At 46.4% G+C, this 72,089-nt stretch overlaps 1 protein-coding gene across 2 annotated transcripts; it reads left to right on the forward strand.

Moving 5' to 3' along the window:
- Positions 1 to 2,043: 2,043 nt before the first annotated feature.
- RCL1 (RNA terminal phosphate cyclase like 1) lies at positions 2,044 to 58,420 on the forward strand. Of its 2 annotated transcripts, XM_073542629.1 has the most exons (9): positions 2,044 to 2,338; positions 16,861 to 16,932; positions 26,921 to 27,096; positions 27,206 to 27,280; positions 42,916 to 43,040; positions 44,386 to 44,511; positions 44,617 to 44,773; positions 56,635 to 56,738; positions 57,628 to 58,420. In XM_073542629.1, exons 1-9 carry the CDS (start codon positions 2,107 to 2,109, stop codon positions 57,773 to 57,775), a joined length of 1,215 nt encoding a protein of 404 aa, XP_073398730.1. In that variant the 5' UTR covers positions 2,044 to 2,106; the 3' UTR covers positions 57,776 to 58,420. The 2 variants fall into 2 exon arrangements, with proteins under 2 accessions (XP_073398730.1, XP_073398731.1); XM_073542630.1 differs by lacking the exons at positions 2,044 to 2,338; positions 16,861 to 16,932 and adding an exon at positions 23,437 to 23,898.
- Positions 58,421 to 72,089: the final 13,669 nt, after the last annotated feature.

A 72,089-nucleotide genomic window follows, 5' to 3' on the forward strand; every position in this document is an offset into this window, starting at 1 on the left:
GAGCATCCGCTGTATTTCAGGTCTGTTGGGAACCTCTTTATACTTTAATGCCGACGTTTTGTGCCATTTATAGGATGGAGGCCGGGTGAAGAGGCCGCTCTGCTGTGGCTTTTGAGTGGATGGTTTCTCTGTAGATTTCAGGTACAGAAGAAGTTGGTTGTGGTCTGACAGGTGCGTTTGTGGGGAGACTATGAAGGCGCTGATATTTGCCAGGTTCATATCTGTAATGGCATAATCTACTACACTCCTCCCTACATGGGAGTTTAGTGTGCACCTCCCTAAGGAGTCTCCTTTGGTTCGTCCGTTAAGAATATGAAGTCCTAAACTTCTGCATACGTTCAGGAGCTTTTTACCACTTTTGTTGACTGTACTGTCATAGCTGTTTCTCTCTGTGACTACTGAGTCTTGGCCGTTATTCTCTGCTCCAAATATGTAGATGTTCCCATCCGTGGTCAGGAAGTCGTTTTCTCTCCCTGTTCTTGCATTGAGGTCTCCAAAGATGAGAACTTTGCCCAGGCCCTGATAGTGGGCGGCTTCTCTTTGTAAGATCTCGAAGCAGTCTGGATTGAAGTAGGGTGACTCTGGCGGTGGTATATAGGTGGCGCAGAGATAGACATCAGACTGAGAGGTGAGGATGGAGCTGCTGATCCTGATCCATATGTGGCTGCCTCCTCTCTTCACCGGTTTGATGTACTGGTGGAGCTCCTCTTTATGCCAGATCAGTATTCCTCCTGAGCTCCGACCCTGTTTGATGTTTTTATTTTTCAGGGCAGGGACAGAGATTTCCCTGTATCCGATGGGCACCAGAGATTCGTCTTCGGCTCTGGTCCATGTTTCCAGGAGGATCTGAATGTCTATATTTCTCAGTCTTTGTATAAAGTCAGGGTCATTTGTTTTACATCCAAAGGCCGAGGTGTTGAGACCCTGAATATTCCAGCTGCTGATTGTAAGTGAGGTCATTTTTTTTTTTCTATATATCTTGGGTGTATATACCTTGTAATGAGTATGGCTGTGTAGGACACACCGGATCTCTGACTGGTTTATTAATGGTGTTGTTTCCGTCCAGTCACATTAGTTTCCTGCACACTGTGTTGAGTAGAGTCTTTATCTCCTCCATATCTCTGCTCTGTATATCTCTGCTCTGTATGCCTCTGTTTCGCATGTCTCTGTGTGAGGTCGGTGAACTCCTCCATGGAGTCTATATCTACAGTAATATATACCTGACAGGAGCCCGTACAGTCTGTATCTACAATAATATATACCTGACAGGAGCCCGTACAGTCTGTATCTACAATAATATATACCTGACAGGAGCCCGTACAGTCTGTATCTACAATAATATATACCTGACAGGAGCCCTTACAGTCTATATCTACAATAATATATACCTGACAGGAGCCCGTACAGTCTATATCTACAATAATATATACCTGACAGGAGCCCGTACAGTCTATATCTACAATAATATATACCTGACAGGAGCCCGTACAGTCTGTATCTACAATAATATATACCTGACAGGAGCCTGTAGAGTCTGTATCTACAATAATATATACCTGACAGGAGCCATACAGTCTGTATCTATAATAATATATACCTGACAGGAGCCTGTAGAGTCTGTATCTACAATAATATATACCTGACAGGAGCCTGTACAGTCTATATCTACAATAATATATACCTGACAGGAGCCCTTACAGTCTATATCTACAATAATATATACCTGATAGGAGCCCTTACAGTCTATATCTACAGTAATATATACCTGACAGGAGCCCATACAGTCTGTATCTACAATAATATATACCTGACAGGAGCCATACAGTCTATATCTACAATAATATATACCTGACAGGAGCCCGTACAGTCTATATCTACAGTAGTGAGCCAGCTAGATTGTATGGGCTGCAGTCAGGACCTGGAAGGAGCCCATACACGTAGAGACACGTGTAATGGCGTCTTCTCTTCCTGCCTTTGCTGTCAGAACACGCCCCCCCTGGTATGACACGCCCCCAGAGCTGACATCACACCTGGAAGGAGCCCATACAGTCTAGCATTTACCTAGACGCTACCGTTTGGGTATCGCGTTGACTCCACCCCGTTCATATGACCTGTGACCTCAGGCTGTGCGCTCAATCCGACTTCCCGTTCCAAACCACGTGTGCGCGCTGTGGCTGCTGCCCCTCGTCAGGCGGAGGCGACATGGCGAGTGACGGGCACTGCCTGCGATTCGAGGGCTGCAACTTCCTCAGGCAGCGGCTGGTGCTGTCCACCCTGAGCGGGAGGCCGGTGAGAATCCACGGGATCCGGGGGAAGGACGAGAGCCCGGGAATGAGGGGTAAGTGCTGCGTGCAGAGTCCGGGGAGACTGCGCCTGCGTCTGTTCCCCCGCCATGGATTACACCCCAAGCCTCATCCCTTTAGTACATGCCTGCTATCTGCTGTTCCCCGGTATCAGCCATGTGAGGCTGACTGTAGATGGGGGTTTCCTCTGCCATATGAGGGACCGCCATAACGAGAGTGGTCATCACCCTGCCGCTTCCAGCTGCTAGCTGCTGTTCTCTGGTGTCAGCCATGTGAGGCTGGGCACAGGCAGACTGTGGGAATGTTGTAGTATGGTCTATAGCTAGTGGTGTCACCCTGTAGTGTCTGGCTGCTGTTCTCTGGTGTCAGCCATGTGAGGCTGGGCACAGGCAGACTGTGAGAATGTTGTAGTATGGTCTATAGCTAGTGGTGTCACCCTGTAGTGTCTGGCTGCTGTTCTCTGGTGTCAGCCATGTGTGGCTGGGCACAGGCAGACTGTGGGAATGTTGTAGTATAGTCTATAGCTAGTGGTGTTCTCACCCTGTAGTGTCTGGCTGCTGTTCTCTGGTGTCAGCCATGTGAGGCTGGGCTCAGGCAGACTGTGGGAATGTTGTAGTATAGTCTATAGCTAGTGGTGTTCTCACCCTGTAGTGTCTGGCTGCTGTTCTCTGGTGTCAGCCATGTGAGGCTGGGCTCAGGCAGAATGGGAATGTTGTAGTATAGTCTATAGCTAGTGGTGTCACCCTGTAGTGTCTGGCTGCTGTTCTCTGGTGTCAGCCATGTGAGGCTGGGCACAGGCAGACTGTGGGAATGTTGTAGTATAGTCTATAGCTAGTGGTGTCACCCTGTAGTGTCTGGCTGCTGTTCTCTGGTGTCAGCCATGTGAGGCTGGGCACAGGCAGACTGTGGGAATGTTGTAGTATAGTCTATAGCTAGTGGTGTCACCCTGTAGTGTCTGGCTGCTGTTCTCTGGTGTCAGCCATGTGAGGCTGGGCACAGGCAGACACTGGGAATGTTGTAGTATAGTCTATAGCTAGTGGTGTTCTCACCCTGTAGTGTCTGGCTGCTGTTCTCTGGTGTCAGCCATGTGAGGCTGGGCACAGGCAGACTGTGGGAATGTTGTAGTATAGTCTATAGCTAGTGGTGTCACCCTGTAGTGTCTGGCTGCTGTTCTCTGGTGTCAGCCATGTGAGGCTGGGCACAGGCAGACTGTGGGAATGTTGTAGTATAGTCTATAGCTAGTGGTGTCACCCTGTAGTGTCTGGCTGCTGTTCTCTGGTGTCAGCCATGTGAGGCTGGGCACAGGCAGACTGTGGGAATGTTGTAGTATGGTCTATAGCTAGTGGTGTCACCCTGTAGTGTCTGGCTGCTGTTCTCTGGTGTCAGCCATGTGAGGCTGGGCACAGGCAGACTGTGGGAATGTTGTAGTATGGTCTATAGCTAGTGGTGTCACCCTGTAGTGTCTGGCTGCTGTTCTCTGGTGTCAGCCATGTGAGGCTGGGCACAGGCAGACTGGGAATGTTGTAGTATGGTCTATAGCTAGTGGTGTCACCCTGTAGTGTCTGGCTGCTGTTCTCTGGTGTCAGCCATGTGAGGCTGGGCACAGGCAGACTGTGAGAATGTTGTAGTATTGTCTATAGCTAGTGGTGTTCTCACCCTGTAGTGTCTGGCTGCTGTTCTCTGGTGTCAGCCATGTGAGGCTGGGCACAGGCAGACTGTGAGAATGTTGTAGTATGGTCTATAGCTAGTGGTGTCACCCTGTAGTGTCTGGCTGCTGTTCTCTGGTGTCAGCCATGTGAGGCTGGGCACAGGCAGACTGTGAGAATGTTGTAGTATGGTCTATAGCTAGTGGTGTTCTCACCCTGTAGTGTCTGGCTGCTGTTCTCTGGTGTCAGCCATGTGAGGCTGGGCACAGGCAGACTGGGAATGTTGTAGTATGGTCTATAGCTAGTGGTGTCACCCTGTAGTGTCTGGCTGCTGTTCTCTGGTGTCAGCCATGTGAGGCTGGGCACAGGCAGACTGTGAGAATGTTGTAGTATGGTCTATAGCTAGTGGTGTCACCCTGTAGTGTCTGGCTGCTGTTCTCTGGTGTCAGCCATGTGAGGCTGGGCACAGGCAGACTGTGGGAATGTTGTAGTATGGTCTATAGCTAGTGGTGTCACCCTGTAGTGTCTGGCTGCTGTTCTCTGGTGTCAGCCATATGAGGCTGGGCACAGGCAGACTGTGAGAATGTTGTAGTATGGTCTATAGCTAGTGGTGTCACCCTGTAGTGTCTGGCTGCTGTTCTCTGGTGTCAGCCATGTGAGGCTGGGCACAGGCAGACTGTGGGAATGTTGTAGTATGGTCTATAGCTAGTGGTGTCACCCTGTAGTGTCTGGCTGCTATTCTCTGGTGTCAGCCATGTGAGGCTGGGCACAGGCAGACTGTGGGAATGTTGTAGTATGGTCTATAGCTAGTGGTGTTCTCACCCTGTAGTGTCTGGCTGCTGTTCTCTGGTGTCAGCCATGTGAGGCTGAGCACAGGCAGACACTGGTAATGTTGTAGTATAGTCTATAGCTAGTGGTGTCACCCTGTAGTGTCTGGCTGCTGTTCTCTGGTGTCAGCCATGTGAGGCTGGGCACAGGCAGACTGTGGGAATGTTGTAGTATGGTCTATAGCTAGTGGTGTCACCCTGTAGTGTCTGGCTGCTGTTCTCTGGTGTCAGCCATGTGAGGCTGGGCTCAGGCAGACTGTGGGAATGTTGTAGTATGGTCTATAGCTAGTGGTGTCACCCTGTAGTGTCTGGCTGCTGTTCTCTGGTGTCAGCCATGTGAGGCTGGGCACAGGCAGACTGTGGGAATGTTGTAGTATGGTCTATAGCTAGTGGTGTCACCCTGTAGTGTCTGGCTGCTGTTCTCTGGTGTCAGCCATGTGAGGCTGAGCACAGGCAGACACTGGTAATGTTGTAGTATAGTCTATAGCTAGTGGTGTCACCCTGTAGTGTCTGGCTGCTGTTCTCTGGTGTCAGCCGTGTGAGGCTGGGCTCAGGCAGACTGTGGGAATGTTGTAGTATAGTCTATAGCTAGTGGTGTCACCCTGTAGTCTGGCTGCTGTTCTCTGGTGTCAGCCATGTGAGGCTGGGCACAGGCAGACTGTGGGAATGTTGTAGTATAGTCTATAGCTAGTGGTGTTCTCACCCTGTAGTGTCTGGCTGCTGTTCTCTGGTGTCAGCCATGTGAGGCTGAGCACAGGCAGACACTGGTAATGTTGTAGTATAGTCTATAGCTAGTGGTGTCACCCTGTAGTGTCTGGCTGCTGTTCTCTGGTGTCAGCTGTGTGAGGCTGGGCTCAGGCAGACTGTGGGAATGTTGTAGTATGGTCTATAGCTAGTGGTGTCACCCTGTAGTGTCTGGCTGCTGTTCTCTGGTGTCAGCCATGTGAGGCTGGGCACAGGCAGACTGTGGGAATGTTGTAGTATAGTCTATAGCTAGTGGTGTTCTCACCCTGTAGTGTCTGGCTGCTGTTCTCTGGTGTCAGCCATGTGAGGCTGGGCTCAGGCAGACTGTGGGAATGTTGTAGTATAGTCTATAGCTAGTGGTGTCACCCTGTAGTCTGGCTGCTGTTCTCTGGTGTCAGCCATGTGAGGCTGGGCACAGGCAGACACTGGGAATGTTGTAGTATAGTCTATAGCTAGTGGTGTTCTCACCCTGTAGTGTCTGGCTGCTGTTCTCTGGTGTCAGCCATGTGAGGCTGGGCTCAGGCAGACTGTGGGAATGTTGTAGTATGGTTTATAGCTAGTGGTGTCACCCTGTAGGGTTTGGCTGCTGTTCTCTGGTGTCAGCCATGTGAGGCTGGGCACAGGCAGACTGTGGGAATGTTGTAGTATGGTCTATAGCTAGTGGTGTCACCCTGTAGTGTCTGGCTGCTGTTCTCTGGTGTCAGCCACGTGAGGCTGGGCACAGGCAGACTGTGGGAATGTTGTAGTATGGTCTATAGCTAGTGGTGTTCTCACCCTGTAGTCTGGCTGCTGTTCTCTGGTGTCAGCCATGTGAGGCTGGGCACAGGCAGACTGTGGGAATGTTGTAGTATGGTCTATAGCTAGTGGTGTCACCCTGTAGTGTCTGGCTGCTGTTCTCTGGTGTCAGCCATGTGAGGCTGGGCACAGGCAGACACTGGGAATGTTGTAGTATAGTCTATAGCTAGTGGTGTTCTCACCCTGTAGTGTCTGGCTGCTGTTCTCTGGTGTCAGCCATGTGAGGCTGGGCTCAAGCAGACTGTGAGAATGTTGTAGTATGGTCTATAGCTAGTGGTGTCACCCTGTAGTCTGGCTGCTGTTCTCTGGTGTCAGCCATGTGAGGCTGGGCACAGGCAGACACTGGGAATGTTGTAGTATAGTCTATAGCTAGTGGTGTTCTCACCCTGTAGTGTCTGGCTGCTGTTCTCTGGTGTCAGCCATGTGAGGCTGGGCTCAGGCAGACTGGGAATGTTGTAGTATGGTCTATAGCTAGTGGTGTCACCCTGTAGGGTTTGGCTGCTGTTCTCTGGTGTCAGCCATGTGAGGCTGGGCACAGGCAGACTGTGGGAATGTTGTAGTATGGTCTATAGCTAGTGGTGTCACCCTGTAGTGTCTGGCTGCTGTTCTCTGGTGTCAGCCATGTGAGGCTGAGCACAGGCAGACTGTGGGAATGTTGTAGTATGGTCTATAGCTAGTGGTGTTCTCACCCTGTAGTGTCTGGCTGCTGTTCTCTGGTGTCAGCCATGTGAGGCTGGGCACAGGCAGACTGTGGGAATGTTGTAGTATGGTCTATAGCTAGTGGTGTCACCCTGTAGTGTCTGGCTGCTGTAATCTGGTGTCAGCCATGTGAGGCTGGGCACAGGCAGACTGTGGGAATGTTGTAGTATAGTCTATAGCTAGTGGTGTTCTCACCCTGTAGTGTCTGGCTGCTGTTTTCTGGTGTCAGCCATGTGAGGCTGGGCACAGGCAGACTGTGGAAATGTTGTAGTATGGTCTATAGCTAGTGGTGTCACCCTGTAGTGTCTGGCTGCTGTTCTCTGGTGTCAGCCATGTGAGGCTGGGCACAGGCAGACTGTGGGAATATTGTAGTATGGTCTATAGCTAGTGGTGTCACCCTGTAGTCTGGCTGCTGTTCTCTGGTGTCAGCCATGTGAGGCTGAGCACAGGCAGACTGTGGGAATGTTGTAGTATGGTCTATAGCTAGTGGTGTCACCCTGTAGTGTCTGGCTGCTGTTCTCTGGTGTCAGCCATGTGAGGCTGAGCACAGGCAGACACTGGTAATGTTGTAGTATAGTCTATAGCTAGTGGTGTTCTCACCCTGTAGTGTCTGGCTGCTGTTCTCTGGTGTCAGCCATGTGAGGCTGGGCACAGACTGACTGTGGGAATGTTGTAGTATGGTCTATAGCTAGTGGTGTTCTCACCCTGTAGTGTCTGGCTGCTGTTCTCTGGTGTCAGCCGTGTGAGGCTGGGCACAGACTGTGGGAATGTTGTAGTATGGTCTATAGCTAGTGGTGTCACCCTGTAGTGTCTGGCTGCTGTTCTCTGGTGTCAGCCATGTGAGGCTGGGCACAGGCAGACTGTGGGAATGTTGTAGTATAGTCTATAGCTAGTGGTGTCACCCTGTAGTGTCTGGCTGCTGTTCTCTGGTGTCAGCCATGTGAGGCTGGGCACAGGCAGACTGTGGGAATGTTGTAGTATAGTCTATAGCTAGTGGTGTCACCCTGTAGTGTCTGGCTGCTGTTCTCTGGTGTCAGCCATGTGAGGCTGGGCACAGGCAGACTGTGGAAATGTTGTAGTATGGTCTATAGCTAGTGGTGTCACCCTGTAGTGTCTGGCTGCTGTTCTCTGGTGTCAGCCATGTGAGGCTGGGCACAGGCAGACACTGGGAATGTTGTAGTATAGTCTATAGCTAGTGGTGTTCTCACCCTGTAGTGTCTGGCTGCTGTTCTCTGGTGTCAGCCATGTGAGGCTGGGCTCAGGCAGACTGTGGGAATGTTGTAGTATGGTCTATAGGTAGTGGTGTTCTCACCCTGTAGTCTGGCTGCTGTTCTCTGGTGTCAGCCATGTGAGGCTGGGCACAGGCAGACTGTGGGAATGTTGTAGTATGGTCTATAGCTAGTGGTGTCACCCTGTAGTGTCTGGCTGCTGTTCTCTGGTGTCAGCCATGTGAGGCTGGGCACAGGCAGACACTGGGAATGTTGTAGTATAGTCTTATAGCTAGTGGTGTTCTCACCCTGTAGTGTCTGGCTGCTGTTCTCTGGTGTCAGCCATGTGAGGCTGGGCTCAAGCAGACTGTGGGAATGTTGTAGTATGGTCTATAGCTAGTGGTGTCACCCTGTAGTCTGGCTGCTGTTCTCTGGTGTCAGCCATGTGAGGCTGGGCACAGGCAGACACTGGGAATGTTGTAGTATAGTCTATAGCTAGTGGTGTTCTCACCCTGTAGTGTCTGGCTGCTGTTCTCTGGTGTCAGCCATGTGAGGCTGGGCTCAGGCAGACTGTGGGAATGTTGTAGTATGGTCTATAGCTAGTGGTGTTCTCACCCTGTAGTGTCTGGCTGCTGTTCTCTGGTGTCAGCCATGTGAGGCTGGGCTCAGGCAGACTGTGGGAATGTTGTAGTATGGTCTATAGCTAGTGGTGTCACCCTGTAGTCTGGCTGCTGTTCTCTGGTGTCAGCCATGTGAGGCTGAGCACAGGCAGACACTGGTAATGTTGTAGTATAGTCTATAGCTAGTGGTGTTCTCACCCTGTAGTGTCTGGCAGCTGTTCTCTGGTGTCAGCCATGTGAGGCTGGGCTCAGGCAGACTGTGGGAATGTTGTAGTATGGTCTATAGCTAGTGGTGTCACCCTGTAGTGTCTGGCTGCTGTTCTCTGGTGTCAGCCATGTGAGGCTGGGCACAGGCAGACTGTGGGAATGTTGTAGTATGGTCTATAGCTAGTGGTGTTCTCACCCTGTAGTGTCTGGCTGCTGTTCTCTGGTGTCAGCCATGTGAGGCTGGGCTCAGGCAGACTGTGGGAATGTTGTAGTATAGTCTATAGCTAGTGGTGTCACCCTGTAGTCTGGCTGCTGTTCTCTGGTGTCAGCCATGTGAGGCTGGGCACAGGCAGACACTGGGAATGTTGTAGTATAGTCTATAGCTAGTGGTGTTCTCACCCTGTAGTGTCTGGCTGCTGTTCTCTGGTGTCAGCCATGTGAGGCTGGGCTCAGGCAGACTGTGGGAATGTTGTAGTATGGTCTATAGCTAGTGGTGTTCTCACCCTGTAGTGTCTGGCTGCTGTTCTCTGGTGTCAGCCATGTGAGGCTGGGCTCAGGCAGACTGTGGGAATGTTGTAGTATGGTCTATAGCTAGTGGTGTCACCCTGTAGGGTTTGGCTGCTGTTCTCTGGTGTCAGCCATGTGAGGCTGGGCACAGGCAGACTGTGGGAATGTTGTAGTATAGTCTATAGCTAGTGGTGTCACCCTGTAGTGTCTGGCTGCTGTTCTCTGGTGTCAGCCATGTGAGGCTAGGCACAGGCAGACTGTGGGAATGTTGTAGTATAGTCTATAGCTAGTGGTGTCACCCTGTAGTGTCTGGCTGCTGTTCTCTGGTGTCAGCCATGTGAGGCTGAGCACAGGCAGACTGTGGGAATGTTGTAGTATGGTCTATAGCTAGTGGTGTCACCTTGTAGTGTCTGGCTGCTGTTCTCTGGTGTCAGCCATGTGAGGCTGGGCACAGGCAGACTGTGGGAATGTTGTAGTATAGTCTATAGCTAGTGGTGTCACCCTGTAGTGTCTGGCTGCTGTTCTCTGGTGTCAGCCATGTGAGGCTGGGCTCAGGCAGACTGTGGGAATGTTGTAGTATAGTCTATAGCTAGTGGTGTCTGGCTACTGTTCTCTGGTGTCAGCCATGTGAGACTAGGCTCAGGCAGACTGTGGGAATGTTGTAGTATGGTCTATAGCTAGTGGTGTCACCCTGTAGTGTCTGGCTGCTGTTCTCTGGTGTCAGCCGTGTGAGGCTTGGCACAGACTGACTGTGGGAATGTTGTAGTATGGTCTATAGCTAGTGGTGTCACCCTGTTGTGTCTGGCTACCAGGGCTGTGGAGTCGGTAAGCCAAACCTGCGACTCCGACTCCTCAATTTCCCTTACACCGACTCCAACTCCGACTCCACGACTCCGACTCCCACACATATTGCTTATATTTGAGTGAAAAATTTATTGTAGTACAATGTGAACCTCAGACATTTAATCATTTTTATGATCCAATAATCAAGATATTTAGATAGAACAGAATATATATTGGTGTACTACCCGGTTTTCATTCTTTTTGGTACAGATACGATTTGGATAGACAGATATGGATAAATGGATAGATAGAACAGATTTCTAATCTGCTTTTGCTATTGAAAACATTATCTATGAGCTCAAAAACCTTTCAGGTGATGCTGTTTTTTAAAAAGATGATCAGCTTTTGCAGCTGAAAAACGTATCCTCAAAAAACACAGGAAAAACGCTGTGTGTGAATGTAACCTTAGATCAGGAATAGAACAGCCATTTATAGGACATTTCATAACTTTCCCAAACTCCTATGAAAAAATATTCAGCACATCCTGCATTGAATTACTGTACCCAATTTATTATATATTTTAGGAGTCGGAGTCGCTCCATTTTATACCGACTCCAACTCCACCAAAATGAGCTCCGACTCCACGACTCCGACTCCGACTCCACAGCCCTGCTGGCTACTGTTCTCTGGTGTCAGCCGTGTGAGGCTAGGCACAGACTGACTGTGGGAATGTTGTAGTATAGTCTATAGCTAGTGGTGTTCTCACCCTGTAGTGTCTGGCTGCTGTTCTCTGGTGTCAGCCATGTGAGGCTGGGCACAGGCAGACTGTGGGAATGTTGTAGTATAGTCTATAGCTAGTGGTGTTCTCACCCTGTAGTGTCTGGCTACTGTTCTCTGGTGTCAGCCATATGAGGCTGGGCACAGGCTGACTGTGGGAATATTGTAGTATAGTCTATAGCTAGTGGTGTCACCCTGTAGTGTCTGGCTGCTGTTCTCTGGTGTCAGCCATGTGAGGCTGAGCACAGGCAGACTGTGGGAATGTTGTAGTATGGTCTATAGCTAGTGGTGTCACCCTGTAGTGTCTGGCTACTGTTCTCTGGTGTCAGCCATATGAGGCTGGGCACAGGCTGACTGTGGAAATATTGTAGTATGGTCTATAGCTAGTGGTGTCACCCTGTAGTGTCTGGCTGCTGTTCTCTGGTGTCAGCCATGTAAGACTAGGCTCAGGCAGACTGTGGGAATGTTGTAGTATGGTCTTTAGCTAGTGGTGTCACCCTGTAGTGTCTGGCTGCTGTTCTCTGGTGTCAGCCATGTGAGGCTGGGCACAGGCAGACTGTGGGAATGTTGTAGTATAGTCTATAGCTAGTGGTGTCACCCTGTAGTGTCTGGCTGCTGTTCTCTGGTGTCAGCCATGTGAGGCTGGGCACAGGCAGACTGTGGGAATGTTGTAGTATAGTCTATAGCTAGTGGTGTCACCCTGTAGTGTCTGGCTGCTGTTCTCTGGTGTCAGCCATGTGAGGCTGGGCTCAGGCAGACTGTGGGAATGTTGTAGTATGGTCTATAGCTAGTGGTGTTCTCACCCTGTAGTGTCTGGCTACTGTTCTCTGGTGTCAGCCATATGAGGCTGGGCACAGGCTGTCTGTGGGAATATTGTAGTATGGTCTATAGCTAGTGGTGTCACCCTGTAGTGTCTGGCTGCTGTTCTCTGGTGTCAGCCATGTGAGGCTGGGCACAGGCAGACTGTGGGAATGTTGTAGTATGGTCTATAGCTAGTGGTGTCACCCTGTAGTGTCTGGCTGCTGTTCTCTGGTGTCAGCCATGTGAGACTAGGCTCAGGCAGACTGTGGGAATGTTGTAGTATGGTCTATAGCTAGTGGTGTCACCCTGTAGTGTCTGGCTGCTGTTCTCTGGTGTCAGCCATGTGAGGCTGGGCACAGGCAGACTGTGGGAATGTTGTAGTATAGTCTAGCTAGTGGTGTCACCCTGTAGTGTCTGGCTGCTGTTCTCTGGTGTCAGCCATGTGAGGCTGGGCACAGGCAGACTGTGGGAATGTTGTAGTATAGTCTATAGCTAGTGGTGTCACCCTGTAGTGTCTGGCTGCTGTTCTCTGGTGTCAGCCATGTGAGGCTGGGCTCAGGCAGACTGTGGGAATGTTGTAGTATGGTCTATAGCTAGTGGTGTTCTCACCCTGTAGTGTCTGGCTACTGTTCTCTGGTGTCAGCCATATGAGGCTGGGCACAGGCTGACTGTGGGAATATTGTAGTATGGTCTATAGCTAGTGGTGTCACCCTGTAGTGTCTGGCTGCTGTTCTCTGGTGTCAGCCATGTGAGGCTGGGCACAGGCAGACGGTGGGAATGTTGTAGTATAGTCTATAGCTAGTGGTGTCACCCTGTAGTGTCTGGCTGCTGTTCTCTGGTGTCAGCCATGTGAGGCTGGGCACAGGCAGACTGTGGGAATGTTATAGTATAGTCTATAGCTAGTGGTGTCACCCTGTAGTGTCTGGCTGCTGTTCTCTGGTGTCAGCCAGGTGAGGCTGGGCACAGGCAGACTGTGGGAATGTTGTAGTATAGTCTATAGCTAGTGGTGTCACCCTGTAGTGTCTGGCTGCTGTTCTCTGGTGTCAGCCATGTGAGGCTGGGCACAGGCAGACTGTGGGAATGTTGTAGTATAGTCTATAGCTAGTGGTGTCACCCTGTAGTGTCTGGCTGCTGTTCTCTGGTGTCAGCCATGTGAGGCTGGGCTCAGGCAGACTGTGGGAATGTTGTAGTATGGTCTATAGCTAGTGGTGTTCTCACCCTGTAGTGTCTGGCTACTGTTCTCTGGTGTCAGCCATATGAGGCTGGGCACAGGCTGACTGTGGGAATATTGTAGTATGGTCTATAGCTAGTGGTGTCACCCTGTAGTGTCTGGCTGCTGTTCTCTGGTGTCAGCCATGTGAGGCTGGGCACAGGCAGACTGTGGGAATGTTGTAGTATAGTCTATAGCTAGTGGTGTCACCCTGTAGTGTCTGGCTGCTGTTCTCTGGTGTCAGCCATGTGAGGCTAGGCACAGTCAGACTGTGGGAATGTTGTAGTATAGTCTATAGCTAGTGGTGTCACCCTGTAGTGTCTGGCTGCTGTTCTCTGGTGTCAGCCAGGTGAGGCTGGGCACAGGCAGACTGTGGGAATGTTGTAGTATGGTCTATAGCTAGTGGTGTCACCCTGTAGTGTCTGGCTGCTGTTCTCTGGTGTCAGCCATGTGAGGCTGGGCACAGGCAGACTGTGGGAATGTTGTAGTATAGTCTATAGCTAGTGGTGTCACCCTGTAGTGTCTGGCTGCTGTTCTCTGGTGTCAGCCATGTGAGGCTGGGCTCAGGCAGACTGTGGGAATGTTGTAGTATGGTCTATAGCTAATGGTGTCACCCTGTAGTGTCTGGCTGCTGTTCTCTGGTGTCAGCCATGTGAGGCTGAGCACAGGCAGACTGTGGGAATATTGTAGTATAGTCTATAGCTAGTGGTGTTCTCACCCTGTAGTGTCTGGCTGCTGTTCTCTGGTGTCAGCCATGTGAGGCTGAGCACAGGCAGACTGTGGGAATGTTGTAGTATGGTCTATAGCTAGTGGTGTCACCCTGTAGTGTCTGGCTACTGTTCTCTGGTGTCAGCCATATGAGGCTGGGCACAGGCTGACTGTGGGAATATTGTAGTATGGTCTATAGCTAGTGGTGTCACCCTGTAGTGTCTGGCTGCTGTTCTCTGGTGTCAGCCATGTGAGACTAGGCACAGGCAGACTGTGGGAATGTTGTAGTATAGTCTATAGCTAGTGGTGTCACCCTGTAGTGTCTGGCTGCTGTTCTCTTGTGTCAGCCATGTGAGGCTGGGCTCAGGCAGACTGTGGGAATGTTGTAGTATGGTCTATAGCTAGTGGTGTCACCCTTTAATGTCTGGCTACTGTTCTCTGGTGTCAGCCATCTGAGGCTGGGCTCAGGCAGACTGTGGGAATGTTGTAGTATGGTCTATAGCTAGTGGTGTTCTCACCCTGTAGTGTCTGGCTGCTGTTCTCTGGTGTCAGCCGTGTGAGGCTGGGCACAGGCAGACTGTGGGAATGTTGTAGTATGGTCTATAGCTAGTGGTGCCACCCTGTAGTGTCTGGCTACTGTTCTCTGGTGTTAGCCGTGTGAGGCTAGGCACAGACTGACTGTGGGAATGTTGTAGTATAGTCTATAGCTAGTGTTGTTCTCACCCTGTAGTGTCTGGCTGCTGTTCTCAGCCATATGAGGCTGGGCACAGGCAGACTGTGGGAATATTGTAGTATGGTCTATAGCTAGTGGTGTCACCCTGTAGTGTCTGGCTGCTGTTCTCTGGTGTCAGCCATGTGAGTCTGGGCACAGGCAGACTGTGGGAATGTTGTAGTATGGTCTATAGCTAGTCGTGTTGTCACCCTGTAGTGTCTGGCTGCTGTTCTCTGGTATCAGCCATATGAAGCTCGGCACAGGCAGACTGTGGGAATATTGTAGTATGGTCTATAGCTAGTGGTGTTCTCACCCTGTAGTGTCTGGCTGCTGTTTGGTGTCAGCCATGTGAGTCTAGGAACAGGCAGACTGTGGGAATGTTGTAGTAAAGTCTATAGCTAGTGGTGTCACCCTGTAGGGTTTGGCTGCTGTTCTTTGTATCAGCTGTATGAGGCTAGGAACAGGCTTAGTGTAGATGGGTCTCTTTCCTTTGCTTAGTGTTACACCCCAAGTCTGATCTTTTTTCTTTATGGCTGGTATCTGTTGCTTTCTGTTATCAACCGTGGGAGACTAGACACAGGCTGACTCTGTGGTTAGCGAGTCAGTACTGACAATGGAGGCAGCAATATCCCCTCACATATCTGCATCGCTAGGGGCAGATTCCCTGCTTGGCTTGCTAGATGTTCTTCTCCTGTGATCCAGGCTTAGGTCCGGTATCCAGCATTACTTACTAGTGTAGGCGAGAATGGCTGAATACTGTTATACCCGCTCAGTGACAGGAGACTCTGCTGTTATATCCTGCACAGGTATATGACGGATGAGACAATGACATTTGGGCCACAATAATGCCATTAGCATTTAGTGACTTTGCCTCATGGGGAAAGTCTATTTCTATTACAATAATATACTTAGTCATATCAAACATTTCTGCCAATGATCACCTCGCTCGTTTTTAGACCATGTTCACACTGCGTCATGGAGTTCTGTCTGAATAAAAGAAAAAAAAAAGTTTCATGCAGAGCCCTTCAATGACATTACTACATTATTTTGCCAGACATGGCCAGAAAAAGCCCAAGCATTGTCCATCAGAACTCATTGCAGACTATCGCTCGTTTTGGGTTTTGTTTAAAATCAATTTTTTGAGATTTCAGACAAAACTTGAGGTGTTGCATAAACGCAGTGTGAACAGTGCCTTACTCGGGCCTATTGCAACAACTTATCTGTGGCTTTTCACAAGATACTTTCCAGCATCTGGACCTTGAAGGGAACCTGTCACATTATTTAGGTTTCATAAAACGCCCCTCATCCCTCTGGTCACTTTCAGGTTAGATGTGACAGGTTCCATTTAAAAGGTTTGCTAGGTAGAATACGCAATCATTTTATGATTCCGGGGGATTCGCCTTCTGGTGCCCACCCAATTCCTGATAAATGAAGGGCATGCATTGTTGGTGTAGTAGATCGCTCTAAGCTCCTTCACACGCCAGTGATATTTCTTGATTGTGAAGAATAAGCTGAGTTTCATCAATGTTTTTGACCAAATTGATCAGAATTTGGTCAGTGTCAATTTTTCCCATCCATTTTCTAGGGGAAAAAAACTGATGGAGGTGTTTATTTGACTTATAAAGCACTATTAATTCCACAGCGCTTTACAGACATTGTCAACGTTCTTACATGAAAAATGGACAGCAAACAGATTACTCCATGTGCTGTCCGTTTTTGTCCACAGATCCATGGACTTTGAATCGGCAAGCTTGATTTGACACTGATCAATATTGGACAATCCTCCTTGCTATATATCATACTTGGGGCTCATTCATACGTCCCTTTTTTTTTACATGTACAAGAAAGACGGTTCTATTTTCATCAGGTCTTTATCAGTTTGTTTCATCTGAGCAGGTTTTTTTTTCTCTCCCGAGAAAAAAAAATTCCTGTCCTTGATAAATGCATAGACTTGGCATCCAAGATTTAGATCTGACATTTGGATCAATGTCAGAGATGCCTCCATGATTTTCTGTAGGCCACTCAGTCTGAAAAACAAATCAGACATGTGAGTATGTATATTAGGTGCGCCTTCTGTCTGTGAAAAACCCGGCTAGAACTCGTGCACGGAAACGGACATCTGAATGAGCCCTTAATCAGTAGCTGTACTTTTAGGAGAGGTAACACCCGTGTTCAGATGTGTGTGTATTACTACGTTCTGTATGTCTTATGCACCTGGTTCCCTCTCATGCTCATCTTTCATTGTTGAGTAGTTTTTTTTTTTTTTTTTTTCATTTTCTATTCTATAGCTAATCAGCATTTTCTTTATTGCAGACTTTGAAGCAAGTTTCATCAGACTGATGGATAAAATAACAAATGGAACGAGAATAGAGATCAATCAGACTGGTGAGTATTGCGTAGTGGTCCAGGCTGCAGCAGACACGTTCCAGAGAGCAGTGATGCGCAGCTTGCAGTGATCCTGCAGTTTGTACTATTATTTTGCTTTGTTGTTTTTTTTTTTTTTTTTTATGATTATAATGCTGACTTTTCTACAATCTGGTGTTGTACAAGGTACTCCAGTGAGTTTCTGCAGCCGTCTCCACCCCAGTTTGTCCTTCCAAGTGGCTTAGATGGTGCTAACCGCACCCAGAATTCCTCTTTCTGCTTGTTACGCAGCCAGTGGGAAAACCTTATGAAAGCTTTGAATTTAGCTGGTTATATGCGTTTCCTTTTAGCAATGGATGCCTGTGATTGACGAAGCTGGAAGCCAGTGCCGAGTAATGTTGATGCAGAGTACGGTATACAGTGCCTGGTGCAGTTGTGCCCTATATGACATCTACAATACATATGTGTTGCGTTGAATGGATTTTCTCAGTATAGTAGGATATGATGAGCTTGCCAGGCTGCTGCGTCTCATTACCAGGTTGCAGCTCTTGACCTGGTGCTGTATTAAGAAACTGATTGGGGCAAAGTTGGTACCTACACAGCATTGGGGAAAAACTGCGACAGATGTCAGGTGAACTCTAGGAAATAAATCGCTACCAGTATGTTGCCTCCCTGTCCCCATCAAAGTACGAATAAGTGGGGGATCAGAGGAGATGGCTGTGAGCTACAATGTTAAGCCAAAGGTTGCAATATATGCGTGACTGTGACCTAATAGAGAAGTTGTATGAAAAAGCAGAAAAATGATTACGTCAGAGCAGAGAATATAAAAAATCGGAAGTATGTAAATAAAACAAGTTATGATACGTATAAACATAAAACTATATAGTAGGCTAACTGGGCTGGTGGGTTGAGCAGCAGATACGTATATATACAATGTGCCCCACAAGAGCCTGCTTCTTGCCTCCCGGCTGAGCTCGCGCCCCTCTTTCTGGCACAGAACTTTGGTTTCAGTGAAATCACTGTTTACATACAGCTGTCATTCCCTGAATAGGACTGCCCGCCGAACTCATGCATACAGGGAAGACTCACTCCCTGAATAGGACTGCCCGCCGAACTCATGCATACAGGGAAGACTCATTCCCTGAATAGGACTGCCTGCCGGACTCATGCATACAGGGAAGACTCGTTCCCTGAATAGGACTGCCCGCCGGACTCATGCATACAGGGAAGACTCATTCCCTGAATAGGACTGCCCGCCGGACTCATGCATACAGGGAAGACTCATTCCCTGAATAGGACTGCCCGCCGGACTCATGCATACAGGGAAGACTCATTCCCTGAATAGGACTGCCCGCCGGACTCATGCATACAGGGAAGACTCATTCCCTGAATAGGACTGCCCGCCGGACTCATGCATTACAGGGAAGACTCATTCCCTGAATAGGACTGCCCGCCGGACTCATGCATACAGGGAAGACTCATTCCCTGAATAGGACTGCCCGCCGAACTCATGCATACAGGGAAGACTCATTTCCTGAATAGGACTGCCCGCCGGACTCATGCATACAGGGAAGACTCATTCCCTGAATAGGACTGCCCGCCGAACTCATGCATACAGGGAAGACTCATTCCCTGAATAGGACTGCCCGCCGGACTCATGCATACAGGGAAGACTCGTTCCCTGAATAGGACTGCCCGCCGGACTCATGCATACAGGGAAGACTCGTTCCCTGAATAGGACTGCCCGCCGGACTCATGCATACAGGGAAGACTCGTTCCCTGAATAGGACTGCCCGCCGGACTCATGCATACAGGGAAGACTCATTCCCTGAATAGGACTGCCCGCCGGACTCATGCATACAGGGAAGACTCATTCCCTGAATAGGACTGCCCGCCGGACTCATGCATACAGGGAAGACTCATTCCCTGAATAGGACTGCCCGCCGGACTCATGCATACAGGGAAGACTCATTCCCTGAATAGGACTGCCCGCCGGACTCATGCATACAGGGAAGACTCATTCCCTGAATAGGACTGCCCGCCGGACTCATGCATACAGGGAAGACTCATTCCCTGAAAAGGACTGCCTGCTGGACTCATGCATACAGGGAAGACTCGTTCCCTGAAAAGGACTGCCTGCTGGACTCATGCATACAGTCATACAGGGGATACTCATCCCCTGAAAAGGACGGCCCGCCGGACTCATGAATGCAGTCGTACAGGGAAGACTCATTCCCTGAATAGGACTGCCCGCTGGACTCATGCATACAGTCATATAGGGAAGACTCATTCACTAAATAGGACCGCCTGCCAGACTCATGAATACAGTCATACAGGGAAGACTGTCATTGAAAAGGATAGCCCACTGGACTCTTTTGCACACATAAAGGGTTTCAATGAATAAAATACACGTCTTAGTGAAACATTTCCCTACAAAAATGTATATACAGTAAATCTGGTCAGCTCCTCCTGCTCTGTTACATACTGCTTGTAGCTCAGTTACCAGTTTCAACATAGGTTCCCTTTAAGGGGCTATTCACATGTTACTGTTTTTCATCAGTGTTTATATTCCCAAACCAGGATTCTTTCATATAGGGAAAAACTATAATTGAAAGATTGACACCTATTCTATGTCTTGTAGACCCTCCTGGTTTTGGTACACATATACTGGTGTGTAAATGAAGCCAAAGTAAAAGTGTTCATAGCCAGTTGCTGTTACATTGCTTTCAAGAGGTTGTCCACTACTTTGTCATTGACTAGTGATGAGTGAACGTGCTCGTATACGGTGTTATCGGAGCATGCTCGTGTGCTGAGTGACTTCAGTGTACTCAAATACTATGTTTGAGTCCCCGCGCCTGCATGTCTCAAGGCTGCTAGACAGCTGCAACACAAGCAGGGTTTTCCTGTTTGCTAGGAGACATGCAGGTGTGGGGATTCAAACATTTTTCGAGCATGCTCCGCTTACCTTATCCCAGCAAGTTCGCTCATCGCTAAAAAATCGGATTGTACTTGGACCAATGTTATTCAATAGGTGACATCTCACTTGCGATTTTTTTTTTTTTTTTTTTTTTTTTTTTTTCTCGTATTGCTGCGATTCTTGTATGAGACTCGCCAATGCAATTCAACGGGTTCGAGAAAAAAATCCGACAGCACTATATAATTATATAATCAGTGACACACACATATATCTATCTCTAATCTCTATCCAAGTAAATCAAACTTCTGTGAAATCATACTGTCCACTTAGGAAGCAGCACTGATTGACTATCAATTTCACATGCTGTTGTGCAAATGGAATAGACAACAGATGGAAATTATTGGCAATTATCAAGACACCTTCAATAAAGGAGTCGTTCTGCAGGAGGGGAACACAGACACATCTCAGTACTAATGCTTTCTTGCTGATGCTTTGGTCACTTTTGAATGTTGGTTGTGCTTTCACACTCGTGGTAGCATGAGATGGACTCTACAACCCACACAATTGCTATTGCAGCTCATCCAGGATGGCACATCAATGCGAGCTGCGGCAAGAAGGTTTGCTGTCTGTCAGGGTAGTGTCCAGAGGCTGGAGGCGCTACCAGGAGACAAGCCAGGAGACCTGGAGGGGGCCGTAGGAGGGCAACAACCCAGCAGCAGGACCGCTAATTCCGCCTTTGTGCAAGGAGGAACAGGAGGAGCACTGCCTTAGCCCTGCAAAATGACCTCCAGCAGGCCACAAATGTGCATGTGTCTGCAAAAACGGTTAGAAACCGACTCCATGAGGATGGTCTGAGTGCCCGACGTCCACAGATGGGGGTTGTGCTCACAGCCCAACACCGTGTAGGACGCTTGGCATTTGCCACAGAACACCAGGATTGGCAAATTCGCCACTGGTGCCCTGTGCTCTTCACAGATGAAAGCAGGTTCACACTGAGCACATGTGACAGAGTCTGGAGACACTGTGGAGAGCGATCTGCTGCCTGCAACATCCTTCAGCATGACCGGTGTGGAGGCCACACACACTACTGAGCATCTTTTCCTTGTCATGAGACGTTTCCACTGAAGTTGGATCAGCCTGTAATTTGATTTTCCATTTTGAGTTTGAGTATCATTCCAAAAGCGGTCCTCGATGGGATATTCATTTTGATAATTGTTTTATTGTTCTGAACACATTCCACTATGCAACGAATAAAAATTTGCAACTGGAATATTTCGTTCAGAGATATCTAGGATGTGGTATTCTAGTGTTCCCTTTATTTTTTTGAGCAGTGTATATCTATCTATCTATCTCTTTATATTACCCCATATGCCACCCACTACAGGGCAATGGGAAGAGAGAGGGGGTAAGTGCGCCTTTTGTGGGGTGGTTGGGGGCAGATTTTCTTTTTTTTTTTTTTTTTTTTTTTTTATCCAAGGGGGACGCAAAAACAGGCCTCCGCGATGCTTTGGCAGGTCCCGTTCCCAGTGATGCATTGTGGCAATGACCTTTGTCGATGTCTCGCGAGACTGCTACAGTATCGCGAGACAGCGAAGTCAGCAAAGGTCATTATCGCAATGCATCACTGGGAACAGGAGCTGCTGCGTGTATCGCTGAAGCCTGGGGACGCTGCGTGGGACGTCGGAAGGTGAATATAACCCGATTTTTTTTTTTTAATTTTAATTCTATTTTTTACAGGGATATGGTACAGTCTCCTCTCCTCCGGACCGTGGGTACCATCCGCAAATGTTCTGCTTACTTTTCGCATGGTGGGCACAGCCACATGCAGAAAGTAAGCAGAACAATGCATTCCTATGTGGGCGGAATCCCCGCAATTTCGCAAAATAATGAGCATGCTGCGGATTTTTCCGCAATGCGATTCCGCCGTGGAACAATCCACAGCATTAACACAGCATTGCGGAATCACATAGGAATGCATGGGATGCTGTTTTTTTGCGTTTTCGCTGCAAAATCGCGCGTTAAAGAACGCCTCGAAAAAACTGCGACGTGTGAACGCAGCCTAAATCTTCTATTGCAGTTATCTACCTCTTAATAGCTTAGGACAACAGCTTTTTTTTTTTTTTTTTTTTTTTCTGAAAAAGTGCAGCTTTTTAGAGAGTCTGTCATCACAAATCACCGTCGCCCAAGCCCAGTTCTTTGGTTCACCCCACATAGATAAGTAGCTCAGTGACCTTCCAACCTATAATTTTTCCATCCATCTCTTTCCGCCTCTTCCTTGATTGAGGTGTCATGGAAATTGAGGAGACTTGAGTCGAAGGTTTTGCTTACTGATTCCACACTCCTGGCAAGGCTGTGGAGTCGGAGCCCATTTTGATGGAGTCGGTGTCATTGAAATTGAGGAGTCGGAGGTTTGTCTTAAGGCCCCATCTCGCATAGCGAGATCGCTGAAACATTACAGATTTTGTGGCGCAACAGCGATCTCGCTACATGTGACACGCAGCGGCGACTGGGCCCCCGCTGCGATCTCGCTGATCGTGCTCGAATATCCTGGGCCATTTTTTGATCGCTGGTGTTGCGCTGGCCAGCATGCATTTTTGTGTTTGATGCCGACAAGCGACCTCGTTGACGACTCAGAACTCGGGGATGTAGGCGGGAGTCGTCAGAATAGCTGCTGTGTGACAAGGTCCCAACGACCGCCGAGGTCGTTATACGGATCGCCGGATCGTTGCTGCGTCGAATATATCTGCCTGTTAGACAGCTTACTAGCGACCATGTAGCGACTTACCAGCGATTCTTACCATGTTGTATCGTTGTCGGGATCGCTGGAGCGTCGCTAAGTGGAACAGTACCCTTACTGACTCCACAGCCCTGCTTTGAAGGGCAGAGATAAAGGGGCAAACAAATGTGGGAAGGCTCAGAACTGCTCGGCCATGCCAAGGGTGCACCATGTGCCTTTGCTTGGTTTGAACCGTCATATTTTGTGCCGACATTCCCCCTTTAAGGTTTGAATGCAATGGAATTGTGAAATTGTTGTGGAGATCCAAAGAAGTGTGATTTGTCATACTGTGTTCTAGATCTGTATCATGCGGCCGCTGTGCACTAATCCATTATTGACATTGCAAGTCTAGTGACTTCTGCCTGGGCTGCCAGCAGCATGAGATGGCTGTGTGTTAAGGCTCGCTTATAACCTCCAGAGATTCACCCAGAAAGCAAATATTCAATATTGTCTCATGTAATGTGGTGATCACGCAACAACTGGGATGGATGGGAAGCTGTAATCATTCTCTGGAGGTGGCTTTGCTTTGGCAGCCCTGCTGAGCAAAGTACAAGCTGAGAGTCTATGCGTTGGTGTTTATTTTCTTAATAAAAATGTACTAAGCAAAACTTGTCCTACTGAACAGCGGTCTAAAGGCTAAGGCCGGGCTGACATGTCCGGGCAACATGGACCAGACTCGAGGCACGAGACTGCTGACTCTCCAGATTTCAGCAAACTACCTCCTTTACGTGTGTGTGACCGCTGGATCCGTCTGGCTGGTCTTGTGATCATAACCATGTGAAACTGCACTGGTAAGGGCTTGTGCACTTGTTGCAGATTTGTCACTGATTGGTCACAACCTGAAGGGATTCCTGATGCCAGCCAAGTGACTGAGAATCCTGAAGTCTCGTGGACACGCTGCTCATTTGTGGCTGGGAGATATAAATTTGCAGTATGTTAAGTCTTTCGGGTTATTTGCTGCAGATTTCACCCATACTAATAAGCGGGGCGAATAATCTGGACCAAAAAAACTCAACAGTTGTGTCTATTTTAAGCAGATGAAGAAGCTTTTGCACCAAATACTTAACATGTGCACGTACCCTAAGGCTCTGTCCACACGTTGCATTTTTGCTGCAATTTTTGTTCAAATTTTAATCTGCATTTTACAGTGCCAGCAAAAGCTATGATAATTCAGAAATCTCATGCAAACACACTGGTTCTATTTTCCTAACTGATCTGGAGAACTGCTGCGTTTTGAAACTGAAAAAATGCTGAAAGTGGTGACCATTTGCACCCATAGGAAAGGAAACAATGGGTAAGTGCAAAAAATCAACTATCATTTTTTTTGCTGTTTGTAGTGTAAAAACCTTAGAAAAGTGGAGGTGGGGTGGCACTAAACTTTATCAGCATGCAGAAGAGACAATAATAACTCGACAAAACCTACTTTTTGTAATTGGCTTCTTTACTGCCAAGAAAGCAGGTTTTGCCTGCGAAACAAAATGCAATGTGTGAACTTAGTCTTAATGTTACGCAGTCCACGGATGACCCAAAACTGTGTACAACCCTTCCCCTTCTTTTGTGCTTGCACCCCTCTGTGGTCTCAGCCTCAACCCCCCCCCCCCCCCCCGGACACCTTCTTTGGCCTCCCACAGTCTTGGCATCCTCACTGCACAAGGTAGTCTTGGCATTTAATGGATAAATATACTAATATATTGGAGCTCAATATAATATTTCTATAGGATTTAATAAGTTACTAGGGCCTCTTGGAAACAAATGCCAGGTTCTAAGGTAATCCCCTTTAATACCACTGATGAGTGAAGTGGAAAACCTGAATTATCTAGTTACCGTAACTTCTGTCATGAGGTGAGATATATTAGCCAGCAAAGAACGGTCAACTCTTCATGTAGTGAAAACTGAAAAAATTGGCAATTGTAAGGACCCGATAACTAGATGAGAGCATCTCCAGAACAGTAGGTCTTGGTGGGTGTTCAAATTATGCCATGGCATGTAGTCACCAAAAGTAGTTCAAGCTGTGAAGGAAAAGCTGGAGCCTGGGCACACCGCATGCTAAAGCTAGTCTGTTAGCACAAAATGACCAAACCAAGCTCATTCACATATGCTTGGTCTGAACAGTCATTTAGTGTTGATGCACCACTTTAACGACAAGCGGCGTACATGTACAGTGCTCGTTGGGTGGCGTGTGGAGCAGGGATGGGAGATAAGCCCACATCTTACACGCCATGCTGTATTATTCAGTATACTGCATTGTACAGTTAGTAGTGTCATTCCATAGTACACATGAAGAGAGAAGGAAGATCCGGCACTGGAGACTTGATAAAATCCACGATAAGTTTTATTCACATAATTTCATGATAAAACCATGAAGGGGAAAACAGACCCCCACGCCTGACGCGTTTCGAACCTTACACCAGGTTCTTCCTCAGAGTACCTGGTGTAAGGTTCGAAATGCGTCAGGCGTGGGGGTCTGTTTTCCCCTTCATGGTTTTATCATGAAATTATGTGAATAAAACTTATCGTGGATTTTATCAAGTCTCCAGTGCCGGATCTTCCTTCTCTCTTCATGTTTGCAACACATGGTGGTCAGCCATTTGATCCCTAGGCACGACCGGCTTACAGGACTATTTTGGTGAGCACAAATTTCCCTTTCCCCTTCCTAATTTTCTAAATATTCCATAGTACAACTTGTCCCACAAACCCCAGGCCCCGTACAGCTAGATCGGAGGGGAAATCATCACGTTATGGCTCTTGGAAGAAGGGAAGTGTAAAATTGCCCAGTCCTTGAGTCCTTATTTTGTGTGGGGAGCAAATGCTGGCTGATCGGTTCTGATTCCAAGGAAGAGCTCCTTGCTCATATTTCCCGGAGATGATCCTATCAGAATCGCTGTGCTCACTGATTGCTCTGTGAGAGGATGTGCAGCCCCAGTCCACCGCCATAATAAAGAGAAACCAGGGGATTTAACAAGTGGAAAAGTTTCCCAATAGGACACTCTAGGATAAAAAGGTCCGATAAAAAGCATGCTTTGGACAGAACAAAATGGCCATCATTGGGGTTATGTATTTGGTGCAGAAATTTCTGCATGTATTTTAAGGACAAATGCTGTGTAAAATAGGCACGCTTTGGACCCCTCTCATTAGGATGGGTGAAATCTGCAGCAAAATGCTGGAAAAATGTACATTCTGCAGATTGATATCTACAATTGGGGACCCGCATAATCTAGGGTGGGTCAGTGTGTATAAATACCATCTGTTACCTGACGTGACACTTTACGCCTCACTCACATATGTGATTTGTGTTTATCACAGACCGTGTCCATGAAAACTCAGGCGTGCCCGGTTTTCTCTGGCAGCACGTATGACTAGAGCCAATACAAGTCTATGGGTGCGTGAAGAACACGTACAGCACACGGATGGCGTCAGTGTGTAATCTGTGTGATGTCCGTATTTAACATGGCAAAGGATAGAAGCTTTGTCATTCATCTCTGTGATGACACTTGGATGGTAAAACCAAACACTGATGACACGGCACCATTTTTTTCATATTTAAGCACAGACCTGTGAATGAGGCCTTACACAGAGTATGGAAACCTAATGATAGAAGTCACTTGGAAATAATATTCAGTTCTCCTCCTTTTGTTCTTCCATTTTGATCTGTCGGTTTCAGAAGTCGCGCTCATGTGAACAGAAATGTAAGGGAAATTCCAGGTGTGTGTGTCGCTTATAATGGAAAATCTGAAAGATCATATGTGGCCATAAGTTTTCTTTGCTCGGTGTACAGTCTTTTTGGCTCTGTTTTCCAGGTTTTTGTTTTTTTTTTTACCACCCAGGTTGTTGTGCAATACTGTTTGCGAGTTTGTGGTGGCTTCCCTACGCTGTACATCGTGTGTGGCCTTGTTTTTCCATTACACCATTAATTTCTATTAGGCCTTGTACCATTTCAGAGCAGTGCGTAATGAATGGCTCTAAGGCCCGGTTCAGACTTCATTGCCGAGCACCATGTTGGGTTTCTGTCCGCATCCCGACAGGCTTTTACTTGATCACATACCTAGCTGCGCTGGCTGATGTTCTAGGACTCCTGTAATGTAGTTGTGACCCCCATCTGTGCAGGCTGTGACTCAAGATTAGCGGGGAGAGTAGAGCCTGGCGCAGGGACCAGTGGAAGCCTGTGGGGTGAGAGGTTGATTTCTTGGCTCTCCCCTTTAAGGCTGAACCTAATTTGAATGATACTGGTGCATATTTGGCTTTGTCCATAATGTTCTTTGGCTTCCGTCTTGCCAAGCTTACTCCATAGAAAGCTCATCACTGTCTCTCTCTTCCAGGTACCTCCTTGTATTATCAGCCGGGCCTTCTGATTGGTGGAACTTTGGATCATGACTGCAATATACAACGCTCTATTGGCTATTACTTGGAAAGTTTGATCTGCCTGGCTCCATTTATGAAGCATCCATTAAAAATGACTCTTCGTGGTGTCACCAATGATCAAATTGACCCATCAGTAAGTTGCCACAGCTCTCAGATGAAGCCCCGTTTTCTTTTTCATCTTGAGCATATTAATTGCACTGTAGATTTAGCCAGCATTCTTAATTTTTCTTTCTCTTTACTAGGTGGATACTCTAAAGGCCACAGCCATTCCATTACTGAAAAGATTTGGTATAGATGGTGAGCATTTTGAGCTAAAGGTAAGATTTCATATTAAAAAAAAAGTGTAATAGAGATTACATTTCTAGAATTTGGCTTGTCCTGGTTATTTTTCATATCTGTTTATACCAGTGGTCCCCAGCCGTTCTTCTCTTGCCAGCCACGTTCAGCTGAGATGTTGCGCGTCCACATGCCTAATAACCCCCATTGCTGGTTTGACAGCCAAAATTTACCCACCATACTTCAGAAGAAATGGGGACAGTGAATGATCACTATCTAGCCTTGTACAATATGGTGGCACTGTATAATCCATCATAATAAATACCGTGTATAAGCCGACGCCCCCCATTTTGTCACAAAAAACTGGGAAAACTTATTGACTCCTGTATAAGCCTAGGCTGCACAGTGAGTGGCCCCAGTTTTGCTGCACAGTGTGTTGTGGCCCCAGTTTTGCTGCACAGTGTTTTGTGGCCCCAGAGAATGCTGCACAGTGTGTTGTGGCCCCAGAGAATGCTGCACAGTGTGTTGTGGCCCCAGAGAATGCTGCACAGTGTGTTGTGGCCCCAGAGAATGCTGCACAGTGTGTTGTGGCCCCAGAGAATGCTGCACAGTGTGTTGTGGCCCCAGAGAATGCTGCACAGTGTGTTGTGGCCCCATCATGTTGCTGCTGCCGCCTCCGTTACAAAAAAAGCAAAAAAAAACAAAACTGTATACTCACCTCCTGTTGCCCGCTGCTCATCAGCGTTGTCGGCTATGGAACAGGGACAGGTGAATATGGCTCCCCCCGTTCATACTCGCCCCCTCCTGGCGCTCGTCTGTGCAGCGCAGCCCCTGCTTGTTCCATGTTCTTGGCGCTGCTCTTCAGCGGTCACGTGGTACCGCTCATTAAAGTAATAACAATGCACATATTCATGAGTTTAATGAGCGGTACCACGTGACCGCTGAAGCAGGAAGAGCAGGGGCGCTGAGAACATGGAACAAGCAGGGGGGCTGCAGAGAGTAGCCAGGAGGGGGTGAGAATGATCTGACACCCCTGATCTCCCCCCCCCCCCCCCCGGTATGACTCGTGTACAAGCCGAGAGGAGGGGGACTTTCAACCCCAAAAAATGGGCTGAAAATGAAAATCTCTTGTACATGAGTATATACGGTACTCTAGGCTTTACCTTCCAGGTTCTCTGCTATGGCACCTTTCTTTGCCGCCTTCATGCAAGCCCTCTCCATATGGTGGCCGGTTGGAGGAACTAACTTACTTGTTTAGTGGCAGCAGTGACTATACCTGAGGTTTTACAATGAGAAGCAACATTTCATTTCCTTTTCTGTATCCAAAATGATGCATGAAATCCTAATTGAAAGAGGAACTGTCGCCACTCGACGTGTTTACTAAAACCAATACCTATGTTACTCATAGGAAAACTATTTTCTCATAACTGCCATTCTGTAGGAATTGTGATCACTGGTGGGAATTATCATCCCCCTTGTTAGAGGTGTGTCCTTAAACATTTGGACACCATAAGGGCTCATGCAGTCAACAGTATTTTCGATCCGTGTGCAATCCAACAAAATCGATCGCGCTCGGACCAACGTTACAGCGTCTGAGGTCATGCCCATGTCTAATTTTTTTCCTCTGACAGTATCCAAGGAAAAAATAGCACACATGATTTTCATGCAATAGTTGGATTACACGCGGCCATGGATGACGTCTGAGTGCAGTCCAATTTTCATAGTCAGACATAATGGAGAAGATGGATTTTTTTTTTCTATCACACTGATCAAAGGTTGATCAGAGTGTAATTAGCAAAAGCGACCAGACTTTTTTTTTTTTTTTTTTTTTTTCACAGTGGTGTGAACCCTACCCTAAGAGTGCAGGGATACACCCAGTTGTTTAACCTCTTCATGACCCAGCCTATTTTGACCTTAATGACCTGGCCATTTTTTGCAATTCTGACCAGGGTCCCTTTATGAGGTAATAACTCTGGAACGCTTCAACGCATCCTAGCGATTCTGAGATTGTTTTTTCGTGACATATTGGGCTTCATGTTAGTGGTAAATTTAGATCGATAATTTTTGCGTTTATTTGTGAAAAAATCAGAAATTTGGCGAAAATTTTGAAAATTTCGCAATTTTCAAATTTTGAATTTTTATTCTGTTAAACTAGAGAGTTATGTGACACAAAATAGTTACTAAATAACATTTCCCACATGTCTACTTTACATCAGCACAGTTTTGGAAGCAAAATATTTTTTTGTTAGGAAGTTATAAGGGTTAAAAGTTGACCAGTGATTTCTCATTTTTACAACAAAATTTACAAAACCATTTTTTTTAGGGACCACCTCACATTTGAAGTCACTTTGAGGGGTCTATATGGCAGAAAATATCCAAAAGTGACACCATTCTAAAAACTGCACCCCTCAAGCTACTCAAAACTATATTCAAGAAGATTATTAACCCTTTAGGTGTTTCACAGGAACTAAAGCAACATGGAAGGAAAAAAAGGACATTTTAATTTTTCCAACAAATTTTCTTTCAGCATCAATTTTTTCATTTTCACATGGGCAACAGGATAAAATGGATCCTAAAATTTGTTGGGCAATTTCCCCTGAGTACACCGATACCTCATATGTGGTCAAAAACCACTGTTTGGGCGCACGGCAGGGCTCAGAAGGGAAGGAGTGCCATTTGACTTTTTGAATGGAAAATATGCTGGAATATTTAACGCTTGCCATGTCGCGTTTGGAGAGTCGCTGTGTGCCTAAACACTGGCGCTCCCCCACAAGTGACCCCATTTTGGAAACTAGACCCCCCAAGGAACTTATCTAGATGCATAGTGATCACTTTGAACCCCCAGGTGCTTCTCAAATTGATCCATAAAAAAAAAAAGTACTTTTTTTCACAAAAATTATCTTTTAGCCTCAGTTTTTTCATTTTCACATGGGCAACAGGATAAAATGGATCCTAAAATTTGTTGGGCAATTTCTCCTGAGTACACCGATACCTCATATATGGTCATAAACCACTGTTTGGGTGCACGGCAGGGCCCGGAAGGGAAGGAGCGCCATTTGACTTTTTGAATGGAAAATTAGCTCCAATCGTTATCGGACACCATGTCGTGTTTGGAGAGCCCCTGTGTGCCTAAACATTGGAGCTCCCCCACAAGTGACACCATTTTGGAAACTAGACCCCTTAAGGAACTTATCTGGATGTGTAGTGAGCACTTTGAACCCCCAAGTGCTTCACAAAAGTTTATAACATAGAGCAGTGAAAATAAAAAATCATTTTTTTTCCTCAAAAATGATTTTTTAGCACGCTATTTTTTATTTTCACAAGGCTAACAGGAGAAATTGGACCACAAAAGTTGTTGTCCAGATTGTCCTGAGTATGCTGGTACCCCATATGTGGGGGGGGGCGCACTGTTTGGGTGCACGGCAGGGCGCAGAAGGGAATGAGCGCCATTTGACTTTTTGAAATGAAAATTAGCTCCAATCGTTAGCGGACACCATGTCGTGTTTGGAGAGCCCCTGTGTGCCTAAACTTTGGAGCTCCCCCACAAATGACCCCATTTTGGAAACTAGACCCCCTAAGGAACTTATCCAGATGCATAGTGAGCACTTTGAACCCCCAGGTGATTCACAGAAGTTTATAATGCAGAGCAGTGAAAATAAAAAATCTTTTTTTTTTCCTAAAAAAAATTTTTTTTAGTTGCCAATTTTTTATTTTCACAAGGGTACTAGGATAAATTGGACCCCAAAAGTTGTTGTCCAGTTTGTCCTGAGTACGCTGGTACCCCATATGTGGGGGGGGAACCACTGTTTGGGCACACGTTGGGGCTCAGCAGGGAAGTAGTGACATTTTGAAATGCTGACTTTGATGGAATGGTCTGCGGGCGTCATGTTACATTTGCTGAGCCCCTGTGTGCCTAAACAGTAGAAACCCCCCACAAGTGACCCCATTTTGGAAACTAGACCCCCCAAGGAACTTATCTAGATGTGTGGTGAGCACCTTGAACCCCCAAGTGCTTCACAGAAGTTTATAATGCAGAGCCGTGAAAATAAAAAACATTTTTTTTCCCTCAAAAAAAATGAATTTTAGCACGCAATTTTTTTTTTTCACAAGGGTAACAGGAGAAATTGGACCCCAAAAGTTGTTGTCCAGTTTGTCCTGAGTACGCTGATACCCCAGATGTGGGGGATGACCACTGTATGGGCACACGTCAGGGCTCAGAAGGGAAGTAGTGACGTTTTGGTATGCAGACTTTGATGGAATGGTCTGCGGGCATCATGTTACATTTGCAGAGCCCTTGATGTACCTAAACTGTGGAAACCTCCCACAAGTGACCCCATTTTGGAAATTAGACCCCCCCAAGGAACTTATCTAGATGTGTAGTGCGCACCTTGAACCCCGAAGTGCTTCACAGAAGATTGTAACGCAGAGCCATGAAAATAAAAAATCTTTTTTCTCCTTCGTCTCATTGGGGGACACAGAGACTGTGGGTGTGTGCTTCTGCCGTCTGGAGGCTGACACGAAGTATACAAAAAAAGAGTTAGCTCCTCCTCCGCCGCATACACCCTCGCCCCCAGACCGGGCGTAACTCAGTTTTTTGCTTAGTGTCTGATGGAGGCACACGCAGTCTGGAGCTCCAGACTAGGTTTGTTTTTTTTTTTTTTTCCTCTATGAAGATAAGACAGGGGCGACGGATCCTATAGAGAGGATCCGATCTCCCCAAATCATCAACGGGCGACCACGTGTGAGTAACCCTCCACGTGTTTCTCTCCCGCACCGAGGGATACATCTGGGACTTTTCCCCAGACAACTATTTTTCTTTTTTATTTTGAAAGAGGCGGCAACGCATCCTGATAAGAGGATTGCGGTTTCCCCATCGTTCCCAACGGGCGAGCACGTGTGAGCGATCCTCCACGTTGTTCTCTCCTGCAACGTGGAAATGCCCCTACCACCCCTAGGTAGTGAGTCCAGGGGTGGAGTTGGAGGCGCAGGTAAGCCAGGGATTGAAGCGGAGAGCGGTACAGTAGCCTCCCCCTCCCTGCCCAGGGATGGGGTTGAGAAGCACCTCCGTAGAGCCCCCTCGGCGGCCCGGCTCACCTTTGGTTGATCAGGCCGGGACCAGGTAGTCCGTCTCTCACCCGGCGCTGCCCCCGGCGGGTAACGTCGCACGCGGAGCGCGGCCGGAGCCCCGCGGGCGCCCGCGGTCCCCGCTGTATGGGGAGGTCCGGAGTCCGCGCGCCCGCCCGCCGACTTCCGGGGATAGCCGGAAGCCCCGCCCACTAACTTCCGGGGGCGGAGAGCGGCAGGCGCGCACAGTTACCGGGGACCTCCCGCCCCCCTCCTTGCATTTCCTCGCCGAAGTGGGGCCGGAAGCCGCCCCCTATCTCCCAGAGTGCGAGTGCCCCGGCGGGTAACGCCGCACGGAAGAGACGCAAAGTTGGGCCATTACCGGTGGGTAAGTGCATCCCCGTTGCGAGTGCCGCACTAGTAGTCAAGGAAGGGGTTATCCTCCTCCTCCTACCCTACCTTGCAATATGTCTGGCAAAGGGAAAGCTCACTCTTTCCTATACGCTGTTTGCGTTTCCTGTGGGGTCAGGCTGCCTAAAGCACAGCCGGGTAAATTTTGTGAAGCCTGCGAGTCGGAGCGAGCCCAGGAGCCCCCCATTGTTGCAGAGCCCAGAGGTCAGGACCCTCCAGAATGGGCGGTATCTTTATCAAACTCTATGATATCCCTTACAAAGGCAATTGAGTCTCTCCAAGGCCCAGGTAGGGACAAGGATGGTGGTCTGCCAGCAGAAGACAGCTCGTCCACGTCTCAGGACCCTCCGACCGTTAGAGGCCGCTCCAGCACCAGACAAGCTCATAGCAAAAGAGCTCGTTCCCCGTCGGCCGGACCCTCTGGGGCTTCGGTGGCGGGTATTAGGGTATCTCGTTCCCCGTCGCCGAGCTCAGGAAGCGAGCAGGATGAGGGCGAGGAGGAGGAGGAGGCCTGGAATCCAGAAAGCCTGGGATACCAAGACTCGGTGGACAGCCTCATTGAGGCAGTCAACCAGACTTTAGAGATCGAGGACGATGTGTCCACGGCCTCAGGTCACAAGGTCTCCTTCAAAAAGACCAGGCGACCGCATAGAAGGTTTGCCACGCATCCGGAGTTCGAGGAGCTAGTTCAGAAACATGGGGAACACCCGGATAAGCGTTTTGCAATGCAAAAAGCGCTGCAAGCTAAGTATCCGTTTCCTCCTGAACTCCATAAGGGATGGGTGGAGTCGCCAGTAGTGGACCCACCGGTATCACGTTTAGCGTCAAGATCGCTATTGTCGATACCCAGCGGTTCTTCTATCAAGGACCCAACTGATCGCCTTATAGAGGGGCTTGCCCGCTCGGTGTATGAGGCAGCGGGGTCGGCCCTTGCCCCCTCCTTTGCGGCTACTTGGGTGGCTAAGGCATGGTTTCGTGGGCGGACGCTCTGCAGAATGCCCTCCAAAACAGAGACCTGCCTGCGGAGGTCTTGGAGGTGACAAATCAGATCTTAGGGGCAAGTGATTTTCTCGTCAGCGCCTCTCTGGACGCGGCCGAGTGTTCTGCGGTGGCAGCAGCAAATGCGATCGCCATTAGGCGAGCATTATGGCTGAGATTGTGGAAAGCGGATTCTATCTCCAAAAAGTCCTTGACCTCATTGCCTTTTCAGGGCAATCGGTTGTTCGGTGAGAAGCTTGATAAGCTTATCTCAGAAGCCACAGGGGGGAGGAGTAGTTTCCTCCCGCAGCAGAGGACTTGGCCAGCATTCAGGCAGACACAGAGGCGTTTTCGGCCTTTTCGTAACCCCTGGAGGGGGTCTTCGGCCAGAGCATCCACCTCCGCAAATGATGGTCAGATTAGGGAAAGGCAAATCTCTTACAGAGCCAATCCGCTGGGTAGAGGCCGAGGCCGTTTGCCCAGAACAAGGGGGGCCAGATCCCAAAAGCCTCCAGCAAAATGACTCGAGGCGCTTCGTACCTTCGGACGACAGAGTGGGCGGACGCCTACTAAGGTTCAGCCACGTTTGGGTCGCAGTGGCACGCGACGCTTGGGTGGCAGAATTGATATCGTCCGGGTACAAGATAGAGTTTCTCGGACTCCCGCCACGGCGATTCTTCCGTTCCCAACTTTCCGGAACAGAGTCGCAGGCGGAGAGTTTGTTACAGGCCATAATGACGCTACAGCGCAACGGGGTCATTGTCCCAGTACCGAAAAGCGAAGAGACACAAGGTTTTTACTCCAACCTGTTTTCGGTCCCCAAAAAGGACGGGACAGTAAGGCCAGTATTAGATCTAAAAATCCTAAACAAATTCATCAGAGTCAGGCGGTTCCGGATGGAATCCCTCCGTTCGGTCATTGCAGCCATGGATCCAGGGGAGTTCCTGTCCTCGATCGATGTGCAGGATGCATATCTGCACATTCCGATTTTTCCTCCACACCAGAGGTTCCTGCGTTTTGCGATCGGAGGGCGACATTTTCAATTTGTTGCTCTGCCCTTCGGTCTGGCCACTGCTCCCAGAGTCTTTACGAAGATAATGGCGGTGGTTATGGCCATCCTGCATGCTCGGGGCATAACGGTACTACCTTACCTGGACGACCTTTTGGTAAAGGGGCCGTCCTTTCAGGCGTGCCAGGAGAATGTCAGTATCACGCTGGATACCCTGGCGCGTCTAGGCTGGTTGATCAATCGGAACAAATCGTCCTTGGTTCCAGCCCAGAGAATTGTATTCCTAGGCATGGTTTTCAACACCTCCCGGGGGCTGGTGATCCTCCCTCAGGACAAAGCGTGAAAGATCAAACAGGGGGTACGGAACCTTCTACAGCCAGGCTCCAGATCCATCCGGTACGGCATGAGTGTGTTGGGCAGAATGGTGGCGGCGATGGAGGCAATCCCGTTTGCCCAGTTCCATCTCCGTCCGCTTCAGCATGCACTCTTGTCAGCATGGGACAGAAGGCTGCTATCCCTCAGTCATCGGTGCAATTTGTCTCCGCTGGTCCGACAATCACTCCGATGGTGGACTCGCGACTCGTCTCTTGTCCAGGGGAAACCCTTTCCCCCGGAACAGTGGTTGGTGGTGACGACCGATGCAAGCCTGCAAGGTTGGGGAGCAGTTTTCCAGAGTCACACAGCCCAGGGGCGGTGGTCCATTCAGGAGATAATTCTCCCGATCAACATTCTGGAGATACGGGCAATACGATTGGCCCTGCAACATTTTCAGTGTTTCCTGAGACACCGGCCGGTGCGCATTCAGTCGGACAATGCTACAGCAGTAGCATATGTCAACCATCAGGGGGGCACGCGCAGCCAAACAGCCATGCGCGAGGTTGGACTGGTACTGCGTTGGGCCGAAAAGAACCACGTGGTAATTTCAGCGGTGCACATTCCGGGAGTCGAAAACTGGGCGGCAGATTTTCTCAGCCGACAGGGGGTCGCGGCAGGGGAATGGTCCCTGCACCCCGAGGTTTTTCAACAGATCTGCCAACGGTGGGGGGCACCAGACGTGGACCTTATGGCATCCAGAGAGAACGCCAAAGTGCAAAGGTTCGTCGCTCGATCCCTCGACCCGCAGGCGATCGCAGCAGACGCTCTGGTGCTTCCATGGAGCCAGTTTCGTCTCCCATACTTGTTCCCCCCACTACCTCTGCTTCCAAGGGTCATCAGAAAGTTAAGGAGAGAGAAGGTTCCAGCAATTCTGCTAGCGCCAGACTGGCCTCGGAGGGCCTGGTATGCAGATCTGGTTCAGCTAGTGGTGGACGTACCCTGGCGTCTACCAGATCGACCGGACTTGCTGTCCCAGGGGCCGATCTACCATCCGAACTTAGGGGCCCTGTGTTTGACGGCGTGGCCATTGAATCTTGGCTGTTAACACAGGCAGGATTCAGGCGCGATGTGGTGGCCACGATGGTGAGTGCCCGAAAACCTTCCTCGGCGAAGGTATATCATCGGACTTGGGAAGTTTTTTTCCGTTGGTGTAGGGATCGCGGAGTGGCTCCTCTGGTTTTTTCAACCCCCAACGTACTGGCTTTTTTGCAGGCAGGGCTGGACGCAGGGCTGGCTCCGAGTTCGCTCAGGACGCAAATCTCGGCCCTGTCGGTCCTTTTTCAACGAAAGGTCGCTTCGGTCTGGCAGGTTAAGACTTTTATGCAGGGGGTCGCACATTTAGTACCCCCCTATAAGGCGCCGACGGAATCATGGGACCTGAACTTGGTGCTCAGAGCCCTTCAGGAGCCCCCCTTCGAACCCTTACAAGAAGTCTCCTTACCTTACCTGTCCAGAAAAGTCGTTTTTCTGGTAGCTATTACGTCTATTAGGCGGGTTTCGGAATTGGCGGCTTTATCTTGTAAACCGCCGTTCTTGACTTTTTATAAGGATAAGGTAGTTTTAAGGCCAGCTCCCCCCTTCTTGCCGAAGGTTGTCTCTGCATTCCATATCAACGAAGACATTGGCTTACCTTCGTTTTGCCCGGCACCGGTGCACAGGGTAGAAAAGGCTTTGCACACACTGGATCTGGTAAGAGCTCTTAGGAGGTATGTGACAAGGACAGCATCTTTCCGCCGGACAGACTCTCTATTCGTGATCCCAGAAGGGAGACGGTAGGGGCTTGCTGCGTCCAAAGCGACTTTGGCCAGATGGGTTCGCCTGACGATTCAAGAATCTTATGAAATCAGTGGCACGCCGGTTCCGGCAGGGATCAAGGCACACTCGGCTCGAGCAGTGGGTGCCTCATGGGCACTGCGACACCAAGCTTCAGCGGAACAGGTGTGCAAAGCAGCTACCTGGTCCAGTTTGCATACGTTTGTCAAACATTATAACGTACATACCCAGGCATCCTCGGATGCAAGCCTGGGAAGAAAGATTCTTCAGGCAGCAGTTGCGCACCTCTAATCAGGGGCGCAAAGTAGCATGGATTGGGTGAGCTAAGATCCCGCCCAGGGACTGCTTTAGAACGTCCCACAGTCTCTGTGTCCCCCAATGAGACGAAGGAGAAACATGGATTTTTGTGAGTACTCACCGTAAAATCCTTTTCTCCGAGACGCTCATTGGGGGACACAGCACCCACCCTACTAGCCAGTTGGCTTTTGCTTATTTTGAGTTATACAAATCCTTATGTAAGGATCAGGGTGGTCCCTTTTCCAGACGTATAATTTCTTGCCTGAGTTTAAGGCGTGTTCTCCTACTGCTTATGCACTAAACTGAGTTACGCCCGGTCTGGGGGCGAGGGTGTATGCGGCGGAGGAGGAGCTAACTCTTTTTTTGTATACTTAGTGTCAGCCTCCAGACGGCAGAAGCACACACCCACAGTCTCTGTGTCCCCCAATGAGCGTCTCGGAGAAAAGGATTTTACGGTGAGTACTCACAAAAATCCATGTTTTTTCCTCAAAAAATGAATTTTTAGCTCGCAATTTTTTATTTTCACAAGGGTAACAGGAGAAATTGGACCCCAAAAGTTGTTGTCCAGTTTGTCCTGAGTACGCTGATACCCCATATGTGGGGAGGGACCATTGTTTGGGCACACGTCGGGGCTCGGAAGGGAAGTAGTGACGTTTTGAAATACCGACTTGATCGAATGGTCTGCGGGCATCATGTTACGTTTGCAGAGCCTCTGATGTGCCTAAACAGTGGAAACCCCCCACAAGTGACCCCATTTTGGAAACTAGACCACCAAGGAACTTATCTAGATGTGTGGTGAGCAGCACTTTGAACCCCCAAGTGCTTCACAGAAGTTTATAACGCAGAACCGTGAAAATAAAAAATATTTTTTTTCCTCAAAAAATGATTTTTTAGCCCGCAATTTTTTATTTTCACAAGGGTAACAGGAGAAATTGAACCCCAAAAGTTGTTGTCCAGTTTGTCCTGAGTACGCTGGTACCCCATATGTGGGGGGGAACCATTGTTTGGGCACACGTCAAGGCTCGGAATGGAAGTAGTGACGTTTTGAAATGCAGACTTTGATGGAATAGTCTGCGGTCGTCATTACGTTTGCAGAGCACCTGATGTGCCTAAACAGTGGAAACCCCCCACAAGTGACCCCGTTTTGGAAACTAGACCTTCTAAGGCTAGTTTCACACTTGCTTTTTTTTGCAGCGCGTTTTTCCCGCAAAAAAAGCATTGAAAAAACGCATACAAAAGCATACAACTGCTGCGTTTTTTTCAAGCATTTTTATGAGCATGCATGAAAAAAACGCAGCGTTTTTATGCGTTTGTATGCGTTTTTAGTGCGTTTTTACCGCGTTTGCGTTTTTTTCCAACATTAGGTGGCCCCTCACACTAACCCAAACCATGACTTTACTAACCCAAACCATGACTTTACTAACCCTAACCCTGACCCTAACCCTGACCCTAACCCTTGACCAAATCATACTTAACCCCAACCCAAACCCTAAACCCTAACTAACCCTGACCCTAACCCTAACCCTTAACCAAACCATACTTAACCCTGACCCTAACCCTTAACCAAACCATACTTAACCCTAACCCTGACCCTAACCCTAACCCTTAACCAAACCATACTTAACCCTAACCCTGACCCTAACCCTTAACCAAACCATACTTAACCCTGACCCTAACCCTTAACCAAACCATACTTAACCCTGACCCTAACCCTTAACCAAACCATACTTAACCCTAACCCTGACCCTAACCCTAACCCTAAACCCCCTTAACTAACCCTAACTCTAACCCAAACCCCTAAATTCCATGGTTATCAAAAAAAAAACGCATGTGCAAAAAAAGCATACATGAGCATGCCAGTGCGCACATATGCGCATCCATAGGCTATAATGGCCATTTTTAGCGCAAAACGTGCGCATATGTGCGCATGCGCTTTTTTGCAGGGCCAAAAAATGCAACATGATGCGTCTGGAAAATACAAACGCACACCCCAAAAAAACGCAGCGCATGAAAATCGCATACATGCGCTTACCAGCGCGCAGGTATGCGCACCCATGTTAAATATAGGGGAAAAAACGCATGCGCACATATGCGTTTTTTTCCAGCGCTAAAAAACGCAAATGTGAAACCAGCCTAAGGAACGTATGTAAGATGTGTTGTGAGCACTTTGAACCCCCAAGTGCTTCACAGAAGTTTATAATGCAGAGACGTGAAAATGAAAAAATCATTTTTTTCCACAAAAATAATTTTTTAGCCCCCAATTTTTTATTTTCCCAAGGGTAACACGAGAAATTAGTCCCCAAAAGTTGTTGTGCAATTTTTCCTGAGTACGCTGATACCCCATATGTTGGGGTAAACCACTGTTTGGGCACACGGCAGGGCTTGGAAGGGAGGGAGCACCGTTTGACTTTTTGAACGCAAAATTGGCTGGAATCAATGGTTGCACCATGTCGCGTTTGGCGACCCCCTGATGTGCCTAAACAGTGGAAACCCCTCAATTCTAACTCCAACCCTAACCCCAACACACCCCTAACCACAAGCCTAACCCTAATTCCAACCCTAACCCTAATTCTAACCCTAATTCCAACCCTAACCCTAATTCCAACCCTAACCCTAATTCCAACCCTAACCCTAATTCCAACCCTAACCCTAATTCCAACCCTAACCCTAATTCCAACCCTAACCCTAATTCCAACCCTAACCCTAATTCCAACCCTAACCCTAATTCCAACCCTAACCCTAATTCCAACCCTAACCCTAATTCCAACCCTAACCCTAATTCCAACCCTAACCCTAATTCCAACCCTAACCCTAATTCCAACCCTAACCCTAATTCCAACCCTAACCCTAATTCCAACCCTAACCCTAATTCCAACCCTAACCCTAATTCCAACCCTAACCCTAATTCCAACCCTAACCCTAATTCCAACCCTAACCCTAATTCCAACCCTAACCCTAATTCCAACCCTAACCCTAATTCCAACCCTAACCCTAATTCCAACCCTAACCCTAATTCCAACCCTAACCCTAATTCCAACCCTAACCCTAATTCCAACCCTAACCCTAATTCCAACCCTAACCCTAATTCCAACCCTAACCCTAATTCCAACCCTAACCCTAATTCCAACCCTAACCCTAATTCCAACCCTAACCCTAATTCCAACCCTAACCCTAATTCCAACCCTAACCCTAATTCCAACCCTAACCCTAATTCCAACCCTAACCCTAATTCCAACCCTAACCCTAATTCCAACCCTAACCCTAATTCCAACCCTAACCCTAATTCCAACCCTAACCCTAATTCCAACCCTAACCCTAATTCCAACCCTAACCCTAATTCCAACCCTAACCCTAATTCCAACCCTAACCCTAATTCCAACCCTAACCCTAATTCCAACCCTAACCCTAATTCCAACCCTAACCCTAATTCCAACCCTAACCCTAATTCCAACCCTAACCCTAATTCCAACCCTAACCCTAATTCCAACCCTAACCCTAATTCCAACCCTAACCCTAATTCCAACCCTAACCCTAATTCCAACCCTAACCCTAATTCCAACCCTAACCCTAATTCCAACCCTAACCCTAATTCCAACCCTAACCCTAATTCCAACCCTAACCCTAATTCCAACCCTAACCCTAATTCCAACCCTAACCCTAATTCCAACCCTAACCCTAATTCCAACCCTAACCCTAATTCCAACCCTAACCCTAATTCCAACCCTAACCCTAATTCCAACCCTAACCCTAATTCCAACCCTAACCCTAATTCCAACCCTAACCCTAATTCCAACCCTAACCCTAATTCCAACCCTAACCCTAATTCCAACCCTAACCCTAATTCCAACCCTAACCCTAATTCCAACCCTAACCCTCTTTCCAACCCTAACCCTCTTTCCAACCCTAACCCTCTTTCCAACCCTAACCCTCTTTCCAACCCTAACCCTCTTTCCAACCCTAACCCTCTTTTCAACCCTAACCCTAACCCTCTTTTCAACCCTAACCCTAACCCTCTTTTCAACCCTAACCCTAACCCTCTTTTCAACCCTAACCCTAACCCTCTTTTCAACCCTAACCCTAACCCTCTTTTCAACCCTAACCCTAACCCTCTTTTCAACCCTAACCCTAACCGAAAAATAAAAATATTTTCTTTATTTTATTAGTTGTGCCTACCTATGGGGGTGATAATCGGGGGGTTTATTTACTTTTTCTTTCATTTTGATCACTGTGAGAGTGATCAAAATGAAAGAATAGTATCTGCAGCCAGCCATTTTCTAAGATGGCGGCGCCCATGAACCGGACCCACCGGACACCGGGAGCGACAGGGGGACTTAGAAGGTGTTGGGGGAGGTGAGAGGGGGTGAGGGGGTTATCTGAATCTGGCGGGGAGCAGAGGGAATGGGAGGGGGGCAGATGATGACAGCGGCGGCAGATCGCCGCTGTCATTCAGTTGCGGGGGGGGGGGGGCGATCGCCGGGGGGGGGGGGGGGTGGAATCGGTGTCTCCAGCCATGTCCGATGCTACAGCAGCATCGGCCATGGCTGGATTGTAATATTTCATCAATTTTCATTGATGAAATATTACTATCGCTCTGATTGGCTGTTTCACTTTTAACAGCCAATCAGAGCGATCGTAGCCACGTGGGGGCGAAGCCACGCCCCCTGTGGCGAAGAACAAAGCCCCCTGTATCTGCGGGTCGGGTGACCTTTCAGTGACGTAGGTCACCCGACCCGCCGGGGGGATTTAAAGTCATGACGCCACATAGGCGTCATGGGTCGTTCTGGCACGACTTTTCATGACGCCTACGTGGCGTCAAAGGTCGTGAAGGGGTTAAAGAGATATTCTCATGTTTGGAAGTTATCGCCAATCCAAAGGGCTAAGGGACAACTTTCTGATTGCTAGTGGTGTGATCGCTGGAACCCCCATCAATTATGAGAAACCACCATGTGAATGGAGCACTGGGCAGTCATGCACACTGCTGCTCCACCCATTCTTATGGGCATACTGAAGACGTGCCAAGCGCAGAGCTTGGAATTCTCCAGCGTTCCCGATAAGAATCAATAGAGGTGCATGATCGCCCACCACTGTATTCGCACAGGTAAAGAGCCCTGTTTCTCGGGATGGGTGGGGTTCCCAGCGGTCTGACCCCCAGCAACTATTAAATTATTCCCTATCAAATGGGTAAGGGATATCTTGCAAACGTGACCATACCCCTTTCATTTATTCATCAGTTTCTAATAGGAGCAATTTATGCTTTGTAATCTGAGAGCAGCATGTGATGTTGGGGCAGAGAGCAAGATTCTAGTGATGTCACTATGCTGTGTTGCCGTTTCAATAAAATCATTGCTTTAACAGCAGGAGCTTATCACTACTACATGCCCACCACTGAATGGCATGTTTTTGTCGATGCACAGTATACACACAAAAATCTGCCAATCTATGCGTGCAGGATTATACAGGGCACTAGTGTATTCGGAGCAAGGCTACATCTGCAGCAGAGAAAACTGTGATTGTATCAAAATGGCAGCAAGTGACATATTGCTGGAATCAGGGTGTCAGCCCCTGCACCTTGCTACTCTCAGATAACATGGCAAAAATCTGATGTCAGATTCTTTATAAAGTTCTAAGAACAGATTTTACTATAAGTGTTATATATGCAAAAAAGGAGTGTTTACCAAAGGGAACATTAACTGGAGAGCTGGGAAGTCCTCTTTAATTTTTTTTTTTTGCTTTAGCTTTATCCTTTATCATTTTCTTTTGTCTTTCCAGATTTTAAAGAGGGGGATGCCACCTGGAGGAGGTGGAGAAGTCCTTTTCTCCTGTCCTGTTAGAAAGGTCCTCAGACCAGTTCACCTGACGGATCCTGGCAAAATAAAGCGTGTCCGGGGAGTGGCGTATCCTTTAAATCGAGGACTGTACAAATAGTCCTTTTTCTCACTTGTCAATTGGGACAATTTGCATCAAAAACTGTAAACTAAGACACACAAAAGCTATAAATGCTTTAAAGATGCAAATAATAACTTAAAGGGATCTTTCCATATCCAAGATACTATCCCAATATGTAATAGGTGTAATAATAGCAAATAACTTCAATTAGACATGTTGTATAGTTCTTCTGATTCGCTATGTCTCTTTCCTAATGTGTGGGCATTGCAGGACCTTAGTCATCCATGGTTACGACCATTGCTATAGTGACAGCTAGTTGCTAGTGGTCATTACCATGGTAACTCTCTTCTAATCGGACTCCCTCTTACCAAGCTCTCCCCCCTTCAATCTGTCTTGAATGCTGCTGCCAGGATCATATTCCTTGCCAATCGTTACACCGATGCCTCTACCTTGTGCCAGTCATTACACTGGCTACCCATCCACTCCAGAATTCAGTATAAACTTATTACCTTCACTCACAAAGCTCTTCATTGCTCAGCTCCACCCTACATCTCCTCCCTTATTTCAGTATACCACCCTACCCGCGCCCTCCGTTCTGCTGATGACCTGAGGCTAGCATCCACAGTACAGTAATCAGAACCTCCCACTCTCGTCTCCAAGACTTTACACGTGCTGTGCCAATTGTTTGGAATGCACTTCCCAGGTCAATACGATTAGTCCCCAATCCCCACAATTTTAAGCGTGCCCTGAAAATGCATTTATTCAGACTGGCCTACCGCCTCAACACATTAACCTAACTATCCCTGTGTGGCACAGCCAAACGTTTTTACCATAACCAGGTTCCCCGCATCATGTTCCCACATGCATTATGCATCCATTAGCCCTCTGTGTCTGTACTGTTACACACTTAACATTATGGCTGGTCCAAACAATCAGAGCAACTGTCACCACCCACCTTTCGTGTCTACCTCTTTCCTCATAGACTGTAAGCTTGCGAGCAGGGCCAGCATTCCTCTTGGTATCTGTTATGATCAATGTGATTATTGTTATTCTGTAATGTCTATCATCTGTACAAGTCCCCTCTGAAATGTAAAGTGCTGCGGAATATGTCGGCGCTATAGAAATAAAATGTATTATTATTATTATTAACTGGGATAGTATCTTGGAGTTGGAAATTCCCCATTATTGGTAACATCTTGGCAGGAGATGGAAATCTTACTTTCATACTTGGAATAATTTCTTCAAAGCTTTGCTATGTCATTTGCTTCCACAGCTATGTGTGTTTTGGGGTCCACCCTGCTATTTTCTTTTTTATTACAATATAAGATTTTATCTTTAACCCTTGGTGAATAGATATTCTGTCCGAGTGTCTCCACAAATTGGCAATAGAATTGTCGAGTCGGCAAGAAGCATATTGAATAAGTTTCTCCCAGATATTTATATATACACAGACCACCTCAAAGGGGCAAATTCTGGAAAGTAAGTGTATGTATATGAGCACCACATGCCTTGGTGTAGGAAGTTGAATAATCGTTTTATTGTGTGTATTTTCCAAGTCCATCCATGGGATTTCTTTATTTCTAGGTCTCCTGGCTTTGGCTTGTCTTTAGTGGCTGAAACAACTGAAGGTTATTTCTTGAGTGCGGAGCTTGCATCAAACCCACAAGGGCAGGGGGTGACTGTACTACCAGAAGACTTGGGCAAGAACTGTGTAAAGCTGCTTTTGGAAGAAATCTATAGGGTACGTTGATGTAGCGTAAGATGGTATTTGCTTGCCACTGTTATCATATTTTTTTATTTTATATTTTTTCTGCTGGAATACAGATATCCTATTGGAGGGGTAGGTATTTGATAAAAAATGGACCTTGTGTCCTAAATTCCCACCCCACAAAAAAAAGTAGAAATTTAGCTAACATGCTGGCAGCGTGGTTCCTTGGCTTCAGGTTCACTGCTTCATGTTTCATACAATTGCAAGAAACTTTCAGCATTTTTGTTTAATAATTTCACAAGGGATAGAGAATAAAAGGAGCATTTCAGAGCCCGGTTCAATTTGGAATCCCAAAGGTCTAACACAAACTGCAAGATCTGCAGGTTGTCCCTTTATCTTTTGTCTTTAAATGTTCGGAATAACCCTTTAATGTTTTCAGGAATGCTGCCTATTAAAGAGGGACTTTAATATTGATGGTCCTTAATGTCTGATCAATGGGGGTGCGACACCCGAAGCCCCCGCTGATCAGTTTTTCCTAGTGTTGGTGTTAACTTCTCATTTGCATATTTGCACAGCTCCATGGACTGTATAGCGGCTAGGTACTGCACATCTGTACCCTATTCAAATGGAGATAGATATAAACTGTAGGAAAAGAGAGCGCAATAGGGTCTTATCCGGGTAAAAGCTTGAGAGAAAATCAGGCAATTATACTCGCCCTTTGCAGGAGCGATTCTGGCACGTAAGATCAAAGGTCAGCCTGCTGCACGTCCAAAGGTCCACTCCGTGACCGCCAGAACATCAGTTTTAAAATGAATAAATTTATTCAAATAAAGGGCAGATATGCAGTACCCAGCCATAGACATTATTCCACAGACTCTGCTGTGCCACTCTGTAACTGAGTAGTTCTGGCTGCCACTGTCGGAGGGAACACCTGATCGGACAGGGGTGCTGTGTGTCGCACCCCCACTCTTCAGACATTGACCTATCCTAAGGATAGGTCATCAGTGTTAAAGTCCCGGACAACACCTTTAAATGATATTCTGGGAATATGGATTAACTGAGACATGATTTCCTGTGAAACTAGATTTCAGTGTCTTTAGTGAAGTAGATCCCGCTCTCATTTTCTTACAACAATGTATGGACTTTTTACAGATTTTGAGAAAGTGATATAATATATGGTCCACTGTAAAAGAATGTGTTTTGTTTGGATGATACGGTTTTGCAATTGGTGGCACTTATAGATAAGCAGACCATGCCAACAATTGTCTATTTTCCATAAATGGGAAACTTAGACTGTCCACTGACGGGAAAGGTCCACCAGAACAAGAGCTGCTATTATTGTGCTTTCCATTCTGCCATGAGAAATATATATTGACCTCTGACGGGAAAGGTCCACCAGAACAAGAGACGCTCTCAGGCTGTGTGCACATGTTGCGTTTTTTTCGCGTTTTTGTGGCTTTTTTCCTGCTGCGGAATCGCCGCGAAAACGCAAAAAAAAACATCCCATGCAATCTTATGATTCCGCATTGCTGTGCTAATGCTGCTGATTTTTCCGCTGCGGAATCGCATTGCGGTAAAATCCGCAGCATGCCCATTCTTTTTGCGGAATCGCTGCGATTCCGCACCCATAGGAATGCATTGAACCACTTACTTTCCGCATGTGGCTATGCCCACCATGCGCAAAGTAAGCGTATCATGTGCGGATGGTTCCCAGGATTTGGAGGAGAGGAGACTCTCCTCCATGCCCTGGGTACCCTAATCCTGTAAAAAATAGAATAAAAAATAAAAAATCAGGATATACTCACCCTGCGGCGGCCCCCGAAATCCTTCCCGCCTCTCACCACGCTCCCGGCATCTTCCGGTCCCAGTAATGCTTTGCGCGAATGACCGCTAATGACGTCGCACTCTCGCGAACGTGACGTGATCTCAGGTCCTTCGCTCAGAGCATTACTGGGACCGGGAGAGCCGCAGAGCAGATCGGGGGTCCGTCGGAAGGTGAGAATAACAATTTTTTAAATTTTAACATCCTACCTATATTTCCAAGCGATGCTAATTGTTTGGAATGCGCAAGCATTCCGCAAACGGAAAACTCTTGCAATACGCTTGTTTTCCGCTGAAAAAACGCATGTGAATTCGCATGTGTTGTACCTGCGGCGGGAGTGCGGATATGTTGTGGAAATTTCCGCAGCATTTCTGCAACGTGGGTACCTACATAGCTTTATTGTGCTCTCCATTCTACCATGGGGAAATATACACTGCTCAAAAAATTAAAGGGAACACTTAAACAGAATATAACTCCAAGTAAATCAAATTTCTGTGAAATCAAACTGTCCACTTAGGAAGCAACACTGATTGACAATCAATTTCACATGCTGTTGTGCAAATGGAATAGACAACAGATGGAAATTATTGGCAATTATCTAGACACACTCAATAAAGGAGTGGTTCTGCATGTGGGGACCACAGACCACATCTCAGTACCAATGCTTTCTGGCTGATGTTTTGGTTACTTTTGAAGGTTGGTTGTCCTTTCACACTCATGGTGCATGAGACAGACTCTACAACCCACACAAGTGGCTCAGGTAGTGCAGCTCATCCAGGATAGCACATCAATGCGAGCTGTGGCAAGAAGGTTTGGTGTGTCCAGAGACTGGAGGCGCTACCAGGAGACAGGCCAGTACACCAGGAGACGTGGAGGGGGCTGTAGAAGGGCAACAACCCAGCAGCAGGACCGCTACCTCTGACTTTGTGCAAGGAGGGACAGGAGGAGCACTGCCAGAGCCCTGCAAAATGACCTCCAGCAGGCCACAAATGTGCATGTGTCTGCTCACAGCCCAACACTGTGCAGGACGCTTGGCATTTTCCACAGAACACCAGGATTGGCAAATTTGCCACTGGCACCCTGTGCTCTTCACAAATGAAAGCAGGTTCACACTGAGCACATGTGACAGACGTGACAGTGTTTGGAGACGCCAAGGATAGCGACCTGCTGCCTGCAACATCCTCCAGCATGACCGGATTGGCCGTGGGTCCGTAATGGTGTGGGGTGGCATTTCTTTGGAGGGCCACACATCATGTTTCGCTCCATCCACCAACGTCCCGTTGCACCACAGACTGTCCAGGAGTTGGCGGATGCTTTAGTCCAGGTCTGGGAGGAGATCCCTCATGACAACATCCGCCGACTCATCAGGAACATGCCCCCAGGTGTCTTAGGGTGGTCAAACATGCATGTGGAGGCCATACACACTACTGAGCATCATTTCCTTGTCTTGAGGCATTTTCACTGAAGTTGGATCAGCCTGTAATTTGACTTTCCACTTTGATTTTGAGTATCATTTCAAATCCAGACCTCCATGGGATATTAATTGATTTACATTGATCATTTTTGTTTTCTTGTTCTCAACGCATGCCGCTATGTAATGAATAAAGATTTGCAGCTGCGATATTTCATTCAGTGATATCTAGGATGTGGTATTTTAGTGTTCCCTTTATTTTTTTGAGCAGTGTACATTGACCACTGATGGGAAAGGTCCACCAGAACAAGAGCTGCTCCTATTGTGCTCTCCATTCTACCATGGGAAATATACATTGACCACTAACTGGAAAGGTCCACCAGAACAAGAGCTGCTCTTATAGTGCTCTCCATTCTAACATAGGACAGTCCTAAACTTAAATAGCTAGAATACTATTCAGTACGAGAACTTGTTTTATTGCACGAGGGGAAGAAATAAAAAAGATGTAACCAAAAAAAATTTCTGTGTGAAGTTGCCCTTCGTTTTCTATTCACGGGTCATGAAAGAATTCTGTTCTAACAGGGCAAATAGTAGTAGTTTGTTTAGATGAATCCCCCCTACAAAATGAATGCAAAAATGAAATTTTATGCTATACAGACTGGATCTATATCACAGGTTGCTAATTAAGACTCTGGACATTGGTCGAAAACCATCTCTGCTTTCTTGTAAAAAAAAAAAAAAAAAAAACTGTGCCACACTACTGCTGTTAGTTTTTCTTTTTTAAATATTATTTGACAATCACTTTTAGTCTATTCTATATTCTATGTTTCAACTTTAAAGCTTGTCCAGCAGCATTCACTTTTGTATTGCGTGGTGGTGAGCAGTAAAGATGACATTACATCTACATATACTAGCACCGCTCACCTCTCTCATGGAAGAGGAGCTGACAACCCCTTAAAATGCATGCATCCTAGGAAGCTGGCACATTTTTGAACAGGTACATGGCTTTTGCATTGACTATTTTATTTTTATATGAAACAACATACAGCCTTATAGCTTTTTAGTTTTATTGTACATTTTAGTCAAAATGTGTAAACCTAAATGCTAGTAATGTTGCATTTTGCACTAGGTTGATGTTTTTCTGTTGCATGAGGAGTGGGCCCCAGAGCACTACAAAGCTAAATCTGTACTGATTAGTAGAGTTGAGCGACTTTGGTCGGATCGGGTTTCGTGAAACCCGAATGAAACAAAATAAGTTTCAGATGAAACTCGTCCGACTAGAGCAAAACAAAGTCGGAGTTTCGTCCGAAACCCGACCCCAATGCAAGTCAATGGGAAATAAAAGTCAGACGAAACTCCGACTTTTTTTGCTCTAGTCGGACGAGTTTCATCTGAAACTTATTTTGTTTCATTCGGGTTTCACGAAACCCGATCCGACCAAAGTCGCTCAACTCTACTGATTAGTCTTGGAAAGGATCCCTTTAGTACTGTCCAAGTATCCGCGTCTGCTTGGCTCATTTTACAAGCGGCCATGGAAAGGCTTTGTTTTTCTGGCTTAATTCCTGCAGAATCTTGCTGATTCACCCTGCTGTATTGTTGGCTTTGACAAGCCCAGGAATGATTTGGTGGTTAGATAATTTTACTATTACATGTTTTAAAATAACACATAACTAAAATGTACTTTAGGAGACAAGCATACCATAAGGTTGCGTTCATGCACTCGTTCATTGGCTCCCGTCGGGGCTTGCGTCCGAACCCCATGCAAAACTGGATTTGGGCATGTCCGCTGACGGGGCCATAGACTTTATTGGTGTCAGCAAGAGCTAATGTACGCTCTGTTATGTGTAATTTTCGGGCCGACACCCAGACCCTGCCTGCTACTACTTAAAAGTAGGGACTTTCAGTGGCTCAAGTTTTGAGACCTAAAGATGACCTACCTATGCATATCCCCCAAAAATAAAATCCCCTATAACAAGCCCTGAGCTTCCCTGATGCTGCCACTCTTTTCCGTTTTTCGCTGGGTCCATCCCTTGCAGAGATATTCATATTTGTAGTTTCTGGAGCACAAATGTGAAATCTCTGCTTGCAGTCATTCTGCAAGTTGCGGTCAGGTGTTTTTTTTTTTTTTTGTTTTGTTTTTTTTTTTTTTTTTTTTTAATTGGGGGCATGCACTTTCATCCTTCCCTCCCAGACAGTCATTGCTGGTCTGCCGATACTACATAGTAGCTGCAGAGAACAGGACTGCAAGTCGTCATATCTTTATTAGTGATGAGCGGACGTGCTTGGATAACGTGTTATCCAAATATCTTGGGCATGCTCGAATAACATGTTAGAGTCCCTGCGGCTGCTAGGGAATTCCTGCATGTGTTGCTGCTGTCCAACAGCTGCAGGGACATATTATTCAAGCACGCCCAAGATACTCGGATAACACGTTATCCGAACACGTTTGCACATCACTAATCTTACAAGAAAAGGCATGTTGTTTGAGTGTGCTGTTTTTTTTGTTTTTTTTTGTTTCCCCCCCCCCCCCCCTTCTGTTTTATGCTGCTTGTGATTGGTCAATGTCATGCAGGGGACAAAGTATACAGCCCCAAAAAAGCCCCTCTGGTATCATCTACTTCAGCTCCTCATAAATTTTATAGCCTAAACATTACACCTTTTATTCAGCTCTGCAGCCATTGATGTATCAAGTTTTACATGTTTAAAACTGGTGAGAGGTCCTCTTTACATTAACCTTGCTTTCTCATTTTCTTTCTAATAGAGGTAGGTTTAAAGGGTTACATAAGATCTGGACGAACCGTAAAATAGCATTTATTCAGGAGTTAGGAGGAAAATAAAGTTAAAATAGAAAATGTAAAAAACAAAATTGGGGGATGAGCAACTAGTGAGAGTTGGCATGTGTGGTTCTGAAAAACAAAATTTTAAGAAATACATACTAGATATCCAGAAGAATGTTTGTGAGGAGTTCATTAGAGGTATGATCACATTGAATTGTTTTGTTTTTTGGTGCAGAAAGGGAGTGGTAGCTCATCAAGTCCCTCTCAAAAAAACATAAAATTCCTGCTTAAAAAAAAAAAAAACTAGTAAAAAAAGATTTAAGGTCTATTCTTTCTGCTAAAATAAGCTTTAAGACTAAAATTAAGCTTGTATGTTACGAAAGGAGCCCCCCTAGTGTGTGCTCACAGCTCCGATCCTGTGCAGTATAACCTGTGCCTGTGTGCTGCTCCCAGGGTTTCATAAGATGTTGTGCAAAGTGCTAGTTAACATTTTGTTGTTTGAGTGAAGGCAACCTCCGTTGTATTTGGTTTCAGTTAATAAATACCAGTAAGGCTGCTTGCCCAGAAAGCATAGCTAACTTGTGTGGGGATGACACGGTAGCCATTAAAGTATAGGACGAGCTCGGGGAGAAAGGCTCTCCTACATGTAAACCACAGGTAAGTGCCTCTGCCTGCGATCTGCCAGTAATTACTTTCACTGTTTAGCTGTGTTTTTGGTTGTTAGGTCTTTATTTCTTTAGGAATATTCACCACAGAATGATCTCTTCTCTAGAGGCTACCTAATTGGTGTGTACTTGGTTTGCAGTTGGTTTGTCCTTTGTATAGGCTCACTTCATATGGTGGAGTATAGCAAATCCTCAAGTTTTGGGCTTGGGGGCACATGTAGGTGAAAATGGTTTCTGGATTGCTCATGTCACAGTGAGTATAATGAACTAAACTGGACAAGTACAAGGGCCCCTCATGTTTTCGAGGTAAAAATAAGTGTGTTAAAAAAAAAAATCCTGAAAAACTGTATGTGCGTGTATTTAAAAATAAACATGCATATATGCATATGTATGTGGGTGTGTGTATATATAGTGCACCTGCATTATTTACATTTTTATTTTGCTCATTTGTATATGGATATACTCCCCTTATATGGCTTTAGGTTATGTTGACCTGTCCAGCAGTCATCAGTTAGAACCAGGGCTTTGGAGTCGGTGTCCATTTTGGTGGAGTTGATATAAAATGGAAAGACTCAGACTCCTAAAATATATTATAATTTGGGTAGACTAGTTTAATGCAGAATATGATTTTTTTTCTCATTTTTCATTATTCAGGAGAGTTATGGAATGTCCTATAAATGTCTGTTCTGTTCCTGATGTAAGGATATCAACTATTAGTGGAGATAAAGTGCAGCACAGACTCCTGTACATGCTCAGTAGTGACCAGTGCTGTGGAGTCGTAGATGAGATGAATCTGTGCTGCACTTTATGCACATGCTCAGTAGTGACCAGTGCTGTGGAGTCGTAGATGAGATGAATCTGTGCTGCACTTTATGCACATGCTCAGTAGTGACCAGTGCTGTGGGGGTCGTAGTGGAGATGAATCTGTGCTGCACTTTATGCACATGCTCAGTAGTGACCAGTGCTGTGGGGGTCGTAGTGGAGATGAATCTGTGCTGCACTTTATGCACATGCTCAGTAGTGACCAGTGCTGTGGGGGTCGTAGTGGAGATGAATCCGTGCTGCACTTTATGTACATGCTCAGTAGTGACCAGTGCTGTGGAGTCGTAGATGAGATGAATCTGTGCTGCCCTTTATGCACATGCTCAGTAGTGACCAGTGCTGTGGGGGTCGTAGTGGAGATGAATCTGTGCTGCACTTTATGCACATGCTCAGTAGTGACCAGTGCTGTGGGGTTGTAGATGAGATGAATCTGTGCTGCACATTATGTACATGCTCAGTAGTGACCAGTGCTGTGGGGGTCGTAGTGGAGATGAATCTGTGCTGCACTTTATGTACATGCTCAGTAGTGACCAGTGCTGTGGGGTTGTAGGTGAGTTGAATCTGTGCTGCACTTTATGTACATGCTCAGTAGTGACCAGTGCTGTGGAGATGTAGATGAGATGAATCTGTGCTGCACATTATGTACCTTCTCAGTAGTGACCAGGGCTGTGGAGTCGTAGTTGAGATGAATCTGTGCTGCACTTTATGCACATGCTCAGTAGTGACCAGTGCTGTGGGGGTCGTAGTGGAGATGAATCTGTGCTGCACTTTATGCACATGCTCAGTAGTGACCAGTGCTGTGGGGGTCGTAGTTGAGATGAATCTGTGCTGCACTTTATGCACATGCTCAGTAGTGACCAGTGCTGTGGAGATGTAGATGAGATGAATCTGTGCTGCACATTATGTACCTTCTCAGTAGTGACCAGTGCTGTGGCGGTCGTAGATGAGATGAATCTGTGCTGCACTTTATGTACATGCTCTGCAGTGACCAGTGCTGTGGGGGTCGTAGATGAGATGAATCTGTGCTGCACTTTACGTACATGCTCAGTAGTGACCAGTGCTGTGGAGTTGTAGCTGAGATGAATCTGTTCTGCACTTTATTTACATGCTCAGTAGTGACCAGTAGGGATGAGTGATATTACCCAATATCATATCGGAATTCCGACTTCTGCTATTGGAAAATATCGGATATCGAAATTTCCAATATCAATGCAAGTCAATGGGAGAAAAAAAATCGGAATTACAAAATGACCACTACAGTGCTATATAATGGATAAAATTGAGGGGAAACATCTCAGGATAATGGGGAAGGAGTTTGCAGAGGCAGAAGAGCAAAAAAATCGCTAGAAAAATGCACAGATCGAAAGCTGTAGCAGGAAAACTGGTCGCCATCTTCTTAACAGCGGTGTTTTTTCTTTAGGTTAGTATTAGTTGGGGTAGGGTTAGGGTTTATGGTTAGTAGGGTTAGGGTTAGTAGAGTCAGGGTTTACGGTTAGGGTTATGCTTATAGTTAGTAGGGTTAGGGTTATGCTTATAGTTAGTAGGTTTAGGGTTATGCTTATATGGTTAGTAGGGTTAGGGTTACGGTTATGCTTATGGTTAGCAGGGTTAGGGTTAGTGGTTAGGGTGGGTTAGGCTTAGTGTTAAGGGTTAGGGTTAGTAGAGTCAGGGTTTAGGGTTATGCTTATGGTTATTAGGGTTAGTAGTGTTAGGGTTTAGGGTTATGCTTATGGTTAGTAGGGTTATGCTTATGGTTAGTAGGGGTTAGGGTTACGGTTATGCTTATGGTTAGCAGGGTTGGGGTTAGGGATAGTTAGGGTTAGTGGTAAGGGTTAAGGGTTAGGGATGGTTAGGGTTAGTAGAGTCAGGGTTTACGGTTAGGGTTATGCTTATAGTTATTAGGGTTAGGGTATGTAGGGTTAGGGTTATGTTTATGGTTAGGGTTTAGGGTTATGCTTATGGTTAGTAGGGTTAGGGTACCGATACACCTAGCGACTCACCAGCGATCCCGACCAGCAATATGACGTGGTCAGGATCGCTGGTGAATCGCTAGGTGGTCGCTAGTGACCTGCCACTCAGGCAGATCTCACCAGCGACATCGCTAGGGACGGGGATCGCTACTTACCTGTCAGACGCGGCGATCCTGCGTCCTCCCGCCTGGCTCCACGCGTCGCTCGTCGTCACAGCAGGAAGCGCCGCAGGAAGTGGCCGACGAGAAATGGTCCAGCAGCTTCTCGCGCGATCAGCGATAACCAGCGGGGGAGCCGGTCGGAGGTAAGTATCACATGCAGAGATATCGCTAGCAATATCGCTGTAACGTCACAAAATCGGTGACTACAGCGATATTGCTAGCGTTATCGCAGTGTGTAACGGGGGCTTTAGGGTTACGGTTTTGCTTATGGTTAGCAGGGTTAGTGGTAAGGGTTAGGGATAGTTAGGGTTAGAGGCTCAGAGGCTGAAGGATTATGGGATTTCCGATGTGAAAAAAATATCGAAATCGGAATTCCGATATTGCAAATATCGGGCCGATTTCCGATATTTTAATATTGGAAAGCTCATCCCTAGTGACCAGTGCTGTGGAGTCTGAGGTTTGGCTTACTGACTCCACTGCCCTGGTTCCCTGGTTAGAATGGATCCAGCAGCAATCAGTTGGCCAAAAAATTGTGCAGATACAATTCTCAGTGTTTTTTTTTTTTTTTATTTTAACATTGAAGTCTATGGAAAAACAAATGTGTAAATTAGCCATCCTTTTTTTTTTTTTTTTTTTCCACTTGAAAAGGATCTTTTTGTTTTTTTGTTTCCTGACTGTTTCAAATTGAAGAAAACGGATAGTTATTTAACAGATTTTTTTTTTAAAAAATAACGCAGTTTTCTGCTCCACTAGAACCTGCTGGATCCATTTTAACTGATTACAGGGTCATGTGAACATGGCTCTAGTTGCTTTTGTTTTAGTTTGCTGTATAATCTGCTGTATCCTCAACCAATGGAATTGGCACTCAATATTTGGGCGCACTGCATATTTTGGAGAGCATGCCGTAGACAAGACATTGTCAACTGAACTGTGAAGCAAGCTTTTTTTTTTTTTTTTTCTTTTTTTTTCTTCCCTTTTATTTTCCTGACAAGTAGGACTAGCTGCAATTAGAAGTTTTTTACTTCTAGCTTTGTTTTCTGCATCCATATAATCACTTAGCACCTTTATTGTATGCAGTAAAAAGTATGGTAATCAATAGCAGCACTATAGTCTCTTGTGTGCATGGCACCACAAAGGTAAGAATATATACACATAATGGGATTGTTCCTCCGGCTTAGGGTCCCAGTGTGAATGTATATGCCTGGAGCAGGCAATGTGTGCAGAAGGGTCGCTGAGGCGTGTTGCCCAGTGCTTCCTTATACACCCCCCGGGTAACCCTAGTCCCTTCAGGAGCCTTGGAGTAATGTGAGCTCCTCAGTGTGACTGTGCTGAGTAGGCACACACTATGCCAGGATTTTTAGAGGGCACAGTGTCCTGAATACTTGATTTCTTCTGACAATGCACCTTAAGTGTTTACATGAGAAGCTAGTGTTTCTTTTTATTATCTTCCCTCATCTATATAGTTACTTTTACCTGGCCGCACTCTAGTACCAATCACTGAGTAGGGTGTGGCATCATTTTCCTGTAGGATATTTGGTTGTGCTTTATGCACATTGGATATTAAGTGTAGGGGAATAGAACGTGTGATTCTGGAAAAAATGAGGAAAACCTTTTGTACAATGTTCTCTAATCTGCTCAGGTGAAGAATGCATTGTGTTTCCACATTTCTCCATATTGTTTAGAAGTAATTTTCCCCTTCACAGCATTGAATCGGAGATCATATTTTGTAGGGATCTAGTGTCCTCACTAGGGGGCAGTGTAGCCAGGAACTGCTACATTAGGTTGGATATAACAAAACAAGGCTTTCTGGCCGCTCTATTCCTTTGTGATTGCTCGAGTTTTATCCTTACAGATGATATACCCCCATGCATCACTCCATAGTCAATTCTCCCATGTTGTCAATTCATAAAAGGTCCAAAATCCAACGCTCCAAATGTTCTCCGATTAACGAGGAACATTGTGGCCACACAGGGCCTTTATCAAGCCATATGTATTATTATATACTACTAGTCGCCAGTGTGGCTGAAGCAGTGCATATGATTTCCTCTGTGTACGCCGTAACCAATAAAGTGATTAATTGGAGGAGATCGTCTAGTGCATTGGATTTTTGGGTTTTTTAAGCTCTTGTTTTATCCTTATATCCACCCATGATCTGCCCTTTTTGCTTTGGTTACCTGTAGATATTGTTCTTTCATTCCCTGGTGTACGTGCTATGTTTGCTGCGATCTAATCCTACAACATAAGACTGACTTGCTTGTGTTTGCAGGGAGGATGTGTGGACTCGGTCAATCAGAGTTTTGTTCTTCTCCTCATGACCCTCGGACAGCAGGATGTTTCCAAGGTTTTACTTGGACCTTTGTCTCCTTACACGTAAGTGTTTTGTTTTTTTGCACTGTGTAGTGTTACTTTTTTTTTCCATAATGCATACGATACCCTGGCTAGAGGTTGTTGAGTACCATATTATCCAGTCATGTAATGTTCTTTGGAACTATTCTGTAGAGAGGATCATCCATGGCCTGGTGCGGAGTCGAAGAATGTGAACTGTCCTTTTTCGGTTATCATGGTACCGGTGCTGTATATGTGTAAGGTACAGTACTGTGATAACTGAAGAATGGTGGTGCCATCAAGAGACTGACTGCTCAGGGTCTCACTAAACAGAACATGGCCTCATCTATGGATGTTAATGAAATATAGTAAGATTTAACTGACTTTCCTTCATTCTCTGACTAATGTGAAATAAGTGATTGCTAAACATTCCTTAAATGGAATTGCTCACTAGGGTTTTGCTACCCCATCTGAGAACAACATGGTGGACGGGCAGAGACCCTGGTCCCAGTGCTGCATCACACATTGGGCAGCTTACTGCAGTTTTGATAAATTCTGTTTTCTCTCCTGCCGTTCTACTAGTTCTCTGGATGCTGAGCTGTGTACAACACTGCCTACATTACAGATTGGTAATTCAGTGTACACTGTGCGTAGCCAGAAAGCTGCCAGTCAGGGGTCAGGTATATACATAGCTCATGAATATGGAGGACTATATGGCAGCACGTTTATTAGTCTTCTAGTGATGATCTCCTGCTGAGAGCGATTTTATCAATTCTGCAGCAAGTAGCCCAGCGGCGTGTCTGCTGATCTCGGATTAGGTGACATGCACCTGACGAGTGTCTTCTCGGACAAGGCATGTCAACTGCTGTGCAATAAACTGCTATATGGTGTATATGTATTTGAATGTGTCTTGTTTTGTGTGTGTACTTGGCAGGATTGAGTTTTTGCGCCATCTGAGGAGCTATTTCCAGATCGTGTTTAAAATTGAAAGCAAGACACTTGAGGACCGCAAAGGAGCGGAGAAAGTGCTGATGACAGGCGTCGGCGTTGGATATTCCAATCTCAGCAAGACCATGCGATAATGCAGCCAAATTCTAGATGTCCTCATTGTCCTACAGTCAGAATTTGGGGATTGCTGGGCTCTATCACTTGGGAACCATGAAGACGAAAACAAGACTTTGATTTCCAAAACTTTAGGACTTGGACCAGTGCTACCTCATCAATAACACACTGACCTACCAAACATACTCTGCATCCAAGCCTCTGCCACCAGTTACTTATATAATCTTCTCACATCAATTATCAAAAACTGATATTTTTTTTAACAAATCTATTTATTCCCTGTTGCGGTTTAGTTAGGATACACCCTTGGCTGTGTAAATATTTGTCCGTTTCTGCTAGCCTTTTACATACTTTTTGTAAATCCAGTACACTTTTGAATCCTTTTTAATGTGCTCGTTGGTATGTCTCACAAATGTGAAAAAATCACTTTTGTAGACGGTTTGTAAAGAAATACAAACTAGAGAAAACCCATCACTGTTTCTAAATTTTTTTTTTTTGTTTCTAAATGGAGTAACCAGATGAGTGGCTGGGGCTAGTAATGTTGCTATCTCGGCTTGCTTACATAGTTTCCTGCTGGTGCAGAGGCACACAACCTTTATTGCCAAGGACTGTATCATCTGATTGTATTACTGTATGGCACAGCTATAAAAGGTTTACCAGAGTTATTCTTGTACTGTCCAAGTATTGAAGCTATACTGAGTAGATTGTGATCTCCGACCACCATCGTTTCCCAGAATGAACCTGTTTATAGTGTGGTCTTCCTCTTTCTCAAAACACTATCTCGTTGCTGAAAGGTCAGCAAATCCACACTGTACCGAAGACCTAGCCTAAGGGAGAGCTCATTCAGAAGATGGCTAAGATCTTCTCTAATGAGAGAATTGGGCCGAGCTTAATCTCTCCAACCCCACCCCCTGCCCGTTTAATTAGTGTGATCAATAACAAAAAGAAAGTTTCACAAGGGCTGTCCAATTTTTATTTATTTTTTCCCATGCACCATAGACCTGAAATGTTAATCATGACCTGACATTGGAATCAAAATTAAGCGGCTGGAAGCCGTCTGTCAATGAGAGCGACGGCAGTCGCGTCCTATCAACAGAGCACAGCAGAATCGCTGGCAAGAGCATTGTGTCGGCAGAGCTCAGTGCACAATAAGCATGTAGGTAGCAATTACTTGCCAATTTAGCTTTTAAGCCTATGGTGAAAAAATAAAAATAGTCTGGGATAACCCCTTTAATAAAAAGTAGATTTGTAGGTTCATCATTGCTCTCGATTGGAATCTAGGAGGAGAGTGAGAGGAGGCGGTAGCAGAAGTTGTGCTTTTTGAGCAAAGTTTGTTTTTGGGTCTATAGAAAGCAATATCTTGTCTGACATAGTTTTCCTATGCAAATTTGATACATGCTTACGTAAGTCACTAAGAGGGTAGGGTCACGTGACCAGGTTTTTCTGCATCTGAGACAAACTGTCCGATTACTCTGATCAGACTGAGAGGCAAGACCTGGCTGTGTTACAGGCATTATCTGCCAGGTATAGGGTAGGCTCAACCTGTGAACCCGCGTTGTACATGTGTGACGGTTGTCTGTAAGGGGTTAAATGTTTGTGCTACTCTTTTGTGCAAAATGTCTCAGAATATGACTTTTTAATTGACTTTAAAAATGACTAAAATCTCTTCTGGGTGGACTGGAGTGTCGTTCCATCAAATTTTGCAACTTTTTAGACGTTGCATATCATAAATCGGTCTTAGCATTTGGAAAAGGCACAAGGACATAAAAATCTGGAAAAGTAAACCACAATTGATGACTTCAAAAAAAGGCGCAAATCAAAGTCATTAATTGAAGTGTTTGCACCAAAACACTGGCGGAAATGCAACAATGCATCGGGCCCTTGACTTTTTATAAGGTTAACGTGACACCGTAAGTTCTGGGTTCACCAAGACTAGCATGAAAAACGTTGGTGACAGAATTTGAAGCTCGATGGCTGCCCGCCTAACTTTGGACAAAGAAAAAAATTTTTTAATTAACCCTTAACCCCCAAGGGTGGTTTGCACGTTCATGACCGGGCCAATTTTTACAATTCTGACCACTGTCCATTTATGAGGTAATAACACTGAAACGCTTCCATGGATCCCGGTGATTCTGACATTTTCTCCTGACATATTGTACTTCATGTTAGTGGTAAAATTTCATTCAAATAACTTGCGTTTATTTGTGAAAAAAACGGAAACTTGGCGAAAATTTTGAAAATTTCGCAATTTTCCAACTTTGAATTTTTATGCCCTTAAATCACAGAGATATGGCACACAAAAACCTTAATAAGTAACATTTCACATATGTTTACTTTACATCAGCACAATTTTGGAACCAAAATTTTTTTTCATGTTAGGAAGTTATAAGGGTTAAAAGTAAGCCAGCGATTTCTCATTTTTGCAACACCATTTTATTTTTACGGACCACATCACATTTGAAGTCACTTTGAGGGGTCTAGATGATAGAAAATACCCAAAAGTGACACCATTATAAAAACTGCACCCCTCAAGGTGCTCAAAACCATATTCAAGAAGTTTATTAACTCTTTAGGGGCTTCACAGGAATTTTTTGAATGTTAAAAAAAAATGAACATTTAACTTTTTTTTCACAAAAAAATTACTTCAGGTCCAATTTTTTTTATTTTACCAAGGTTAACAGGAGAAATTGGACTGCAAAAGTTACTGTGCAATTTCTCCTGCGTACGCTGATACCTGATATGTGGGGGGGGAACCACTGTTTCGGCACATGGCTGAGCTCGGTAAGGAATGAGCGCCGTTTGACTTTTTCAATGCAAAATTGGCTGGAATTCAGATCGGACGCCATGTCACGTTTGGAGAGCCCCTGATGTACCAAAGCAGTGGAAACCCCCCACAAATGACACCATTTTGGAAACTAGACCCCCCCCAAGGAACTTATCTAGATGTGTGGTGAGCAATTTGAACCCCCAAGGGCTTCACAGAAGTTTATAATGCCCAGGCGTGAAAATAAAAATATCATTTTTTCTACAAACATGAACTTTTAGTTCTCAATTTTTTTATTTTCCCAACGGTAACAGGAGAAATTGGACCACAAAAGTTGTTGTCCAATTTGTCCTGAGTACGCTGATACCCCATATGTGGGAGAAAACTACTGTATGGGCACACGTCGGGGTTCAGGAGGGAAGTAGTGACGATTTGGAATGCAGATTTTGATGGAGTGGTCTGCGGGTGTCATGTTGCCTTTGGAGAGCCCCTGATGTAACTAAACTGTTGAAACTCCCCACAAGTGACCCCATTTGGAAACTAGACCCCCCACGGAACTTATCTAGATGTGTGGTGGGCACTTTGAACCCCCAAGTGCTTCACAGAAGATTTTTTTTTTTCCACAAAAATGATATTTTTGCCCCCAATTTTTTATTTTCCTAAGGGTAACAGGAGAAATTGGACCCCAAAATTTGTTTTGCAATTTGTTCTGAGTAGGCTGATACCCCATATGTGGGGGTAAAACACTGTTTGGGCACATGGCAGAGTTTGGAAGGGAAGGAGCACCATTTGACTTTTTCAACGCAGAATTGGCTGGAATTGAGATCAGAAGCCATGTTGCGTTTGGGGAGCCCCTGATGTTCCCAAACAGTGGAAACCCCCCAATTCTAACTCCAACCCTAACCCCAACACACCCCTAACCCTAATGGGATAATGGAAATAAAAACATTTTTTTAATTTTATTATTTTTCCCTAACTAAGGGGGTGATAACGGGGGGTTTGATTTACTATTCATGGCGGCTTTTTATGTTTAGCAGCTGTCATACGCTAAAAGACGCTTTTTATTGTAAAACTAGTTTTTGTATCTCCACATTTTGAGAGCCATAATTTTTCCATATTTTGACCCACATAGTCATGTGAGGTCTTATTTTTTGCTGGACTAGTTGATGTTTCTATTGGTACCATTTTCAGGCACGTGACAATTTTTGATCGCTTTTTATTCCGATTTTTTTTGAACGCAGAATGAACAAAAACCAGCATTTCAAGAATTTCTTTTGGAGGGTGCGTTTACACTGTTCCGCGTGCGGTAAAATTAATAAGGTGGTTTTTTTTCTCTCACCCATGACAGCACCACGGAGAGAGGGGATCCACCCTTCAGGGACAGGAACCTACAGATAAAAGGGCAGTACCTCTCCTCTGCCTTCAGTTGGGTTTCTGTCCCTGACGGGGGCACCCACAGTACGGCGTACCTGTGTTTTTAAGAAGAGTCTGGATCCGGGGCCGACCTGTCCGGTATTCGGCAGCGGGGAAGCCCCTGTCGTGGCAGGAGCGGTGCCCGAAGCCGCCACCGCTGGGGCCGATGCGGGCTGCCGGGTGAGCGGTGGGGAGACGTCGGAGCCGCCGCTCCGGAAAGGAGATCGGGGCTCGCAGGGACCCGGTGGATGTGCAGGCAGCGCCATGGTACAGAGTACCAAGATGGCCGCTGCCCCGGCAGTAGAGGAGCGGCTTCCGGGTCCCTGGATCCGGCGCGTGCGCAGGAGCACGCTCCCCGGCCAGCACGGTGCAGGATGGGAGCGGTGATGTCACGGGGGCGGCAAAATTTAAAATGCTGGATTTACAACTCCTGGCTGGAAGCGATCCTGATAATGGGAGATAGCGACCAGCAACAGGAGCAGCATGCCAGGCTGCAGCCCAAGCAGCAGCACCACCACCACCGGCAGAAGGAACAAGACAAAGATGGCCATTCCAGCAGTCACTCCACGCGGCGCAGTACGTCAGCGGCAAGGAGTAAATCGCCACCAGGAGATCAGCCTATACAGGACCTGACTCCATCTCCCGAACCGTTACCTGCAGCCGCGCACCTTTGGGGGGTAAGTGATCTTCGTGAATGTTCACCCTTGTAATACATTCCTCTCCCTTATTAGGGAAAGAAGGTGAAAAAGAACAGGGAATGCCCCACTTGCACTAGACCCCTACCTGTATCATGGGAGAAAAAACTGTGAGTCTTGCATAAAAGAAATTCTTTGTCAGGAGACTCTGGATTTCGCATCCGACCTAAGGGCCGCAATTAAATCAGAGGTTCAGAGTGCCCTCGTATCCCTTAAGCATAGAGATAAAACGAGGAAGAAAGACACGATAGAAACCTCCCAGTCAGATTCTTCCACGTCGGGAGAAATCACGTCTAAAACCTCGGAATCCGGCTCCTCAGACGAGGAAACAGGAGGGCGTCACTGTTTTCCCCTAGAAGAGGTAGACAGACTAGTAAAAGCTGTAAGGTCTACCATGGGGGTATTGGACCCTAGGCCGGATAAAACAGTCCAGGACATAATGTTCGGGGGACTAGGCCAGAAAAAACGGAGAGTATTTCCGTTTAACGAAATTGTCAAGGGCCTAATCAAAAAAGAATGGGACAAGCCAGACAGGAAAAATACTACAGTCCCTTCCCTTAAAAGAAAATATCCCTTTGAGGAGGAGCATCTACGTCTTGGGATAAAGCCCCGAAGCTCGATGCAGCAGTCGCAAAGGGCCTGCAGCATTTAAAAGGCCCTTTCGAAATATGAGGTTTTTTCAGAGGAGACCACCGAGGGAACAAAAGTGGGATGACAAAAGAAGAGATGGAGGGTTCTTTTTTAATAACTCCTCCCGAGACAAAGCCCTCCAAGTGACAGTACGCCCAGGGTTGGGGGGGGGGGGTTAACCCTTTTTCTTCCAGCCTGGAGGAGAATTTCAAACAACCCATGGATAGTAAACTAATCCAGGAGGGCCTAAGAATAGACTCTCTCTCTCTCTTCCACCTCAAAAGTATGTAACAACGCGGCTGAGATCCAGTACGTGAGAATAGGAAGCGCTAGAAAGTGAGGTCCTAGGCCTAGTAAAAAAAGAGTCCTCCAGGAGGTTCCCCTGCAGGATATGGGCAGAGGGTTCTACTCCCCTCTTTTTCTAGTAACCAAACCGGACGGCACCTTTCGAACGATTATAAATCAGAAAAAGCTAAACGAATACGTTAGGAATCAGAGCTTCAAAATGGAGTCGATCAGGTCCACCACCAAAGTCTTGTTCCCAAACTGCTACATGACGGTGTTAGATCTCAGAGACACCTATTATCACGTCCCTATCCACAAAGACTCCAGAAAATATCTCTGGTTAGCTGTCTCAATAAAGGGCAAGGTGAAAGAATTCCAGTACAGAGCCCTGCCGTTCGGAATATCGATAGCCCCGCGGGTATTCACCAAAATAATTGCAGAAATGATGGCTCATATAAGGGAACAAGACATAGTAATAATCCCGTATCTAGACTATTTCCTAATGGGCAGCTCGGCTCAAAAATGCAGAGAACAGAGGGACAGGGTGATGGACACTCTACAAGGCCTAGGCTGGCTTCTAAATCTAAAAAAATCAAGATTGGAGCCCAGCAGGGTACAAGAATTCTTGGGCCTAAAGGCCCTGTCACACTTAGCGATGTACCAGCGATCCCGACCAGCGATATGACGCGGTCAGGATCGCTGGTACATCGCTAAGTGGTCGCTAGTGAGCTGCCACACAGGCAGATCTCACCAGCGACATCGCTGGGGACGGGGATCGCTACTTACATGTCGCACCAGGCGATCCTGCGTCCTCCCGCCCGGCTCCACGCATCGGTCGTCCTCACAGCAGGAAGCGCCGCAGGAAGCATACGACGAGAAACAGTCCTGAACGTTCTCGCGCGATCAGCGATAACCAGCGGGGGAGCCGGTCGTAGGTAAGTATCAGACACAGAGATATCGCTAGCAATATCGCTATAACGTCACTAGTTATAGCGATATTGCTAGCGATATCTCTTAGTGTGACATGCCCTTAACACTAGACTCAAGCATTCAGGAGTGTCGCCTCCCAGACCACAAAAAGGAGAAAATCGCTCAAATTACAGAAAGAGCAATCCAAAATCCCTCTGAAATTAAGGAAAGCTATGTCACTGCTGGGTTCCCTATCCGCCTGCCTGCCAGCAGTTCTGTGGGCTCAGTTACACACGAGAGATCTCCAGTGGCACGTATTAGCCAACCAGGCAGCAATAGGGGGACACCTAGAGGGTCGTATTACCCTAAATTCAAGAACTATTCATTCCCTAGCTTGGTGGGGAAGGCAGGAAAATTTGTCCAAAGGGATCCCCTGGGTAACAAAGATCACACATAGTGACATCGGATGCCAGTCCCACGGGATGGGGAGCACACATGAACAACAAGGTGACTCAGGACGTATGAGGAGATCAAGAACTAAAAGCCTCCTCAAATCAAAAAGAGCTTCTAGCAGTAGGCTATGCACTGACACACTTCCTACCCCTGCTCCAGAATCACCATGTCCGCATTCTTTCGGACAATCGAGTCACAGTGGCCTATATAAATCATCAGGGGGGAACCAGGTCCCAAGCCCTAATGGACACATCCGCCAGAATCCTCAAACTAACGGAGGCAAACCTGCTATCTCTGTCAGCCCTACACATCCGGGGTACAGAGAATCAAAGGGCAGACTTTCTGAGCCGCACCCAATTACGACAGGTTGATTGGGTACTAAAGTGGTCCATTTTTCGGCAGATTGTAAAAATGTGAGGGACCCCAGACATAGATGTTTGCCGATTTCAAAAACAAAAAAGTAGACACCTTCTGCTCCCTAGATCCCAGGGGGAATCCTCTAACTCTGGATGCGTTTATGCTCCCATGGACACAGAGTCTAACATATGCCTTTCCCCCAATCATGCTCATTCCAGCGGTCCTAAGGAAAGTCAGGGAGGACGGGGCAAGAATGATACTGATAGCCCCTTTCTGGCCCAAAAGAACCTGGTTTTCCTGGCTAAGAATGCTCTCAGTAACCGACCCATGGATCCTGCCGGATCTCCCGGACCTGCTATCGCAGGGCCCATTGTTACATCCTCAGGCACCGAACCTCCATTTAACAGCATGGAATTTGAGAGGGCACTGATGAGGGACAGAGGATTTTCAGAGAACCTGATAACTACACTACAAAAAAGTAGGAAACCGGTTACGATGAGAGCTTACGGCAGAACATGGAAAAAATTCCTATCTACTTCTAGGGCAAAGGTTCAGGACGAGGTTCACATTGATAAGATCCTAGAATTTCTACAAAAGGGCCTAGAACAGGGTCTGGCGGTCAACACATTAAAAGTTCAAATAGCGGCGTTAGGCGCCCTCTATAACCACGATGTAGCAGGTGACCCTTGGGTAGCACGGTTTATTAAAGCCGCAACTAGATCTAAGCCAATAGCTAGTCAAAGGTTACCGTCATGGGACCTGAATCTCGTACTTTCAACATTGACAGACCCTCCATTCGAACCAATTTATTCGGCACCCCTAAAAATCCTATCACTTAAAACTGTGCTTCTGGTGGCACTAACATCAGCTCGAAGAGTGAGCGATATTCAAGCCTTATCAGCAGGGCCACCTTTTACAAAAATTCTAGAAGAGAGTGATCCTAAAACCTGACCCGGCCTATCTACCTAAAGTATCATCACATTTCCACAGATCCCAAAAGGTAGTCCTTCCTTCCTTCTTCCCAAATCAAAAAAATAAGGGGGAAGAAAAATTCCACACTTTAGATGTCAAAAGGTGCCTAGTACCGTACTTAGAGGCCACCAAAAAATGTAGAAAGGAAGGCTCTCTTTGTATGTTTCCAGGGTCCCGGAAGGGACTCAAGGCATCCAAGAGTACCCTGGCAAGGTGGATAAGGGATGCGATTGCCCTGGCATATTCATCCAGTGGAAATACCATCCCGGAGGGGCTGAGAGCTCATTCCACAAGGGCAATGGCGACCTTATGGGCTGAAAGATCTGAGGTATCAATAGAACAAATCTGTAAGGCAGCCACCTTGTCATCACCTTCGACCTTTTTCAGGCACTATAGATTAGATCTAGCCTCTACATCTGACCTGACCTTCGGGAGAAGGGTCCTTCAGGCGGTGGTCCCTCCCTAAGCTACCAATTTCTGTAATTCTCTCCGTGGTGCTGTCATGGGTGAGTGAGAATAGCTTAGTTACTTACCGATAACGGTGTTTCTCGGAACCCATGACTGCACCCGCTTATTCCCCTCCCCCTTCACGAGTGTGGTGAGCACGTTTTACTGTTTCCGTTTAGGCACGGTGCTATTGATAAATAAGCAGTATTGTGTATATATTTCTGTTGTCTAACTAACCTGGAGACTCTCTGATGCTCTGTAACCAACTGAAGACGGAGGAGAGGTATCTCCCTTTTATCTGTAGGTTCCTGTCCCTGAAGGGCGGATCTCCTCTCTCCGTGGTGCTGTCATGGATTCCGAGAAACACCGTTATCGGTGAGTAAGCGAATTCTTCCAGTCAGTACGGTTACAGCGATACTTCATTTGTCTTTTTTTTTTGTTTTGGCGCTTTTAGGCTATGAAAACAATTTTATATAAAAAATAATTATTTTTGCATCGCTTTATTCTGCAAGCTATAACTATTTTTATTTTTTTGCTGATGATGCTGTGTGGCGGCTCGTTTTTTGCGGGACAAGATGACGTTTTCAGCGGTACCATGGTTGTTTATATTATTTATATCCGTCTTTTTGATCGCGCGTTATTGCACTTTTTGTTCGGCGGTATGATAAAAAAAACGAAGCAAAAAATAATGCTTTATTATTTTTATTTTTTAAGAGGTTCAATAAAGGGGTTAACTAGTGGGACAGTGTTATAGGGCGGGTCGTTACGGATACGGCGATACCAAATATGTTTACTTTTGTTTTTGTTTTTTTATTTCCAAAAAATGAATTTATTAGGGATTTTTTTTTTTTTTTTTTAATTTAGCGATTTATTTATTTTTTTTTAACTTTATTACAATGTCCCAGGGGGGACTTAACTGTCATGTGACAGATCACTGTGACAGATCAGCGATCTGTCACAGGCAGTGCAGAAGGCTTCCTCGTGCCTGCGCTTTGCAGGCATGAGGAAGCCGGCTCCCTGCAGGCCCCTAAAGGTCCCCGCCGCCATTTTGGATCCGGGGACCTGCTGGGAAGGAGACCCCCCCCCCCGCAGCAGCGCTGCACATTGCGCTGCTGTGGGGGTCTCAGGGAAGCACGGAGGGAGCCCCCTCCCTCCCGATGCTTCCCTAAACCCCCGGTACACTGAGATCGTGTTTGATCGCAGTGTGCCAGGGGTTAACGTGTCTGGGGCGGTCCGTGACCGCCCCTGACACATACTGCCGGGTGTCAGCTGTGATAATCAGCTGACACCCGGCCGCGATCAGCGGCACTGCTGATCGCTATGACGTACTATCCCGTCCCTGGGAATTAAGTCCCAGGGCACATGGACGGGATAGTACGTCATATAGCAGAAAGGGGTTAAAATCTAAAATGATCGGTCTGAAATGATTAAAAACAAATCATTTAAATGTATCACAATATAGTGTAGGTGATATATATTCATAAATCACATAGATTGTGTCAGAATGTGTGATGGTGGCTCAGGAGCTCAGCCTGCCGTACACAGGGCAGATATTGGCTGTTACACAGATGGCATCTTTTTTTAATCTATTAAATGCTACCTTCACTAACAGCGACACTTAATGGGTTGTCCACTGTCATTGTGGTGCCATGTAGCACCAGGTCTTCTAATCAGAAGAGGCACCAGGGATGACGACAGGGAGACTGCTTAATAGCTTGTGCCTTTTATATCGGCTGAGCTCAGTGACTGACTGCAGCTCTGTCGATGTGACTTCAGCGCTACAGCGTCAGAAACACTGCGCTGGCCTACAGAAGGTAAAGCATAGTTTATGTTTAAAACCAACTGCACCTGGGGAGAGGGCTTTCCAAAATAAGGAAATCTGTTTTTAAGGAGGACGTTTACTAAATTGTGAAGCGCAACATCATATATCCTTTCACCGCTCTACAGATCCACTTGCTGTAATGAACACCAGGTTCCTGAGGGATGTCCAACACTGGAGCCTGCATAGAAGGGAGGGGTCCACCACAGAAGAATAAGGCTTTAGTCATATGTCACTATTTGTAAGCCGTAAGATTGATCTTTTCTGCCTAGGCCAGCACCTATTCGTTGCTTACAAATGTTGATAAAATGCTGCAAGATGGCAGCATTTGCATGATTCTCTGCCTACAAATTGTACTGTGACCCTAACCTTAGCCTGCCCTATACCTGTATAGGCAGTATGCCATAGGGCACACACACTAATGGAGGGTACCCCAGGGATATCAGGTATTTTGAGCCCTGTCACTTTGTGTTCCCCCTGAATCACTAACAGCATCTGTCTTTCTACCCCTGAAACCTTAGCACCTTGTGACTTTCTGCCCAAACCCCCCTTCCCCCTCAAAAAAAAATTCCTGCCATCTTGTAAATGCCTCCCACCTGTGTTTAGTATTTTATTTTTTATTGCATTTTTTAGGTTAATGTTGCTTACATTTGTTATCTGCAGGCTTTCGAGGCTACATGGAAAATCTGCAAAAAAACAAAACTCGTACCGCAAGAGAAATTGACAAGCTACAGCATTCAACAACGCACCAAAAGACAGTTTCTGCAGTGTTGAAAAATAGTACAGCGGGCATGACATTTATATAAATCTCAACCACTTGGCTGTAATATACAGATACTTGTAAATACGCAGCAGAAAAAACGTACCAAAAGTCGTGGGAACTTGGCCTAAGGTCTGTTTAGATGGGTTGAGAATTGGTTATTTAATTTCTACCTAAAAATCAGGTTTATTGGTTGCATATAACTTGTGTACATGGGGTGTGCTGTCAAGAACATGATGCTGTATGATGACAGGAGGATTGTAATAATTGTTCTGCTCACAATATTACTTATCGGCATCTGCAAATGACCCAGTCAATGAGCAGTGATCAACTTTTATATAGTTGATTGGCACTCATTAACTGACAGACTGCCGGGCACCTTTAGGGCTTGTTCAGGTGAGTGTATTAAATATCTGTGTACTGTCCGGATGTTAAATGGATAGCTTACAGACAGCACATTGAACGCATAATTAGTAAATTAAGTCCACCAGTGTGTAATTTATTCTTAGTATAACTACAGCAGTTCTTTGAAAGCCTCAGAGGTTTGTTTGAGATCATTAGGGATCTAAAAGCATCATGAAAACAAAACGAACACACCAGACTGGTCAGGGATAAAGTAGAGAAAAGTAAAGCAGGGTTCTGTTATATAAAAAAAAAAAAAAAAAAAAAAATATGGCCCAAGCTCTAAACATCTCATAGAGCACTGTTCAGTCCATCAAACAAAAACGGAACGAGTATGACACCGGCAAACCTACCAACATATGGCCATCCACCTAAACTGACAGCTGAAACAAGAAGAGCACAAATTCAAGAAGCAGCCAGAAGACAACTATTATGCAGCACATGTTCAGTATTTTTAAGTCAAAACCAGGAGTGGAACAGTCAGAGGAAAAGTATAATAGAAACACAGCACCACTTCTGTATTTATCACCCACTCCTGGTTTTAGCTTAAAAATACTGAGGTAAAAAACTGATCAAATACTGAATGTGTGACCGTGGTCTTATATTCTGGATTTTCCTACACTTTGCCTTGAGTTGTCGTTGACCCCGTTGTAGCAGAGACACCACCTGATTACCATGTGGCCTTATTTATGCTGATTTATACTGCGTAGCCACTGAAAAGGAAATCAAAACACGTAAGAAAAGAAGAAAGCTGTACCCGTGCCCAGTTAACCCCTTGTTGACACAGGATGTACTGATACATCTCATCTCAGGTGCCTTGTGTATTGAGCTGGCTCAGGAGCTGAGCCTGTACAATATTCAGGACATGTCAGCTGTGTAACATGACCGGTATCTGCCTGTAACACTAGCGATCAGACAGTGCCGTAACTATAAACTTCGGGTCCCCGGGGCAAAACTTCAGAGTGGGGCCCCTCAACACTTCAATTACTAGAGCTTGTGCGGAACGTGGTGAAACCTGCTATGCATTGTTGTATACAACACAGGCTTCACCACGTTCCGCAAGACCTTTAATAGATTTTGTTTATGATGCAAGTTTTAGAAGTTAAATATTCAGTGAATATGTTTGGAAAATTAATAAGGTGAATAATAATTCCAAATATTGCACAATTTTCAAATAACTGTATATGTTTATTAAATGTTAAGTAATTTTAAACAGTATATATTTAACCCCTTAATGACCGCCGATACGCCTTTTAACGGCGGTAATTAAGGGTACTAAAACCACAGCGCCGTTAATTCACGGCGCTGTGGAGAAAGTACATAACTCCCCCCAGTGTCTGATTTTCTCCGGGGTCTCGGCTGCCAGGGGTAGCCGAGACCCCAGAGAACATGAATCGTTCGGTTTTTACCGACCCTGCTTTTGTGATCGCCGCTATTAACCCTATAACGGCGACCGCAACAAAAGCGCAATTATGCATTAAATTTCTCTTTCCTCTGATGTGATCGCACAACAGAGGAGAGAGAAATAGGGTTCACGATCTCCCCCCCCCCCGGTACCTCTCCGTGCGCCCGCCGGGAATCTGCCGGCTCCGGGTGGCAGATTCCATTCATTATTTTGATCACTATGATAAACGATCATAGTGATCAAAATAAAAAATATAGTACATAACCCCCCCCTGTTTATCACCCCCTTATATAGGCAAACATAATGAAATAAAGAGAATATTTTTTTTTTTTCAGTTTTCCATTAGGGGTTGGGCTAGGGTTAGAATTAGGGTTAGGGCGAACTAGGATTAGGGTTAGAATTAGGGGTTAGGGTTGACATTAGGGTTGGGGTGTGTTGGGGTTAGGGTTGGAGCAAGAATTGAGGGGTTTCCACTATTTACCAACTTTGGGGGTCTAAAAATCACTTTTGTGGAAATAAAAAATACTTTTTATTTTCACGGCTCTGCGTTTATAAACTTCTGTGAGGCGCTTGGGGGTTCAAAGTGCTCACCACACATCTAGATAAGTTCCTTAGGGGGTCTAATTTCCAAAATGGGGTCACTTGTGGGGGGTTTCCACTGTTTAGGCCCATCAGGGGCTATGCAAACGCAACATGATGCCCGCAGACTAGAGTTGAGCGACTTTGGTCGGATCGGGTTTCGTGAAACCCGAATGAAACAAAATAAGTTTCAGATGAAACTCGTCCGACTAGAGCAAAAAAAGTCGGAGTTTCGTCCGACTTTTATTTCCCATTGACTTGCATTGGGGTCGGGTTTCGGACGAAACTCCGACTTTGTTTTGCTGTAGTCGGACGAGTTTCATCTGAAACTTATTTTGTTTCATTCGGGTTTCACGAAACCCAATCCGACCAAAGTCGCTCAACTCTACCGCAGACCATTCCATCAAAGTCTGCATTCCAAAATGGCACTCCTTCCCTTCCAAG

The sequence above is a fragment of the Dendrobates tinctorius genome, unplaced genomic scaffold (assembly GCF_039654945.1).
Source record: "Dendrobates tinctorius isolate UK_male_01 unplaced genomic scaffold, ASM3965494v1 ptg000128l, whole genome shotgun sequence".
NCBI classification, from domain to species: Eukaryota; Metazoa; Chordata; class Amphibia; order Anura; family Dendrobatidae; genus Dendrobates; species Dendrobates tinctorius.

Bases quoted from the DNA above. Each gene is read 5' to 3' on its own strand.
- RCL1 (XM_073542629.1), top strand. From the start codon at position 2,107: ATGACCTGTGACCTCAGGCTGTGCGCTCAATCCGACTTCCCGTTCCAA. The intron at 2,339-16,860 runs GTAAGTGCTGCG...TCTTTATTGCAG, and splicing joins CGAGAGCCCGGGAATGAGGG to ACTTTGAAGCAAGTTTCATC. The intron at 56,739-57,627 runs GTAAGTGTTTTG...TGTACTTGGCAG, and splicing joins GGACCTTTGTCTCCTTACAC to GATTGAGTTTTTGCGCCATC.